Source organism: Mauremys mutica, chromosome 3 (genome assembly GCF_020497125.1).
Source record: "Mauremys mutica isolate MM-2020 ecotype Southern chromosome 3, ASM2049712v1, whole genome shotgun sequence".
Taxonomy (NCBI): Eukaryota; Metazoa; Chordata; order Testudines; family Geoemydidae; genus Mauremys; species Mauremys mutica.
Window position 1 is genome coordinate 187,184,258 of NC_059074.1, and position 72,089 is coordinate 187,256,346.

Sequence of the window (72,089 nt, forward strand, 5' to 3'; positions counted from 1 at the left end):
ATATGGCTTGCATTCCATCACTTTGATCATTTTTGTCGCTCTCCTCTGGATCCTTTCCAGTTTCTCTACGTTCTTTCTATATAGTGGTGATCAAAAGTCTTGAGATAGTGTTGCCTGTGAAGAGAGTGGGGATTAGTAGTTAAAAGTAAGTAGAAGCAGGAGACTCCAATGACTTATAACTATTTTCTACAGGTAACACCGATGGATGGGGAAGTGTTATCCAAACTAGGCTAGCATTTTGGAAGCTGCTGGTTTCCCTGAAGAATATGGAAGATCTAAATTTGTGGATGTGATTAAAGACAATTTTTTTGTGAGCACTGCAAGAAGAACATAGTTTACTGTAGACATTATAGCTTCTGCCAACACAATAAAGTACTTCTCTGTGTTTTTGATTCCTGAAGACTTACCTTCACTTATTCCACATAATAAGGTCAGATTTGCTGCTCTGTTTGTCATTATGCAGGTCTCTGCAGTTCTTTTGTATTGTAAATGCAGCAATCTCTAAATAATTCATAGACAGCAGAAACACCAGCTGTCAGTGCCATAACCAGGTACGTGTTAATTCATGATTTTTTTTTCTGAAGACCACAAGGGGTAGGATATATACCAACTATGCCAAAATGTTGAATATTGCAGGAAGTTTGTTTTTATTTCAGAGCAAATCTGGCTGATGAATGCAAGAATAAAATACCTAGAGAAAGAATATTGATCAAAGAGAATTTTGCTCTTGATATAACCTGGAAAGTGAACCTTATTTGCTTAAATTAGCTTCATATCTGACAGAAAATGTATTGGAGAAACTACTGACAATATATCTAAAAATAGGAGGAATGTTCCTTTCCCAGGAGCAAGTTCGGGGATCTGAGGAATAGTGAAAATAGATGCAGCAATATGTTAGGCTGACAGTCTATCAAAAAAATCCTGCTATTATTCATTATTTTGCAGCTAATGTGATATAGGGTGGTGTTTATGTGATCATCACTTATTTGCACTGTAGTGTCCAGGAAGTGGCTCTCTTGTGTAGACTGGTCCAGGCTGAGATTGATGGTGGGGTGGAAATTAACAATTAACAATTTCCGTCCCCAGCTAAAACCTCTCCAGAACATCATCAGTGATCTACAACCTATCCTGGAAAATGAGCAGGGGGTTGGACTAGATGACCTCTTGAGGTCCCTTCCAACCCTGATAGTCTATGATCCCTCACTCTCACACACCTTGGGAGGCAGGCCAGTCCTTGCTTACAGACAGACCCCCAACCTGAAGCAAAAACTCACCAGCAACTACACACCACACCACAGAAACACTAACCCAGGAACCAATTCCTGTAACAAACCCCATTGCCTACTCTGTCCCCATATCTACTCTAGTGACACCATCATAGGACCCAACCACATCAGCCACACCATCAGGGGCTCATTCACCAGCACATCTACTAGTCAGGGTGGATGTGGTCCACTCCCAGTAATTGATGGGGAAGTGTCAGTACCAAGAGAGGGAAAATTGCTTTTGTAGTGAGACAGCCACTCCCAGTCCCTATTCAAGCCCAAATTGATGGTGTTAAGTTTGCAAATGAATTGTAGCTCAGCAGTTTCTCTTTGAAGTCTGTTTTCAAAGTTTTTTGGTTGAAGAATGGCTACTTTTAAATCTGTTATTGAGTGTCCAGGGAGATTGAAATGTTCTCCTACTGGCTTTTGTATGTTACCATTCCTGATGTCTGATTTGTATCCATTTATCCTTTTACGTAGAGACTGTCCAGTTTAGCCAATGTACATGGCAGAGGGACATTGCTGGTTGTATTTTAGGGTTTGGCTATAGACAATGGATCATGCAGTGTTTATGTGACCATCACTTATTTGCACCGTAGTGTCCAGGAAGTGGATCTCTTGTGTGGACTGGTCCAGGCTGAGGTTGATGGTGGGGTGGGAAATTGTTGAAATCCAGGTGGAATTCTTCAAGGGCCTGCTTCCCGTGGATCCATATGCTGAAGATGTCATCAATGTAGCACAAGTAGAGGAGGGTGAGAGTTGAGGAAGCGTTGTTCTCAGTCAGCCATAAAAATGTTGGCATACTGTGGGGCTATGTGAGTACCCATAGCAGTGCCACTGACTTGAAGGTATAAGTTGTCCCCAAATCTGAAATGGTTGTGAGGACAAAGTCACAAAGCTCAGCCACCAGGTGTGCCTTGGCTTCATCGGGGATACTGTTCCTGACAGCTTGTAGTCCATCCTCATGTGGAATATTAGTGTAAAGAGCTTCTACATCCATGGTGGCCAAGATGTGTTTTCAGGAAGATCACCAATGCATTGTAGTTTTCTCAGGAAGTCGGTGGTGTCTCAAAGATAGCTAGGAGTGCTATTAGCGTAGGGTCTGAGGAGACAGTCCAGATAGCCAGATAATCCTGCTGTAAGAGTACCAATGCTTGAGATGATGGGGTGTCCAGGATTTTCAGGTTTATGGATCTTGGGTAGCAGATAGAATACCCCTGGTCGAGGCTCTAGGGGTGTATCTGTGTAGATTTGTTCCTGTGTTTCCCCCTCTTGGTATTGACATCTCCTCATCAATTATTGGGAGTGGCCCACATCCACCCTGACTGAACTGGCCTTGTCAACACTGGTTCTCCACTTGTAAGGTAACTCCCTTCTCTTCACATGCCAGTATATTTATGCCTGTATCTGTAATTTTCACTCCATGCATCTGAAGAAGTGGGTTTTTTACCCACGAAAGCTTATGCCCAAATAAATCTGTTAGTCTTTAAAGTACCATCAGACTCCTTGTTGCTTAATTTGTTGTGACTCTAGAAACCCCTGTATTCAAGACCCTACATCAGGGGTCGGCAACCTTTCAGAAGTGGTATGCCGAGTCTTCATTTATTCACTCTAATTTAAGGTTTCACGTGCCAGTAATACATTTTAACATTTTTAGAAAGTCTCTTTCTATATGTTTATAATATATAACTAAACTATTGTTGTATGTAAAGTAAATAAGGCTTTTAAAATGTTTAAGAAGCTTAATTTAAAATTAAATTAAAATGCAGAGCCCCCTGGACCGTTGGCCAGGACCCGGGCAGTGAGAGTGCCACTGAAAATCAGCTGGTGTGCCACCTTTGGCACGCATGCCATAGGTTGCTTACCTCTGCTCTACACACTACTGCCATGATTTTTGTACAAAATACGCCTTGTGAGGTATCATTGGAAAACTAATAGCACACTGGTCAATAATAACATTGTAAAATATATGTAACAATTCTGCATGTGAAATTATGTATACTCATTAATATTATGCTTTAAAGTCTGTGATTAAATGGTGTTTAAACCTGGCATTTCAGGGGGAGTTGGTAAACAGGTTTTCTCCAGACAAAGGAAAGAGGGTTAAAAGTGTGGCCCAAATTCAATGGACTATTCATTTGTATCAGATTATATAATTTGCATAATAGCAGCAACCACCAAGAGGGGAGGAAACAGCAGAAAGTCTCATCTTCCAGACCTCATGGCTCCTTTACTCAGCATGGACAAGAAGTTCAGCAGAATACATTTAAAAGGTTCACTGGACTATACATGAGAGTGGCAAAGAACCCCAAGTTATCTTTCATCTAAGACAAAGGAACCGAGCACTTTGGACTTTGTCGGAAATCCTGGCCAAGGGCGTGGTCAAGCATCTTGCAGGAAGGAAGTGTGGTAAGAGCCTTACCTTGAACCAAGATTGTAGTTTGGTTAAAGCCTTAGTCACTAGAAAATGTTTTCACTTTTATTTGCTTGTAGCCGTTTCTGACTTTATCCCTTATATTTGAACTCACTTAAAATCCTCTTTTTGTTAATACACTTGTTTTACTTTTGATACATAATAATGTTTGAATTGAAGTGATTGTTAACTGCAGTTAAAGCAACAAGCTGCTGTACTTTTGTCTCTTTGAAGGACCAACAGACCTTATTATTTCTCTAAATGTTCCAGGCGAGGGCTGAACATTTGAAAGTAGACTGTTTTGGGGGGAATTTGGGACTGGGATGTGTTGGGGTCACTTGGCTAGTCATATCCAAGGCTGGTGGAGACCAGAGTGTGACTATGGTGTATGAAGCAGGCTGATGGAGTCAGAGTTGTTGAACCAGGGCTGTTTAACATACAGATACTCTGTGCATGCTTGTATGCTGGCTGGGAGCATCCAGCAGGCACTTATAGCTGCAGAGCATTTGAAGGCGCTCATGGTTAGGACAGGTGGTGACAGAACCTCTTACTGGTCTGGGTTGCACCCCAAAAAGCAATGGATGTATACATGGATTGGCTTGCCAGGCTTTTCATGGTATATAAAAGAGTTTTGGATAACTGCAAGAGCATATCATCATGATGGCAAGAATCATGCTGCTATGCAGCAGTGGCCTGATCCAAAGTCTATTGACGTTAATGGGAGTCTTTTAATTTACTTTAATGGGAATCACATTAGACCATATAATAGAGCCATATCAGACCTGGAAAGAAAGAATGCTGTCAGTGGGTCAGAGTATGAAGTTTACCATTATTGCTTTAATTTAAAGTTTTCCTACTCTTAAGTCTATACAAGCGTAAAACACAATAAAGGGAACTGGAAAAGCAATCTGAACAATTTAAATTCTGTTTTTACTTCATCTGAATAGCTGGGAGAGTTTAAAGGCAAAAGTAATTTCCAAATGCTAAGCTTGATTAGCACAGTTTGACAGCGAACTTATAGCAGCTGTTATACAATCCAGGTTTTACATACATTGTGCCTATTTGCTCACAGATTTGACAATTTAATTACCTATCTACATAAAGCACATTGTAAGAAACAAAATACCAGTAAACTCTGAAAATACAAAGACTCATATATTCTGTTACTGTACTTCAGTCAATATTAAAAAACCTGCTCTTTTATAGACAACATGGCATTTTCTTCCATATAGTGTGCATAGCAATTTAGAATTACAGGTCCTGATTTTGATCTATCACATGGGATGGAAACCTGGAGTAAATTCACTGAAATCAATTGAGTTACATCAGTGAAAGTCAGATCAAAATCAAACCTATTGAATTTTGTCACATAGCTCATGGTGTAACAATATATATATATAGTAGCTGCCAGACGAAGCTAAGTATAAAATAATGGACAGTATAAATTTAAGTTACCACATTTTATTTGGTGCAATTTATGCAATTTATAAACTGAAATACTGGGCCAGATTCTATACTGTAATGAACACGACTGTCACTCAGAGTCAGTGCAGTTGAACCATTTTACAGTGGGGTGCATTTGAAAGGCAGAGAATAAAGATACAGGTTTGGTAATCTCCATGCCTTCAGTTGATCATTAAAACACATAAAATCCTGATCAGTGAGGTCATTTCTCTTCCCACAGAAATTGTATGTTTAGTTTATTCAACTATTTGAATAATAAAGCAGAGATCTTAATCAGGAGTAGAGTCATAACAGACCAGATCTTGCAAACAACCACCTACTCCTGTGTGTAAATGTTTACAGGATTGTGGACCAGTAAGAGTAATCTTCAGAGACACATGTTCATTATGACAGTTTCATTTCTGCTCAATAAAGATAGGGGAAGAAACTATCATGACATGGCATCTTGCAATGTTAGATTTTTTTTTATCCTATAACAGTGTTTGTATGGGCAACTAATTAACAGCCATGGATAGGCTTGGGTTGAGGCCCTCAACTGGCTGTGTGGGGCAGTGTGTCAAGTGTCCTCAGGGTAGAAGCTCCACACTGGTCCAGCTGATTTCATCCCCATGAACCAGCACTACTTTTAACATGCATGGCTAGTATGGAAAACACTCTTCACACCATTGAAATGAGGGCTACAATAGAAGATGTGGCTGGAACAAAAACCCACCCAGGAATTTGACTCTCTAGGGTGGGATTTTTCACAGTGCTCATCATTGGCCTAACTCTGCATGCACAAAAGGCAACAGGAATTTTACTGTTGACTTCTAGTGGGTCCGGAGTTGTCATAGGTCTCACACCCACTTAGAGCTGTTGGGTTCCAATATGGGGACCTGCATGAATTTATCTCTAAACTAAAATCCTAGTTTAGATCTGGTAAAAGCTGCCACCACCCAATCAGGTACGTGGATTGGGACACAGTCCTTCCCCAAAATCCTTGGGGATCCCAAGAGCCCCAAATCCATGGAGTTCTTACACCCAGGAGAAATAAACCATTCCCCCCTGCTTCCTCCCCCCTCCCTTTCCTAGGAGGGATACTGGGATCTAACTACAGAGGGATGCCTCCCCCTCCCCTTTCCCTGAGAATCCACCCAAGGAAAGATCAACCAAGTACTTAATAGAAAAGAATTTATTAAAGAATAAAAAGAAAGTCACTATCTCTGTAACCAAGATGGAACAATATACAGGGTCTAAACTTCTCTGGAGAGAATTCCCCCTCCTTTCTTTCTCAGTAAAAGCAATAACAGTACAGACTTAAAGAAATTCTATAGCAAAACACAGAATTGCAAATACAGAAATAAAAGTATAAGAATACTAGTTCCTTGCTAATACTCACTAGCTTGAATAGAAGAATTTATTGCAGAAACCTGGGAGGACTTGATTAAGATGTCTGGACTCTCTTAATTCCCAAGAGAGACTCTCAAAAAAACAAAGAACAGGAAAAAAACTTCCCTCCACAGGGATTTGAAAATATCTTGTCCCTCATTGGTCCTCTGGTTAGGTGTCCACAGGTACTGCTTGTTAACCCTTTACATGTAGACAAAAACCTTAACCCTTAACTAACTGTTTATGACAGGAGTAATATCAATATTGATTGCCTTTGAAAGTCATATGTCAATCCTGTTTGATTTTGAATGTCTCACCTCAATGTCTGTGCTACTTTTCTGCATCTCACTGTAATTTTAAGGATCCTATAGCAGTCCTGATTTTGCAGGGTTGACAGTTTTTCCCATACTAGGCAGTAATTTGGTGGCAAGGCTACTAATATTTTTGTAGGAGAGCATGTTAGGGAGTGGCGGAATAATATTTTGGGCTCATCAGTTCTAGCAGTTTGTCTCTAAATTGTGTGCTACTTTGTGTTCTCTAATTGAAACTTAATATTAGTCTGATAAACAGTGGGGGAAAAAGATGTCTGTAAAACTGGTGAACAACCATGTTTTGGAAATATGAACAGTTTAGAAAAGTTTAGAATAGAGTTTGTGACTTTTGCTCCTCTATGTTAAAGGTAATCAGTTTGAAAGTAAAAGCTGCTTTTCATCTAAGCAAATGCCCCACTTATACAGACAGCATAGTTTGGGTAGTAAAAATTACTTTGTCAGATGTTTGTAGTCAAGGAAAATAATGGTCACTGAGTTTGTGTTCACAGAGTTCAGGCATTTGAAAAATGTAATGGTTTGATCCTGCTCCTCTTGAAGACAATGGAAGCTGGATCAGGCCAGTTGTAAATTGTTAAGTAAGGCTCACCTCACAGAAAATGTACTTCCCAGCAGAAATGTAGACGGGTTCCTCACTAAATTAGCCTTTATGAAATTATGTCAAGTAGTGTTAACAACAGCTTTTCAGACATACAGTTAATGTGGAGAGAAAGGAATTTAACAATATATTAGATACTTTGAATCTGACTTTTACTTAAAATTAATGGCCCATTTCTTCCTTCAATAATATTTTTACAGTTATTTTGACCAGTTACATGATAGAAATGCTAATATATATCAGCAAAATGTCTAACCAGAGAGAGATGAGCCCCCCTCCCATTTCCCATTCGTTCCTATCATAGTTCTGATTTCAGTTAAATGTCATATAGTAAAGATTAAGAAAAAAAAAGTAAAGCCTAATTCAGTATGCATATTAATTAAAATGGGATTTGGAGTAACCAAGAAATATACCTTTTAGACTTACTATATATAAACCTTTAGTTAAGATTAATTTTTATTTGACTCACAAAGATATTCATGGTTATTTCTAGTAGATATTTCTCCATGAATATGTGTCTGAAATATAATAAACTTACTATAAAACCTTGATTCATAAGTCACTGAGTGTTCTGCTACAATCCCATCAATATAGTGATCTGACAGATTTAAAGTTAACATGGGTATGTGGAAAATATAATTTCAGTACGGGCACTGGGAAACATAATCTTGGGCTATATAATCATGAACTGTTGACAACCATGGGAATAAAAGTAACCAATGCACCAAAAAGATTTTTTTAAATTATCTAGTAACTCTTTGGAAGGCTTGACTGTTATATAGGTTAGAAAAACATCATTAATATTTATAGTATTGTTCAGAAGACAGATTTAATTAGCTGAAGAGTAGAATTTGAACCCAAAATGAAATGGATTTCATATGAATACACCCCAAAACCAGATTCCCAATGACATCCTAGATATTTAATAATAGTTGTTATACAATTTTACTTTAATCTAGAAGCCTCCTTTGGTGAGGGACCTTTGGAGAGGGACCTTTGATAAAAAAACTATTTTCTGTCAGTTGTTGCAAATTATTTGATAAGCTTCATAAGCTATATGTGTTGAGCTATGATAACTCAGCTCATTTCTTGCATATCAATGAAATTTTTAAGTCTTCAAGATTTGCTAAATTGGTGAGGCTTTTTGCAAGTCACTCTATACCCTTGAAAGAGCCAATTTAGCAACCAAAACAGATCATGTTACAAAGCATTAAAATCACAATCTATAGTAGCAAATGATAACATTAAAATATAGCCCTGAATTTCCCATGGGATTTGTTTAATCTTACAACCACTGTGTAGCATTCTTTTACTGGAAAGTCTTGCAAAAATGTAGCTTTGCCGTAGTCTAGCATTCATGATTGCAGCCCTGTATACTATTCTATAGTAGATGATAGAGGGAAAAGGACACACTGTTCAATATTTCCTTTAATGACTTGGATAATGGACTGGAGAGTATGCTTATAACATTTGAGGATGACACCAAGTTGAGAAGGGTGCAACTACTTTGGAGGACAGGATTAGAATTCAAAATGACCTTGATAAGTTGGAGAATTGTTCTGAAATCATCAAGATGAAATAAAATGCAAAGTACTACACTTAAAAAGGAAAATCAAATGCATAACTACAAAATGTGAAATAACTGTCTTGGCAGAAGTACTGCTGCAATTGATCAAGGGGTTATAGTGAATAACAGATAGAATATGAGCCAACAAAGTAATGCGGTTGCAAAAAAGCTAATATAATTCTGGGGTGTATTTACAGGACTGTCCTATGTAAGACACAGGAGGCCATTGTTCTGCTGTAGTTGATACTAGGGAGGCCTCAGATGGAGTATTGTGCCGTTTTGGTGCCATGCTTTAAAAAAGATGTGGGTAAGTTGAAGAGAGAGTCCTGAGAACAACAAAAGTGATATCAGGTCTAGAAAACATGACCTGATATCTAGAAAAGTTTAAAAACCTGGATACGTTTAGCCGTGAGAAAAGAAGACTGAGGAGGGACCTGATAACAGTCTTAAAATATGTTAAGGACAGTTATAAAGAAGATGGTAATCGACTGTTTTCCATGTCCACTGAAGGTAGGACAAATAGTAATTGGCTTAATCTACAGAAATGGAGATTTGGGTTTGATATTAGGAAAACCTTTCTAAATATAAAAATATTTAAGCTCTGGAATTTGCTTCCAAGAGAGGTTGTGGAATCCCAATTATTGATAGTTTTTAAGAACAAGTTGGACAAACACCTGTCAGGGATGGTCTAGGTATTCTTGGTTCTGTCTCAGTGTAGGCAGATGGACTAGATGACCTCTTGGAATCCCTTCCAGCTCTACAGTTCTATGATTATCACGGTCGGAGTGCTGTGCTGTGCGCTCTGCTGACTATACATTCTCTTGTCAAGTAATTTGCTGTGAATCTTGGGTTTTGTCATACTTTTCACAGCTGGACTCCAATATGAGATTCAAAGAACAGTGACTATACAATGTGTTTACTGTAGTTTAGCTTTTTAATTCAAATGCTGCTGAACATAGCAGTCCTGTGAATACAGAATGTTAAACATCACATTGATATCTAGAAAATAAATATTGACTTGTTTTTCTGGCACATATGTATAAGCTTACATAAACTTCTGGTTGCAGGGATATAGTTTATGATATAATTTTCTAGGATTTTAAAATATGGATAAGATGAGGTGAAAAGACTGGGAGGGAGACGGTTGGCACAAATAGCCAGTCATCCAAGGCAGAGAAAGCCCAGTCTGTATTACAAGAAAGTCTGAAGGTCTCTGCTTTGGGTACTTTTGCTGCTGCTCTTAATGAACATAAGAACAGCCGTACCGGGTCAGACCAAAGGTCCATCTAGCCCAGTTTCTGTCTACCGACAGTGGCCAATGCCAGGTGCCCCAGAGGGAGTGAACCTAACAGGCAATGATCAAGTGATCACTCTCCTGCCATCCATCTCCATCCTCTGATAAACGGAGGCTAGGGACACCATTCCTTACCCATCCTGGCTAATAGCCATTTATGGACTTAACCACCATGAATTTTTCCAGTTCCCTTTTAAATGCTGTTATAGTCCTAGCCTTCAAAACCTCCTCAGGTAAGGAGTTCCACAAGTTGACTGTGCGCTGCGTAAAGAAGAATTTCCTTTTATTTGTTTTAAACCTGCTGCCTATTCATTTCATTTGGTGACCCCTAGTTCTTGTATTATGAGAATAAGTAAATAACTTTTCCTTATCCACTTTCTGCCTTTTCCTAGCAACTGGAGTTCCCTCCCCTGGAGAGGTAACCTCAGTGTGAGAGGCAACCCCAGCACCATCTGGAAGGAGGGTCCCAACTATGGGAAGGTTTCCCTCTGCTCCCACTGACTGCTCTGCTTCCCTGGGCCTTTCATCCTCCTCAGCAGCACAGGGGCTGTCTGACCAGAGGTGGGACAATTCTACAGTGTCCCGGAAAGCCTCATCATTGCCCAGCGGAGGGCAACAAAAATGATTAGGGGGCTGGAGCACATGACTTATGAGGAGAGGCTGAGGGAACTGGGATTGTTTAGTCTGCAGAAGAGAAGAATGAGGGGGGATTTAATAGATGCTTTCAACTACCTGAAAGGGGGTTCCAAAGAGGATGGATCTAGACTGTTCTCAATGATACCAGATGACAGAATAAGGAGTAATGGTCTCAAGTTGCAGAGGGGGAGGTTTAGGTTGGATATTAGGAAAAACTTTTTCACTAGTAGGGTGGTGAAGAACTGGAATGGGTTACCTAGGGAGGTGGTGGAATCTCCTTCCTTAGAGGTTTTTAAGGTCAGGCTTGACAAAGCCCTGGCTGGGATGACTTAGTTGGGTTTGGTCCTGCTTTGAGCAGGGGGTTGGACTAGATGACCTCCTGAGGTCCCTTCCAACCCTGAGGCAGTGTGTGGGATTCCAACTGATGTTTATATTATCCACAATTAAAGAAACATGTATATGTAACAAAAAATGTGACTTGGATGAGAACTAGCACTTCTTGTACTTTGAAATTCAAAATTTTCATGACAAACCTGTGCCCTCTCATCTGAATTATATGAGGCTGTGAGATTGTATTACTATGAAGATAAATTTACATTCATTTCCACATCCCCAATTACCAGTTTCTACAGCATTTTGAAAATGCAAAGCACTCAATTTGTAAGTGCTAAGTATATTAGTATCATGGACTCTATCTCTATCTGACATTCTAGTAAAATAATATGTGTTTCTCCTACCGCTTCAGCTCTAACTTTGGAAAATGAGTTATTTTCTGTTTCTTTTTTCTGTTATTCATTTCCTAAGTGGTTTTCATAAAGCCAATGAAGGCCATAGTTAGTAATAGATTTATTGGAAAATGCTCACTAAGAGGGTTCAACTTTCACCTATGAGTCACAGATCGTACATTCTCTACAGCCTCCTTACTTTGCTGTTTCCTCTGTTCCTAGCTGCATTGCCTCTTAGGGTATGTTTACACTGCAATTACCCTGCAATTACCCTGCCACTGGCCTGTGCCAGATGACTCAGGCTAAGGGGCTGTTTAATTAGGATGTAGACATTTGGGCTTGGACTTCAGCCTGATCTCTAGGACCCTCCCACCTTGCAGGGTCCTAGAGCCTGGGCTCCAGCCTCAACCCAAACATCTACACTGCAATTAAACAGCCCCTTAGCACAAGCCCCGCAAGCCTGAATCAGTTGGCACGGGCCAGCCATGGGTGTCTAATTGCATTGTAGATATACCCTAAGTTGTATTTTGTTGCTGATCGATTAGTTGCTTGTGGCCCATTGGTGGTGGTGGGTTATCATTTTCTTCAAAATTTAAGGTTTCAGAAGGAAAAACAAATGAAGGGCAGGGTTTTTAAAGAGTTTAGATGCAAGACTGTGTGTGAAAAATGCATGTGTAATTATCACAATTTTGTAGTTAGGTCCACCCAAATGGCTTGGCTATCTGCATACATAATTACCCAATCTGCATGGACAAACATAGTAACCGTGCATACAAGTTAATCAAACTATTGTATGCCTAAACTTTTTGAATGTTTTACATTATGTATCTAGACTTTATAGCGATTAAGAAAACCTCCTGAATGTGGTGAGTCTAAACAGTGTTGCTTTCTTGAGTCTGAAGAAGGAAAACAAACAAAATCATGGTTACCTCTAAGTCAAAAAGGTGGTGAAGCATGAAGGCAAAAGCAGTGAAACACTTGGTACAAAAAAACAAAGACCTGGCCCCCCAAGGGCAAGGTTCCTCTGAAGGTTGCAGGCCAGCACTCTCTTGTAGCTATTGTGCCTGTGGTGGTGAAGAAACAGGGCAATACAAGAACCGAATCTGACTGGGAGTCAGGGAGGCATGGAGGGAAAGACACAGCAAAAGGTTACTCTGAGCAATCAAAGCTGGCAAAATATGAAGAGCTGGAGAGACACAATTTCTAAGGGGGGCTTCTTCACTGACTCTGATCAAGAATGATCTGACTGGAAGTTACCAAGGGCATTGGTTATGTCCCGAGACAGAGAGCAACAATCATACTCCTGCATGCTATTGCTACCCTTAAGGACCAGGAAACCTTTCATGAAAGGGAGCATCAACCATGGAATGAGAATCTTGTTCTGAGTATGAAATATGTTAAGAACAAAGCAAAATGAATGATAGAGTATTGGTAGAAGAGATAACCCCTGCGAGGGTGGGGGGGAGTTCTTTCTCTCTCTCTCTCTCTCTCTGGGCTTAAAATACTACATTGATAAGGGACCAAAAAATCTAGATAGATATACTGGCCTATAGAATGAAAAAATTGTAGAATAATGTCTTTTTTGCCATTAGAGTCTCTTCTGTCAATGGCTCAGCTACTCCTCCTTGCTACCTTTCCTACATTACCATACCACACTATGACAAACACCAAAATCCCAACATATGGTTCCCTCACACAAACAACATTTCCATGATTTACTAGTGAGGATGAATACTTAAATGCATAGCAGGCAACCTACTGACAATCTGGGAAATAGGAGGAGTCTCAAAAAAAGCCTGGAGATTGTCTCCAAGAAGGATTATTGTAGATTATCTTTTTTTTTACACTTAAACAAATTTGGAGAAAATAAAAAAGCCAACCCTACTTGCATGCTCATGGGCCTATTCAGTCACTGATCTTTGCATGGAGCTCCTACTAAACATTGCACAAGGTCACAATTCCACATGAGGGATGGGTGGAGAATATGTCCTAAAACCATTACACATTGATATTTTTATAACATGCACATGCTCAAAAGCCCAACATATCAATACCCCCAAATCTGGTAAAATTTGGAACCAGAGATGAAGTCTTGGCTCTACTGTAGTCAATGGGAGTTTCGCCAATGACTTCAACAGGGCTAAGATTTCACCCCAGATCCTTAGCGCTGACTGCTATCTATATAAAGGGTCAAACCATAACATCTAATCTGGACACTCCCAAATTTTGGGGAACTTTGGATCTGAATTGGAATAGTAATTTTGCAGCTCTGAAACAAACCACTAAACAAGTGGATTAAGTACTAGAAATGCTGACATAACCATAACTATAATGCATGGCACCAGTAATGACATCTCTCTCCTTCCTCTCTCTTTCTGATTAACCTACTGAAAATGCATGTTTTATTTCTGCTATCTTCTCTTGTCACTCAAGCTTATTTCCAAACCGACCAGTCTACCTAATGTTAAACCTTCCTTGAATATTTATGCTTGAAAGAGATGGTAGGCAAATTGCATATTCACTTTACAAGCTGCTTCGAAAGGAATGTGTACAATAAAAAGAAACCTGAGTCTAAATCAACACAAGCCATTTGAGTGCAAATGCTCTTGTTAGAAGGAGCTCACGTTTTACTTCTATATTTGTGTTTAATCTAAAGATAGTTCCTATATGAAGCCATTTTGTGATGATGGATTTCTATGTGACTTTTTCTATTCCCTTCCTCACCACCTGTGTTGGTCTAGCAGTGACTTCTTTCTTGTCTCTTGCCACAATTCGGTGGTGCAAGACTAGGCCAACTGCAAAACAAGAATTCCATTCTGCATAAAAAGTCGAGGTTATGACTTTTTTTAATTTCACATTGTTTTGTTTTTGTGTCAATCCCTCCTCTCTGGAAGAGAGACACAAAGAGGTCAGAATAGCTAATAGTCTGGTGGTTAGGGCACTCACTTGGGATGTGGGAGACCCAGATTCAAATCTTCGGAGCAAGGACTTGATTCTAGATCTCCCACGTCCCAGGTGAGTGCCTTAACCACCAGGCTATTGGCTAGTCAAAGGCAGGAAGTGTGTTCTCTCTTGTTTTGACAAAAAATCTATCCATCTCAACAAACAATTTATCAAAGTGGACACATTTCTGCAAAATGTTTCAATTTCAATGAATTAGTATTGTCCAAAAAAAAAATTGTTGAAATATTCCCAACCAGCTCTACGCACAACCTAAAACCTTTTTCTTTTTCTTTTTTTACAGTTTATACCATGTGGAAGTGCTTTCCTACATCTCCTCTCATCAACTTCTCTCATTTCAACTCCTGTTTGAAAACATCTTTTCTCCCTTGCGCATACTTCTGTTTCTCTGTCTCCCTCCTACAGTATTGGTTACGTAACTCTAAAGTATTTTGGGATGCAAGCTGAATTATTGTAGGTGGGATGGAGGTGATGCCTATAGTTAGGATTGCTCAACACTTTCCATTATGAGATCTTGTTTTCAGTTGTTCATAATATGCTATATAACATTAAGGGACAGACTTTATCTTAAAAGAAACATTCAAAAATATTTGCTAAATGGTTAACAAATTATTAAAATATTCAAAACATGTAGCAGACATGAGTAGTGTGTGTTATAGATTATTCTAAGCATATCAGTAGACTTTATTAAAGATAAGTAGGGCTGGCTGAAAATTTTTTCATTAAAACTGATTTTCAGTGGAAAATTGAGGGTTTGAGTAAAAAAAAATTACCAAAAAAGTGTTTGCTTTTTGTGGAAAATGTAGACTTTTAGTTGACGATCTGAGCACCCCAAATGCGAAAGTCTTTCATTTTTTGTCCAAACCCCTCAAATTTTCAATTAAGTCATTGCAGTGCCTTGTGGGAGATGTAGTTCAGGTGCCTAATGCCTCCCTTTCTCCTCTATGAGCTGGGCTCCCAGTCAGATTACATCTCCCCTGATGCATCTCAGTGGCTCAGCAAGAGTGGAGCTTGTGGTCCAACATGGGAGGGGTAGTGCAGCTAGGGGTCCTGACTACAGAGAAAGATAGAGCATGAGGTGTCTGAACTACAACTGCTGCAGCATTTCTGAATAAAAAGGTTCTGGATTAAAATTTTCGGTTTCCAGATGAAGGTTTTCAATTTTTGCCAAATAATTTTTGGTATTTGATTTTTCACTGAAAAGTCAAGATTTCTGACTAGTTCTAGATATAAGCCATGGTTGTAAGCAACTTATTGATTTTTTAGATTTTATAACAATTAATCTTTTAATAGCATACCTGTTAGTCATGTATTAAACTTTTATAAACTATTCATAAGTGTACCCTTATACTTAAAATGTGGCCAAATAAATTTACAGAGCTTTTCATGAAATATTAGAGGGTTCATTTTTTCCAGATGATATTGCCAAGAGTTTGTACCATTTTCCTTAAAGATTCCTATTTTGAAAGCTTGTTTCTAGACTCTCATTCATCATGTTAGGGCTTCAACTGCTACTGTACCTAGAAATGGATAATTCTTCCCCCACCTTATCTAAGTCATATTTATTTCTTCTCCCAGCAATGTACTGAATCAGAAGAATGATATACCAGAGAATGTCCAAACATACACCACAGTAACAATTTCAATGTCAGAAGACATTCAACAGTTGACAGAAGCAAACAGGAGAACACAGTTTAGATCAGAGGTGTATTAAAGGATGCAAATCTTCCAAAAATGGATAGCTCTAGCATGTATTGGTCAGATCTTCGAACCATGCCAACAAAAAGTACTAAAACTGTAAAGGAAGGAAAGGAAAAGTAAAGGTTAACAGCTGACACAAAGTAACACATTTCAGTGGCAGTGTAGAGGTATTCTGACCAGTGAAATTCCATGGGCAAAATCTTGGCTGCAATGAAAGACATCTAAATTATGCCACTGCCTTCAATGGAGCCAGATTTTCATCCCTGAGGGTTAATGGTTAAATGATGTACACTCTCCAGGGCTTGGGGATGTTAGGTGGGTTTGACACCAACTCACTTATCAGTGTTGTCAGCAGAGAAAAAAGAACGTGGAATCATAGAATATCAGAGTTGGAAGGGACCTCAGGAGGTCATCTAGTCCAACTCCCTGCTCAAAGCAGGACCAATCCCCAACTAAATCATCCCAGCCAGGACTTTGTCAAGCCTGACCTTAAAAACTTCTAAGGAAGGAGATTCCACCACCTCCCTAGGCAACCCATTCCAGTGCTTCACCACCCTACTAGTGAAAAAGTTTTTCCTAATATCCAACCTAAACCTCCCCCACTGCAACTTGAGACCATTACTCCTTATTCTGTCATCTGGTATCATTGAGAACAATCTAGATCCATCCTCTTTGGAACCCTGTTTCAGGTAGTTGAAAGCATCTATTAAATCCCCCCTCATTCTTCTCTTCTGCAGACTAAACAATCCCAGTTCCCTCAGCCTCTCCTCATAAGTCATGTGCTCCAGCCCCCTAATCATTTTTGTTGCTCTTCACTGGACTCCTTCCAATTTTTCCACATGCTTCTTGTGGTGTGGGGCCCAAAAATGGACATAGTTGATGATGAGGCCTCACCAATGTTGAATAGAGGGGAATGATCACGTCCTGTGATCTGCTGGCAATGCCCCTACGTATACAGCCCAAAATGCCGTTAGCCTTCTTGGCAACAAGGGAACACTGTTGACTCATATCCAGCTTCTCATCCACTGTAACCACTAGGTCCTTTTCTGCAGAACTGCTGTCTAGACATTCGGTCCCTAGTTTGTAGCAGTGAATGGGATTCTTCCGTCCTAAGTGCAGGACTCTGCACTTGTCCTTGTTGAACCTCATCATATTTCTTTTGGCCCAATCCTCTAATTTGTCTAGGTGCCCTGTAACCTATCTCTACCCTCCAGTGTATCTACCACTCCTCCCAGTTTAGTGTCATTTGCAAACTTGCTGAGGGTGCAATCCATGCCATCCTCCAGATCATTAATGAAGATATTGAACAAAACCGGCCCCAGGACTGATCATTGGGGCACTCCCCTTGATACCGGCTACCAACTAGACATAGAGCCATTTATCACTACCCATTTAGCCTGACAATCTAGCCAGCTTTCTATCCACCTTATAGTCCATTCATCCAGCCCATACTTCTTTAACTTGCTGGAAAGAATACTGTGGGAGACCATATCAAAAGCTTTGCTAAAGTCAAGGAATAACACATCCACTGCTTTCCCCTCATCCACAGAGCCAATTATCTCATCATAGAGTTGGAGAGTTGGAACATTCTGTGGGGGTGCAAGAAAAGGAGATAGCCCTGAAGGAAATAAAAGGAAGAAAGAAAAGAGAAGATGGACAAGGAAAAATTAGGTCAGAAGCAGGGTTTCTGCAGAAAAATAGATGCAGTAGGCGATCTATAGAAGTATTCAGCTTTATTGGTAAGAGCACAGTCCAGTTTCTTGCTAAGGGCAGCACAAGGAGATCAAAACTTCTCTTGGATTCTCCCCTCCTTAAAAACAGAAAAGATAGTGTTCTTACGCAGGTGTCTACATATAACACTCTAAGAGAGGATGGTGATTAGAGGCACATTTCTGATATAATCCATTCATCTGAAATTGCCACCTCTTCCCAAATAATGTGTTATGTTCTTTTCAGCCTGCATAAAAAGAAGCATGGAGCACTAGTTTTACTAATTGACCATGTCCTCTAGACTTTCAAGCCTGAGACATAACATTATTAGGTGACAAAAAGAAACAAAAATGTAGGTATATGAAAAAAATTGTACTATAATTAATTCCTTCGATTAAACCAGCAGGTCTGGCTACTGTGGTTTATTATATTACATTTTGGATCCATCTATTTTTGAATAGCTATTATAAGTGGGCCTAATTCTGATTTTGCACTGTTGTAAATTAATTAATTTCAGTGGAGTTCCTAGAGATTTATCCTGACATAATTGACATCGGAATCAGGCCCCCGCTCCTCCCTCCCCCTCCCGGAGCGAACTGAGTGCTGTCAAACAGATGTTTGGCCGCGGGGGAAGCACAGGGTAGGGGGATGGGCAGGAATGCAGCACGATTGAGGTAGGAGGTGGAGGCGGGAGAAGCTTCGCTGCTGGTGGGTGCAGAGCCTGCATCAGGAGCCCGAGGAGCTGGCAGGACCAAGCTTCTGCCCCCACAGCTCCCCGGCCCTGGGGCCCCCTGTCATTGTGGGGCCCCATGCCAGGGCACCCTGTGTTTTACTGTGAATCCATTTCTGCTCCCTTGCACTTAGGTCTTGTCTATGCTACAAATGCTTTGCTGGTCAGACCCTCCACATGTAGACTTAGGGCTTGGCTACACTTACAAATTTGCAGCGCTGCAGCAGGGTGTGAAAACACACCCTCTCCAGCGCTGCAAATTGCGGCGCTGCAAAGCGCCAGTGTGGTCAAAGCCCCAGCGCTGGGAGTGCGGTTCCCAGCGCTGTCCGTTATTCCCCACAGGGAGGTGGAGTACGGACAGCTCTGGGAGAGCTCTCTCCCAGCGCTGGCGCTTTGACTACACTTAGCGCTTCAAAGCGCTGCCGCGGCAGCACTTTGAAGTGCTAAATGTAGCCACAGCCATAGTGTATGCTGACAGAAGGAGGAGTTCTGCCACTATAGTAATACCATATCCGCAAATCACATTAGCTATGCCAATAAAATCATAGAATCATAGATTATCAGGGTTGGAAGGGACCTCAGGAGGTCATCTAGTCCAACCCCCTGCTCAAAGCAGGACCAATCCCCAACTAAATCATCCCAGCCAGGGCTCTGTCAAGCCTGACCGTAAAAACCTCTAAGGAAGGAGATTTCACCACCTCCCTAGGCAACCCATTCCAGTGCTTCACCACTCTCCTAGTGAATTTTTTTTTCCTAATATCCAACCTCAACCTTCCCCACTGCAACTTGAGACCATTATTCCTTGTTCTGTCATATGGTACCACTGAGAACAGCCGAGCTCCATCCTCTTTGGAACCCCCTTTCAGGTAGTTGAAAGCAGCAATTAAATCCCCCCTCATTCTTCTCTTCCACAGACTAAAGAATCCCAGTTTCCTCAGCCTCTCATCATAAGTCATGTGCTCCAGCCCCCTAATCATTTTTGTTGCCCTCCATTTGACTCTTTCCAATTTTTCCACATCCTTCTTGTAGTGTGGGGCCTGAAACTGGACACAGTACTCCTGATGAGGCCTCACCAATGTCAAATCGAGGGGAATGATTATGTCCCTCGATCTGCTGGCAATGCCCCTACTTATACAGCCCAAAATGCTGTCAGCCTTCTTGGCAACAAGGGCACACTGTTGACTCATATGTTGGCATACAGTGGGATTTTTGTCATCATAGCAATGTTGGCTGGGTGTGAGTGGTTTTTTCATAGCCCTGACTGACATAGCTATGCTGAGAAAACTCTGCAGTGTATATGTGGCCTTAGAAAGACTCCCCTCCACTCACTTAGGGCTACACTGTTATCTGAACAAGGGCAGTGGGTAAGATGTCCCCCCATCTAGGAAACCTTGTGACTCAGAAATACTTTGGAATTATTCCTCCTTGTTCCTGGGTTGCTGCTGGTTTGTATCAGTAATGAATTACTATTTCACCTATCCTTGGCCTTAGATCAACTACTCTGGCTAGTGAGTAGGGGGCTGGAGCCAAGGCTTTTTTGAAGAAAGAAGAAAAAAGGCTTTTCAACTAAATGGAAATTTTCATCACAAAAACTGATTTCAATTGAAATGTTCCTTAAAAGAAAAAAACATTTTTTCCATTTTGTATGAGAACCCCAAATATTTTGAAGAAAATGTTGATGGAAATGGAAACTTCATAAGAAGAAAAAAGTTTCCCCAATCAGCTCCTAGTGAGCTTGTTTGTGCCTGACATTTTGAGGCCCCAGAAGAGTTTACAACCTGCTAGACATGGAGAGGACGTGACACTCTGCAAAGCCCAGAGGAGAGAGTTGGCTTGGAAAGGTACTGATTTTTCAGCTTACTTATTTACACTCTCTCCTGATGGAGATTACAGAAGAATCCTTTGAGGTGAAAGGACCTGTCTAGGAACAATGTTGGGGAGAGGGATAGCTCAGTGGTTTGAGCATTGGTCTCCTAAACCTAAGCTTGTGAGTTCAATCCTTGAGGGGGCCATTTAGGGAACTGGGATAAAAATCTGTCTGGGGATTAGCCTTACTTTGAGCAGGGGGTTGGATTAGATGACCTCCTGAGGTCCCTTCTAACCTTGATATTCTATATTGGTATTTGTTAGAGAGCAAGATAATTACACTAAAGGGAAGTGAAGAAAGAGAGCAAAAACATCATGACAGCTAGTGACAATCTCATAGAGCTCAGCTGAGCTTCACAGCTCTGCCCATGGTTGCTGCAGGAATAAAGGCCCTAATTCTACAGTCAGATCTATGAGGACAGACCATTTTGGACTCTTGTTGACTTTAATGGGACTCTACATACACAAAAGGGTCCACCCACAAGGATTGATTGCAGGATTGGGACCTAATTTTATATAGTCCATTGCAGGAATTTGCACTGATGAGTTCAAGAATTGGATATAATCAGCATATAACATTAAATGATGCACCTTTTTGAACAGTAGAATCAATATATTCTCTGTTGTAGTTACACAACTTAGCACCTCATCACTCATATAGCATCAAAAAGGAATCATTTTAAATTATGAATCTTTCTCAAAATGTCATTTGAGAGTGTATTATCTAAAAAAAGAATTGGAATTTATCTTTCTGCATGATATTAAAAAAAAAGTGCCATGACCTACAGTTTTTCTCAAAGGCTCTTTTTGCAAGAAGCATTTGCTTTCATTAAGACCTTATTGCTAGGATCCACTGTTTCTAGAAAGCCATGACTCTTATTGACTTTAGTGCTTCAGTCCGATTGATTTTTTAAAATCAAAATGTCTTACAGTTAATATGGTGGTTAACGATAAAGTGGATACCTAATAATTTTTTAGCAGAATGCCCCACATGCCTGGAGTGGGCAATTAAAAATGTGGTAATGGAGCTAGGTGCTGTTATAATCCATAAAAAAAGTGTTAGATGTGTTCTTACACTACTTTAATAATGAAGTGAATAGTGGAAAAATATAAAAAACTTGTCTGAGAATAAAAGTGGGCTTTGAAAAGAAACATGAGGTATAACAATAATGCTACATAGATAAAAGTTTATGGTCACAAAGAAATATTATTCAGTAGTTACCTGCTCTTATAGGGTGCTAAATTAAGGATGCTGTAATATCAGGCCAAAAGTCTTCATTCTTATTTCTTGTTTTTATTGCAGTAGCCGCTAGATGCCTCAGCCAGGTGGTGGCCCCAGGGTGTTAATCACCGTACAAACATAGAATAGTGTTTCTCTCCAAGGAGCTTACAGTCTAAGGTCCCAAACCTACAAAAACAAAACAAAACTTATGCTTTTTTTACATATGCAAGTAGTCCCATTGAAATCAACATAACTACCCATAATATATGAAATTAAGCACTCATGTAAGCCGTTACTGGACTGGTGCCAAAATCGTTGAAGCCAATAGTTACACCCATATTTAACTAGCATGAGGGAGATCAGAGTCCACCCTCTACTCTCTTAGATTTTAATGTGATACCATAAACATTTTGAATGGTTTACCAAACACTGAGGAAGCTTCCATTATTTTTAAACAAAGTTTATTACCCTAATAGGCCTGATCCTGCATGCTCTTCTCATGCAGCTTCCACTGAAGTCAATGGCAGTATGACACACAGAGGGTTTACAGGATCGAGCCCGGTTTATAGTTTCTAAGTTAAGTGTCATCTCAACATAGCGAATAATTAGTGGGCTATATCAGACTTCAAAAGAACTTTTTTTGCTACCTTGGTATGGAAATTGCTGTAGCAATGGGCTTCATCACTAACATATGCTGTGGCACAACCAGAGTGAATTATTACAGATGTCTCTGTAACATTCTATCTGATATGATGCTTCAAGGGCTTCAATTAGTACATAATGGCATCATTAAACACTTGCTGATGTTAAATCAAGTCAGTGAGCCAACTCAGTCATTCATTCTGTCTGTAATTGCCTGCCAGTTCATTGATTTTTAGGCTAAAGCTTCTTAGGTTACTACTTCTTACCTTTGTTGTTTCCGAACCGCAGTGAGTTTGCTGCACCATCTTACTCTTGTCAAAGGGAAGCACAGAAGTAGATACTTGGATCTGTACGGAACATCAGTTACAGCTGAACAAAGTGTTGCATATGATGACCACAGGATTTAATGTTAAATGAGCGTAATAAGGGATCCTCCATGTGTTAATTTAAATCCTTAATTAAGGTGACTACAGTGTAATGGAAAAAAGTCTTTGAGAATTAAGAAAGTCAAGTGATTGTACTGTTGCAACGTTTTGAGATTCTGGTTTTTAAAGGCACCATCCCTCTGAATACAGAATCATGGAGGACAAAGTGAGACAGGAGATTATTTATTTGGATCGCCCCACAATGTTCACAGGTTTAACTCCATTTTGCAAATCCCAATTTACTTCACATATGTGCGATTGCGATTAGCCACTGGCCAAGTGAAATCTGTATTGTGTTGCTAGTTTCAGTTTGGCCTAGGTTAGTTATTGTTATCCGATAAATGTTTATTCCCCCATATGATACGAGTAAGGAGTCAAATATCCACAAATGAAACATCATATTTGCTGGAGTTCAGAGCAGAGAGGCCAAGGATTTACAAGGCATGGACAATAAGCCACCATCTCACTGCCACTGGTGATCCTTCTAGATCACATTCAATGCCTTCTGGAAGAACTGTGTGGGGCAGCGTGCAGTGTTGTAGACAGGGCTGGCTTTAGGCCGATTCCCCTGATTCCCCTGAATTGGGCCCCGTGCCCTAAAGAAGAGCGCCTTTTTAATTTTTACTCACCCGGCGGCGGTCCGGGTCTTCAGCGGCACTTCGGTGGCAGGTCATTCACTCGCTCTGGGTCTTCGGCAGTGGGTCCTTCAGGGCCGCCAAATACCCGGACGGCCGCCAGGTATTCGAATCGGGCCCCGCACTTCCTAAAGCCGGCCCTGGTTGTAGAGCATCAGAATCGGTCCTAAAGACCCATTCTCAGTTAACATCCTGACTCCCCTTGTTCCCCACAGATCTGTATTCAGAAGGATGTCCAGTGCTATACTTCTTATGCACCTAGAGAGAAGACTTCAGCTCTCAAAAATGTTTGGTCAACAACTTTTGTAAGCAACTTCCCAAAATGTTTAAAAAATAAATAGGCATTTATTTTATCACATTATAATTAGAGTCATTAGTGTGTCTTGTGATTCAGGCACTGGAGTGGGTCTGAGGACATCTAAGGGAAAATGCCCAGCTCTGCCAGGGGCTTTCTGAGTGACCTTCAGTAAGTCACCTAGTCACTCTAAGCCTCTGTAAAATGGAGATAATACTTCCCTTCTCCCATCCTCTTGTCTATATGGAGGATAACTCTTTGAGGCACAGACTGTCTCTTGCCATGAATATGTACACTGAAGAGCACAGAGGAGCTCCAATCTTAGGTTGGGGGTCTGTAGGCATTAATGTAATACAAATAATAATATACCATTTGGAACCTAATTTTGCCATGCAGTATATTAGGTTATCCTGAAAGATGCATTAATTACCTCCTGTACAAATAAAATATATTTAAAAGCTCAACACATACCGATTTTAAACTAGCAATATTCACATATTGAGGCATAGGAATTCAGAGTAACATTTCATATAGGCAGATGTCTCCAAAATACAATATACCAGTAATCTTTTATTTTCTTTGTGCTTTCATGGAAAACCTGATCTCTCCAGCACCTCCATACCACATGGAGTGTGTTATAAAAGCATGTACTTGCATCTATCTGCTTTGGAAGATGAGACTAGTCACATATCCCTATAGACTTACACTACACACATGTGATACCTAATGCTATGCATTTGTTCCAGTGATGACACCATCCAAAGTGAGTGCATTGCTGCTCAATGTTACATATAATTTAAAAAAATCTAAAAAATCCTACCCAGAAAGGCAGCACTGAGTATTCTAACACCTCAGATTTCCTCCTATTGCCCCGCCATTAAATTGTTCATTTAAATTATGTGAACTAAAGTTAATATTTAAAACATGATTCTTTGAAGGAGCAAATATAACTAACTGCCAGTGTATAATGAGAGAGCAATATGTGGAGCCAACAGACCCTGTTTCTTCAATTACGAGTCTGGAATTTTACATTTTTGAGGGTCACTATTGAGTCAAAAACGTTTGGGGGTCTCCCAGCTCAGCATACAACTCCTATATTTGGATTCTCTATAGGGAGCCTGATCCAAGATACCACTGATGACTCAGGGACTGGGACTAATTAAAATAAAATAGTAAACAAGTGAAAACTGGCAACACCTAACCATTCTGGGCATGGCACCACTTAAACACTATGGGTGAAATCCTGCTCTCATTGAAATCAATAGGAATTTTGCCATTGACTTTAGTGGGGCGACGATTTCCCACCCTTTAACAATGCAGATCCATCAACAAAGGCCAGATTTCCAAGAAAGATAATACACTGAACAATACCACTAGGAGAAAGAAATGAATAGAGAGTTTGAGAACTGACCCATAGTCAAACAAGAAGCAAAGCTGCACTATTTGGGACAGATCAATGCATAGAAGCCACCCAGGAGAGAGGAGGCTTAAGAATTGGTATGTAGCTAATAGCCACCAAGGAGGAAGAGATTCTGTATGCTATTGTTAAGAAATAAACAACTCTTTGGAGACCAGAATTTGACACCTAGGAGTAAAATAAAGTAGATTTATCCAAGTACAAAGGTCTGACAAATATGTGCTCACACTAAATCAAAATGTATGACGATGAGTGGAAAAACTGTATCTTTGCAATGGGTGGTGGAGTGAAACATTGGCAGTGATTTGGCTAAAATGTATGGGTGAAATATACTGACAGGCTAGTGAAAGCAGAACAAGTATCGGGTTTTGATTAGCATCTGGCTTTCTGTCCTGTGTTCTCAGTGTAGTTTTACCAACTATTTTATTTTTTTTAAATTGTATAATATTTAGCAAACTAATTACTTTTCATTCTGCCACTTCCCTATTCCCTCTCTAGCCATAAAAACAAAGGAGTTAGAGTAAAATTCACCTCTGTGAACAAGGCCCACACTAGGTCTGTGAACCAGTTAAGTCCAATTTAAACTCTGAAAACTATGCTTAAGTCAGACTTCAGTATTGGATTGTGCTGGCCTCCTCAAGGGGTGAATTTCACCTTTCTGCCTTGTCTACACACACACATTAAACTCCTTTAACTATACTACTGCAACTATACAAAAGTGGTTATACCAGAAAAGCTTATTCCTGTACAGGAAGAGAAATAAACAACACCACTATAAGGTACCTTTATACCACTGTAACTGTGTCCATAGTAGGGTTGTTCTGGTATAAACATTTTTGGTAAAAAAATCCACACGCCTAACCAAAGGAGATCAGGCCTCAGTTTATTCTTCAGTTACTGCTAATGCTCTGCTCTCCTAGCCTCACCGACACCCATACAAACTAACCAAGCTCAGAAGCAGCTTCTTTTTAAATTTAACTTTGTATCTACTGTTCTTATTGTGCTAAGACTCCCATAAGCTCTGAATACTCTCCTCCATCAAGCCAGCCTTACACTTTCTTGTCAGTAACAAATACAGATTCAGCTCCTCTTTATATTTCTGTGTTCTTTATATTTTAAATTTGACACACACTGCCTTGTGCCCCGTTCACCCCTATCAAAGCCTACCTGCTTTATTGTCCCAATAAGTTCTCAGAAAGCATGTAGGTTCACTTACACCTTTCAGCATCCGCTTTCTCATTATGTTTTTCTCAGTAAAGTTTCTCAAACTTGAATTTAACTAAAATAGCAATTTTCATCTGTGAAAACTGCAGTTTTAGTTTGTGAAGCCATTGCCTCTGGTACTAGTTCTTGAGCCTTAAATAGTCCTAAGAGCAGCCATATTGTGATCCTTTACTGAGTACACAAATAGGACAGGAGTGGGGAAGTGGGTATGGCTTCTTACATGTCAACAGCAAAACTCTCCAGGGTGCAGAATTGAACTCCAATGGACTTATAGATAAACAGCTTTTGAAGCCAGAAGAGCCTTTTATGGGGATCTAGTCTGACCTCCTGCATAACTCAGGCCATAGACCCTCACCTAATAATTTCTGCATCAAGTCCATGAAACAACTCCCATGATGCTTAACTCCTTTTATTGTCACCCTATGTTTGTGGGAAAACTAACAGCCAGGTGGCTAAATTTTTGGCCTGGCCTTCCCTGGGATTCTGTTTTTGCAAATAACTTTTGGAAATCTGGTCCTTAATGAATATTAATGAAAATATTAATTAAATAGTGTTGTTTGGACACAACTCTGGTACCATGCACCTTGTTGGAGCAGCAGAGAGGATTTTTTACAGCTATTAAACCAAGATGTTCACAGAGCTACATGCATTTTTCCTTAGGTAATTCAATGGGATAAAGTTGGAAAATGTACTAATGGGTATCACAGGGTATCACATCTAGCTGGCAATATGCATTGAATTGCAGACTTCACACCGTATGGAGAAAATTATCTCTTAATATTTTGAAAAGCGCAACAGATCAGTGTCCCCCCTGTAATTACTGTTTGACAAAGAACATTTAATGACTTTCAGCATTTCAGGCAGATGTAAACAGATCATATCACTTCCAAATTGCACCTGGAAAAAAATATTATCAATTCAACCTTTGGAAGAACAAAACACATCCCGATGTATTGCAACAAAACAAGCCAGGTTTTCATCTCTCTACCCTCCTCTGTCATCTGATAACACATTTCTATCTATAAACTGGGGAAACACCCAGATGATGGTGTGGGGAGGAGGAGTTTAGATTTATTAGGAACTGGGGAATGGATGGGCTTCACCTAAACCAAAATGGAACCAGATTGCTGGCACTTAAATTAAAAAGGTCGTAGAGCAGTTTTTAAACTAAGGGCTGGGGGAAAGTCGATAGGTGCGGAAGAGCATGTGATTTGGACATCCCTTAGGGGAGGTTCTATAAATGGAGATTCCCTATGTCCTAATAAGGAGGAGAGGATGGAAAATGATAAAATACAAGGAGGATTTGATAAAAAACAGTCAAATGAAAAAAAGTTCCATTCAATTACGCCATGCAACAGGGGACAGCCAAATAATGACAAGTTTTTAAAATGCTTATATCCCAATGCTAGAAGTCTAAATAATAAGATGGGTGAGCTACAGTGCCTAGTATTAAATGAGGATATTGATATAATAGGCATAACAGAAACCTGGTGGAATAAGGATAATCAATAGGACACAGTAATACCAGGGTACAAAATATATCAGAAGGACAGAACAGGTTGTGCTGGTAGGGAAGTGGAACTATATGTGAAAGAAAGCATAGAATCTCTAGGGATAGTAATTCCAAATGAAGAGGTTAGTGAAACAGAAATTAAAAGGTAGTGATTCTGAACTGCTCAGGGAGATTAGAGAGGCTATTAAAATAAAAAACTCAATAATAATAATAATAATAATGGGGGATTTCAACTACCCCCAAATTGACTGGGTACATGTCACCTCAGGAAGGGATGCTGAGATAAAGTTTCTTGACACCTTAAATGACTGCTTCTTGGAGCAGCTAGTCCTGGAACCCACAAGAGGAGAGGCAATTCTTGATTTAGTCCTAAGTGGAGCAGAGGATCAGGTCCAAAAGGTGAATATAGCTGGACCGCTTGGTAATAGTAACCATAATATAATTAAATTTAACATCCCTGGTGCGGGGAAAACTCCACAGCAGCCCAACACTGTAGCATTTAATTTCAGAAAGGGGAACTACATAAAAATGAGGAGGTTAGTGAAACAGAAATTAAAAGGTACAGTACCAAAAGTAAAATCCCTGCAAGCTGCATGGAAACTTTTTAAAGACACCATAATAGAGGCTCAACTTAAATGTATACCCCAATTTAAAAAAACATAGTAAGAGAACCAAAAAAGAGCCACTGTGGTTAAACAACAAAGTAAAAGAAACAGTGAGAGGCAAAAAGGCATCCTTTAAAAAGTGGGAGATAAATCCTAATGAGGAAAATAGACAAGAGCATAAACTCTGGCAAATGAAGTACAAAAATATAATTAGAAAGACCAAAAAAGAATTTGAAGAACAGCTAGCCAAAGACTCCAAAAGTAATAGCAATTTTTTAAAAATACATCAGAAGCAGAAAGCCTGCTAAACAACCAGTGGAGCCACTGGACGATGAGATGCTAAAGAAGCACTCAAATATAATAAGGCCAATGCAGAGAGACTAAATTAATTCTTTGCATCAGTCTTCACTGTTAAGGATGTGAGGGAGATTCCCAAACCTGAGCCATTCTTTTTGGGTGACAGATCTGAGAAACTGTCCCAAATTGAGGTGTCATTAGAGGAGATTTTGGAACAAATTGATAAACTAAACAGTAATAAGTCTCCAGGACCCAATGGTATTCACCCAAGAGTTCTGAAGAAACTCAAATGTGAAATTGCAGGACTACTGACTGTCATCTGTAACCTATCATTTAAATCAGCTTTTGTACCAAATGACTGGAGGATAGCTAATGTGATGCCATTTTTAAAAAAGGGCTCCAGAGGTGACCATGGCAACTACAGGCCAGTAAGCCTCACTTCAGTACCGGACAAATTGGTTGAAACTATCGTAAAGAACAAAATTCTCAGACACATAGATTAACATAATTTGTTGGGAAATAGTCAACATGGTTTTTGTAAAGGGAAATCATGCCTCATCAATCTACTAGAATTCTTTGAGGTCAACAAGCATGCGGACAAAGGAGATCCAGTGGATATAGTGTATTTAGATTTTCAGAAAGCCTGTGACAAGGTGCCTCACCCTAAGGCTCTTATACAAAATAAGCAGTCATGGGATAAGAGGGAAGGTTCTCTCATGGATTGGTAACTGGTTAAAAGATAGGAAACAAAGGGTAGGAATAAATGGTCAGTTTTCAGAATGGAGAGAGGTAAATAGTGGTGTCACCCAGGCACCTGTACTGGGCCCAGTCCTATTGAACATATTCATAAACGATCTGGAAAAAGGGGTAAATAGTGAGGTGGCAAAATTTGCAGATGATACAAAACTACTCGAGATAGTTAAGTTCCAGGTAGACTGCGAAGAGCTATAAAAGGATCTCACAAAACTGGGTGATTGGGCAACAAAATGACAGATGAAATAGAATGTTGATAAATGCAAAGTAATGCACATTGGAAAACATAATCCTAACTATACATATACAATGATGGGTTCTAAATTAGCTGTTATCACTAAGAAAGAGATCTTGGAGTCATTGTGGATAATTCTCTTAAATCATCCACTCAATGTGCAGTGGAAGTCAAAAAAGCGAACAGAATGTTGGGAATCATCAAGAAAGGGATAGATAATAAGACAGAAAATATCATATTGCCTATATATAAATCCCTGGTACACCCACACCTTGAATACTGCATGCAGATGTGGTTGTCCCATCTCAAAAAAGATATATTGGAATTGGAAAAGGTTCAGAAAAGGGCAACAAAAATGATTAGAGTTATAGAATAGCTTCCGTATGAGGAGCGATTAATAAAACTGGAACTTTTCAGCTTGGAAAAGAGGCAACTAAGGGGGGATATGATAGAGGTCTATAAAATTATGAGTAGTATAGAGAAAGTAAATAAGGAAGTGTTATTTACTCCTTCTCATAATAAAAGAACAAGGGGCCACCAAATACAATTAATAGGTAGCAGGTTTAAAACAAACACAAGAAAGTATTTTTTCACGCAACACACTGTCAACCTCTGGAACTCCTTGCAAGGGGGTGTTGTGAAGGCCAATACTATAATGGGGTTCAAAAGGGATCTAGGTAGCTACATGGAAGATAGGTCCATCAATGACTATTAGCCAGGATAGGCAGGAATGGTGTCCCTAGCCTCTGTTTGCCAGAAGCTGGGATTGGATGACAGGGCATGGATCACTTGATGATAACCTGTCTGTTCATTCCCTTTGGGGCACCTGCCATTGGCCACTGTCAGAGGACAGGATACCGGGCTTGATGGACCTTTGGTCTGACCCAGTATGGCCGTTCTTATGTTATTACTAATTTCCTACATCTTTTTGCCTGGTTCTAGATAAAGACTGTTGAAGTATAATTGCATATGATCACTGTACATGCCAGTTCACAGATAAAACTTGTTTGCCTCATAAGGCACCGACAGCCCTAACTGTAGAGACACCAATAAGCTCTGATTTTTTGCTGACTTCAAACTTGAACACTTTGCTGGAGTGGGCTTTGGGCTAAAACTCTGGATATTGCAATGATAGTTTAGACCGTTTTCTTTGTCTGCTTTGGGCTACGTCTCTAAAGATAAAGGCAAAAGTTACAACCCAAGGCAAGGTTTGCACATCTGACTTACTGAGGAGACACTCTCAGCAAGGTGCATTTGGAAATCTTTGTGAGGACTCTTCTGTGTGGGAGAAAGTTAGTGTTGTTTACACAGAACCCCAAATGTGCTTGGGGTGGCATTTGACTGAAAGTCAGGCTGCTTTTATTTAGGTGCCCAAATATAAATTTGAGTCCTTAAACTTAGGCACCTTTGTCCTTATGACTCTCAAGACATAAATTAAAGACAAATGCATGCACTGAAGAATCTACTGCAGACTATACTCCTTCGATCTCTTTCCTCCCCTACTTGGCCACCACGTAACCATGTGTCCGTCATATGAATCACCATAAGTGTCTGAAGTAGTTGCTGCTCAGTAATCTCCTCTTACTTCGGTTGGACAGCCCTTGTCTACATCCTTCCAGAGCTTTGTATGTCATTTTAATTATCCAGTCAGCTCCAATGCACTTAAAGCCTGATACAGAGACCATTGAATTCAGTGGACTTTGGTTCAGGCCCATATACAGATCTCTCCAATAGTGCAGGGATTTATGGATAAGGCTGTCAGGATCACCACTGCAATCCTTTCAGGAATTATATTCCAAAGGCCATTACCACTTTGAAAATTCTTACACTCATTTTGAGTTTGTCCAATATAGTCTGTGTTTTGGTCTCTCAACCCATTAGATTGACCTGAACTAGGATTCTGACATCCACCTTCCTGATAGAAGTGCAGCAGCCTGTCCCAAAGATAATTCAAACACTCGGCTATTAATTAGCATTGCTTGAATCTGCTTGTAATCTTTAGGCTGAGAAAATCCAGCTGTGTGCACCACAGCCCAGCTCCCTGGTCATACTGCACCCACCACTACATTGCTCGTGTCACCACCACTGTCAGAACACCTCACAATAAAAATCACACACTGTAATTAACACAAAGACAACAGTTCCCTACAACTGCACAGACCTTCTTTACTGCAGGGACTTATAATCATCAAGAGATCTGCAATCCAAATATAGCACTCTGAATGGAAGGGAGGAATCTACAAGCCCAGAAACATACATGAGAGACAGAACTTTATTGCAATAAGATTGAAAGCATCACTTATGGTAACACCTCCTGGTGATTTTTTCCTCCCCTGGACAGGGCAAGACTTTCTATACAGAGCTTTTCCCACTCTTAATTTGACTTGAACTCCTTTGGATTGGACTTTGTAACCATCCAACAGCTGTCATCTTCTACATCTGAGTCCCTCCCAGACTGTCTAGAGCAGGGGTTGGCAACATCTGGCATGCGGCTCTCCAGGGTAAGCACCCTGGCGGGCCGGGCCAGATTGTTTACCTGCCGCGTTGGCAGGTTCGGCCGATCGTGGCTCCCACTGGCTGCGCTTCGCCGTCCCAAGACAGTGGGGGTTACGGGAAGCCGCGGCCAGCACGTCCGTCGGCCCGCACCGCTGCCCTTTGCAAAGTCTGCATAAAGTCTGTGCTATGGGGATGGAAGGGGCTGCTCCATCCATGCACCTCTCCAGGATCCACAGTGTTACCAAAGTAGTAGATATGCTGGAGGGTAGGGACAGGACACAGAGGGACCTAGACAAATTAGAGGATTGGGCCAATGAAATCTGATGAGGTTCAACAAGGACAAGTGCAGAGTCTTGCACTTAGGATGGAAGAATTCCATTCACTGCTACAAACTAGGGACCGAATGGCTAGGCAGCAGTTCTGTAGAAAAGGACCTAGGGGTTACAGTGGACGAGAAGCTGGATATGAGTCAATAGTGTGCCTTTGTGAGGCCTCATCAGGAGTACTGTGTCCAGTTTTGGGCTCCACACAACAAGAAGGATGTGGAAAAATTGGAAAGAGTCCAGCAGAGGGCAACAAAAATGATTAGGGGACTGGAGCACATGAATTATGAGGAGAGGCTGAAGGAATTGGGATTGTTTAGTCTGCAAAAGAGAAGAATGAGGGGGGATTTGATAGCTGCTTTCAACTACTTGAAAGGGGCTTCCAAAGAGGATGGATCTAGACTGATACCAGATGACAGAACAAGGAGTAATGGTCTCAAGTTGCAGTGGGGGAGGTTTAGGTTGGATATTAGGGAAAAAAATTTCACTAGGAGGGTGGTGAAGCCCTGGAATGGGTTGCCTAGGGAGGTGGTGGAATCTCCTTCCTTTCTTAGAGGTTTTTAAGGTCAGGCTTGACGACGCCCTGGCTGGGATGATTTAGTTGGGGATTGGTCCTGCTTTGAGCAGGGGGTTGGACTAGATGACCTCCTGAGGTCCCTTCCAACCCTGATATTCTATGATTCTATGATTCAAAGGGTGGGCGTGAGGTGAGGCCAACACAGTATGTTGCAGACTGTGCAACAGGGAGCTCTGCATGGTGCAAACTACCTGAATTATCCTATGGTGCTGTTGCTCTCAGCACCTCCTCTAGCACAGGGCTATGCCTCAAATGCATAATCTAGTCCTAAGTGGGGGGGAGAGGTTTCTAATTTACACACCACCTCTGAATTTGGCCCTCAGTATCTGGAATTTACATGAGAATGTCTTTTTATTTCAGGGAGAATGTGCCAGGTGAGGGCAATTCTACCCCGAAGGACACATGGAAAACACAATATTATCTCAATTAAACAAAAGTGTTTTTCTGAAGATCTATCACACCACATGGAACAGAATGACACCCTGCTCAATGTACATCCCATAATTCAGAAATGTTCACTCTAGATTAAATAGTTCGCTCCTCCAGCGAGTGTCTGTTTCAATTCATCATGGGGGGAAATAAGAGGGTTCTCATTAATTAATACTGATTAGTCAACCACATTCTATTCTCTTGTTTATCTTTCACTAACAATGTGTGGGTATCTGATACAAACACACACTGAAGTGCTAAAGAGAATTTTGCAGTTTTGATAAAAGTGATTTCTTTCCCTCCATCAGCAAGTCACTGTATTGCTAACGTGGGAGCAAGGAAAGTATAAACATATAAAATGTGATCAAGCTGAGCACAGATGGGTGGATAGGTCTCAGCTCACATTTTAAACCACTGTGCTATTTTAACGTGTCATTATAGTAATAGGAGATTTATGCTAGCAATTCTTGCTGGGTTTTTGTAATAGTACAAATCAGCTGAAATGAGGCTATTGATTTAGTGTTCGTCTCACTAAGGTACAATAGAGAAGCTACAGAACAGAAACCCAGGGAGTGTCATTGTGATATTCTTAGCGAGTCACATGTGGAATTATACTGAAAATGATCAAAATGCCTTTCCCACCAAGAATAAGACACGTCTCACTGCATAAAAATCAGGTCATTCTTCCTGTGTTTCCACACTGTATTTTTATTATTTGCACAGCACTTACACATGTCCTTCATGAAGTAGGGCTAGTATCATTTACAGCATTTCAGACAGTCTGGTACTGCTCTGCACTCATCATATATCACACACTGAATGTTCTCAAAACAGACCCGAGCTTCGCGAAGGGTGAAGATCTCTTTTGCAGGGATACAGTGAAAGGAACAATGCTTGTGCAGGTAAATGGTTGAAATCAAAGTGAGTTCTACTTTTGTGTGAGATGCAGTTTCAGACATTTAAAAGGGTATCTTGAGAGTTGGTTGGAAAATAAGGATATTTTAAGTGCTGCCAAATAATCACTTGAAAATTTGACATTTCATCAAAAAATGAAAACCAAAAAATGTCCAGCTGAAAATGGCCAACTCTCTTCCTGCCCAAAATTCAGCCCAACCCCTTAAAAAATCGGCCAGAAAGAAAATAAAAATCAGTCTTCAGACACAAATTTCTGGTTTAGGGTTTTAGATTTCCAATGAAAACCTGAAGTGTTTTGATGAAAACAAACACTTTCCGCAACATTTTTGAATTGAAATCACTATTTTCCTTTGACAAAGAAATTTGACAGAAAATGTTGAAACATCCCTAAATATCACATCACTCCAGTTCAACAACATACAGAGCAACTTTGAAGTTTTCTAGGGGCAATTTATTTTCAAGTGATCTGTCAAAGAGAAAATCTTAGATGTAAACTTACTTGTGCCCTTTATGCCATGTTGGGCTGAAAGTGATTCTTATTGGACATACCTCCCTTTTCTTCTACTGTATTCACTCATGATACAGCTCCAGAAATTAATAGAACAAAATTTATAAAGAAAGAGGTTGTGCAAAGTATTTCAGAAGAAAGATGGGTAGCTCTAGTACTATGCCCGTCATCGGGTGTGGGTACATTATGGCATACAGTGCCAATTACCTACACAAAAAGGTTTCAGAGAGACATAAAGAAGAAACAAAAAGGTTGCCTCAAGCCTTAGCTTGCATAATGTAGGCATATCCACTCTCACGAAAATTCAGAGACGTGGCAATCATTATATTTTGTCATATCAGATCGGATGACGAGATGACGAGAGCCAACGCGATAACAATGAAAGAATGTTTTTAAATATTTGGGATTTTCATTTTAACCACTGGCAAACAAGTAAAATCAAATAAAAATGCCCATTGAAGTTACCCAGATGAAGGATGGTTTAAGGAGAGGTGGTATGCTTTAGTGGGCAAGACACTGAATTTGGACTCAGGAAAAATGGGCTCATTTCCTAGCTCAGCCATAGACTTACTGCATGACATTGTGCAAGACACTGACTCTACCCTGTGCCTCTCTTCCCCAGCTGTAAAATGGGGATGTTACTTCTGCACCTAACAGGGGTGTATGACGGTAAAATTCATTAATGATTGGGAGATACTCATACTCTGGTGAGGAGTGGGTCACTATATGTCCTGAGACACTTAGATCTCTGCTCTATGCTTTGGAGAGCTGGCCAACAAATGCCATATATTTTCCATGGAAGAAAATAAAATGAAATGAAAATGTCTGCATGGACAGCCTTGTGGAGCTGGCTACACACAGAGAGGAGCACAGAAACCACTCTTTCCAAAGCAGGCCCTCTCCCCAAACAGGCTTACTTCCATAAAGTTAAAAAGAAGTAGAGTCACACTGCTGATAGGTGGACAGTCTGACTAAAAAGGCGACTGATTGGGATAGGGGAGCCAATGATGAAAACTACCTATGACTGATTTTCTGCTGTGAACAATTTAGTGCAGCACAGCTCTTATTGGCTTGGATGCATGAGGTTCTCTTGTGCCTCATGTTGTACAGTTGTTGGCTTTGGGTCCACGAAGACCCCGGCTGAACTTTTGGTTGCTGTGCAAGAGACGTATATACAGCAAGTCCAGCCACCATATAGGGACTCTGCTAACCTGTTATATCCCTGTGACCATCTGTTGACAAACACAACAGGTTGGAGTCTGCAAAACAATGGACCATATCCTCTACTGGTGTAAATCAGCATAGCACCATTGAAGTAAACAGAGCTATGTCACTCGCACCAGATGGCCCGCTGGCCCTATATGCTATTTTCGCATTTAAAAAAACAGAGTCTGACATTTACCAAGCCATCTGGAAGCAGTCTTGATATTTTTGTCCTCTCTGACCCTCTAAGCTTAGAATCATAGAATCATAGAATCTCAGGGTTGGAAAGGACCTCAGGAGGTCATCTAGTCCAACCCCCTGCTCAAAGCAGGACCAAACCCAACTAAATCATCCCAGCCAGGGCTTTGTCAAGCCTGACCTTAAAAACCTCTAAGGAAGGAGATTCCACTACCTCCCTAGGTAACCCATTCCAGTTCTTCACCACCCTTCTAGTGAAAAAGTTTTTCCTAATGTCCAACCTAAACCTCCCCCTCTGCAACTTGAGACCATTACTCCTTGTTCTGTCATCTTCTACCACTGAGAACAGTCTAGATCCATCCTCTTTGGAACCCCCTTTCAGGTAGTTGAAAGCAGCTATCAAATCCCCCCTCATTCTTCTCTTCTGCAGACTAAACAATCCCAGTTCCCTCAGCCTCTCCTCATAAGTCATGTGCTCCAGCCCCCTAATCATTTTTGTTGCCCTCCGCTGGACTCTCTCCAATTTATCCACATCCTTCTTGTAGTGTGGGGCCCAAAACTGGACACAGTACTCCAAATGAGTCCTCACTAGTGCTGAGTAGAGGGGAATGATCACATCCCCCGATCTGCTGGAAATGCCACTACTTATACAACCCAAAATGCCATTAGCCTTCTTGGCAACAAGGGCACACTGTTGACTCATATTCAGCTTTTCATCCACCATAACCCCTAGGTCCTTTTCTGCAGAACTGCTGCCCAGCCATTCGGTCCCTAGTCTGTAACAATGCATGGGATTCTTCCGTCCTAAGTGCAGGACTCTGCACTTGTCCTTGTTGAACCTCATCAGATTTCTTTTGGCCCAATCCTCTAATTTGTCTAGGTCCCTCTGTATCCTATCCCTACCCTCCAGCGTATCAACCACTCCTCCCAGTTTAGTGTCATCTGCAAACTTGCTAAGTGTGCAGTCCACACCATCCTCCAGATCGTTAATGAAGATATTGAACAAAACTGGCCCCAGCACCGACCCTTGGGGCACTCCACTTGATACTGGCTGCCAACTAGATATGGAACCATTGATCACTACCCGTTGATCCCGACCATCTAGCCAGTTTTCTATCCACCCTACTGTCCATTCATCCAGCCCATACTTCTTTAACTTGCTGGCAAGAATACTGTGGGAGACTGTATCAAAAGCTTTGCTAAAGTCCAGAAATAGCACATCCACTGCTTTCCCCTCATCCACAGAGCCGGTTATCTCATCATAGAAGGCAATTAGGTTAGTCAGGCATGACTTGCCCTTGGTGAATCCATGCTGACTGTTCCTGATCACTTTCCTCTCCTTTAAGTGGTTCAGGATTGATTCCTTGAGGACCTGTTCCATGATTTTTTCAGGGACTGAGGTGAGACTGATTGGCCTGTAGTTCCCTGGATCTTCCTTCTTCCCTTTTTTAAAGATGGGCACTACATTAGCTTTTTTCCAGTCGTCCGGGACCTCCCCCGATCACCATGATTTTTCAAAGATAATGGCCAATGGCTCTGCAATCTCATCGGCCAACTCCTTTAGCACCCTCGGTTGCAGCGCATCCGGCCCCATGGAGTTGTGCTCGTCCAGCTTTCCTAAATAGTCCCGAACTACTTCTTTCTCCACAGAGAGCTGGTCACCTCCTCCCCATACCGTGCTGCAGAGTGCAGCTGTCTGGGAGCTGACCTTGTCTGTGAAGACAGAGGCAAAAAAGCATTGAATACACTAGCTTTCTCCACATTCTCCGTCACTAGGTTCCCTCCCTCATTCAGCAAGGGGCCCACACTTTCCTTTACTTTCTTCCTGTTGCTAACATACCTAAAGAAACCCTTCTTGTTACTCCTAACATCTCCGGCTAGCTGCAACTCCAAGTGTGATTTGGCCTTCCTAATTTCACACCTGCATGCCTGAGCAATACTTTTATACTCCTCCCTGGTTATTTGTCCAATCTTCCACTTCTTGTAAGCTGTTCTTTTGTGTTTAAGACGAGCAAGGATTTCACTGTTAAGCCAAGCTGGTCTCCTGCCATATTTACTTTTCTTCCTACACATCGGGATGGTTTGTTCCTGCAACCTCAATAAGGTTTCTTTAAAATACAGCCAGCTTTCCTCGACTCCTTTCCCCGTCATGTTATTCTCCCAGGGGTCCTTGCCCATCAGTTCCCTGAGGGAGTCAAAGTCTGCTTTTCTGAAGACCAGGGTCTCTGTTCTACTGCTTTCCTTTTTTCCTTGTGTCAGGATCCTGAACTCGACCATCTCATGGTCACTGCCTCCCAGGTTGCCATCCACTATTGCTTCCTCTACTATTTCTTCCCTGTTTGTGAGCAGCAGGTCAAGAAGAGCTTTTCCCCTAGTTGGTTCCTCCAGCACTTGCACCAGGAAATTGTCCCCTACACTTACCAGAAACTTCCTGGATTGTCTGTGCACCGCTGTATTGCTCTCCCAGCAGATATCAGGGTGATTAAAGTCACCCATGAGAACCAGGGCCTGTGATCTAGCAACTTCTGTTAGTTGCTGGAAGAAAGCCTCGTCCACCTCATCCCCCTGGTCTGGTGGTCTGTAGCAGACTCCCACCTCGACATTACCCTTGTTGTTCATACTTCTAAATTTAATCCAGAGACTCTCAGGTTTTTCTGCAGTTTCATACCGGAGCTCTGAGCAGTCATACTGCTCTTACATACAACGCAACTCCCCCACCTTTTCTGCCCTGCCTGTCCTTCCTGAACAGTTTATATCCATCCATGACAGTACTCCAATCATGTGAGTTATCCCACCAAGTCTCTGTTATTCCAATTACATCATAATTTCCTGACTGTGCCAGGACTTCTAGTTCTCCCTGCTTGTTCCCCAGGCTTCTTGCATTTGTGTATAGGCACTTAAGATAACTCGCTGATTGTCCCGCTTTCTCGGTCTGAGACAGGAGTCCTCCCCTCTTGCAGTCTCCTGCATGTGCTTCCTCCCGGTATCCCACTTCCCCACTTACCTCGGGGCTTTGGTCTCCTTCCCCCGGTGAACCTAGTTTAAAGCCCTCCTCACTAGGTTAGCCAGCCTGCTTGCAAAGATGCTCTTCCCTCTCTTCGTGAGGTGGAGCCCGTCTCTGCCTAGCAATCCTTCTTCTTGGAAGACCATCCCATTGTCAAAGAATCCAAACCCTTCTCTCCGACACCATCTGCGTAGCCATTCGTTGATTTCCACGATTTGATGGTCTCTACCCTGGCCTTTTCCTGCCACAGGGAGGATAGACGAGAACACCACTTGCGCCTCAAACTCCTTTATCCTTCTTCCCAGAGCCACGTAGTCTGCAGTGATACGCTCAAGGTCATTCTTGGCAGTATCATTTTTGCCCACGTGGAGAAGCAGGAAGGGGTAGCGATCCGAGGGCTTGATGAGTCTCGGCAGTCTCTCCGTCACATCGTGAATCCTAGCCCCTGGCAAGCAGCACACCTCTCGGTTTTCCCGGTCAGGGCGGCAGATAGATGACTCAGTCCCCCTGAGGAGAGAGTCCCCGACCACCACCACCCTCCTCCTCCTCCTGGGAGTGGTGGTCGTGGAACCCCCATCCCTAGGACGGTGCATCTCATGCCTTCCAATCAGTGGAGTCTCCTTCTGCTCTGTTCCCTCAGATGTATCATCCACTCCACTCTCTGCACTAGTACCTGCGGAGAGAACACGAAAACGGTTGCTCACCTGTAGCTGTGTTTCTGGTACATGGACGTTTCTGGTACTCTTTCCTCTTCTGGATGTCACATGCCGCCAGTTATCCTCACTGGCCTTCTGTCCCTGCTGTGTAGCCTGCTCTGAATCTTCAGAACATTGTGCCCGCTGAAGCTGATCCTGACGTCTATCCAGGAAATCCTCGTTTTCTTTTATGGAACGCAGGGTTGATATCCGTTTCTCCAGACCTTGAATCTTCTCCTCCAATATGGAGATCAGCTTGCACTTTGTACAGACAAAGTCGCTTCTATCCTGTGGAAGGAAGACAAACATGGCACATCCTGTGCAGGTCATGACAGCAGATCGCTCAGCATCCATGGTCTCTTCCTTCTGAGAGCTCTCTCCAGGCAAACTCCCAGGCAAACTCCTTCTGTTTGCCTCTCTGCTGTTCGCTGCTCAGCTGGTTCGCAGCTGACTGCCTTTTTATAACAGTCAGGCCCAGCTGGAACAAAGCACTCCCAAATCAAACTGGTCAAACAAGCAATCAAACAATCAAGCACACAGTCAAACTGCCAAACTGCCCCCCCAACAGACACTCAGATACTCACCAGCTTGTGAAAAGATGGAGTCAGTTCAAACATTAGAAAAAGGCATCATTCAGACTTAATCTAAATTCACCCAATCCCTTAAAGGGGATCAACTTTTCCCCTCCTGTTATGCTTTTTTTGCCTCTGCGTTTTGCCACTTTTAACCAGAGATGGTCCCAGACCAAAATCCCAGAACCAAGCAATCTTAAACTTTGGGATTTTGGTTCCAACTCTGGTTTAAAATTTCCAAAACCCAAACCAAAACCCTGGATCTGAACTTTGGAGAAGTGTGGAATATGGATAACACCGACCTTCATTTTTTCAAAAAAATATTGACACAGGATGCAAGAAAAGCATTGCCATTTAGGAATGGTTATGCTTTTTTAACTTGTTTATTCTGACAGACATGTTTTATTTAGGGGACACAGGACAGTTTAGTATTTGCTCCCAAGGAAAACAACTTACATTTCTGAATTTAGCTGTTCTGTGTTATTTTAAAAAGAGATCAGAGGAATGATCCCTTGGGAATTGCTATGACTCATGCTCAAACAGTGGAGAATATTGAAACTACAATTCCCTGTAGAAGCTGCACTGAATCAAACACAATCTTTTATTTTTTCTCTTAAGAATTGTATAAGAAATTCTATAGCTTGTTCCCTAGTCTGTAGAAAAACCTAAAAACACCCTGGACACCTAGTTTTGTGTGGAAAAGAAGTGCCGAAATTGCAAGGAAAAACTGCACTATGGAAAAATAATCCTAGAGCCCAGATATTGTCATGATGAACATGATTTCAAAGCATATGATTGTGCAAAATTCCACTCTCAGATCTGCAGTCTGAATTATTTAATCTTCTATTTTAAGTAAAGTGAATCAAAATTACTGACTTGGTTTGGGCTATGGATTCATGACCCTATTCTTCTGCCAATACCACAAAGCTGTTATTGACTGGTGATATCAGACTTTTTAAGGTTTCAAGGACATGATTTTGAGACTGAAGCCAGTGGGACCCTTCCTGCTTAGTTCAATGGGTGTGGTGTTGTCAATGCATGATTTTATCATAAGTCTCATGATAAACTGTGTTTTTCATAAAGCCCCAGCTCTTAAATCATAGGATTACACAACAATTTAACCTTTTCTTGAAAAAGAAAATGTCTAAAGCACACATAGCTGTGCAGCAAAGCTTGAAACCATGTGCCCTAAAGGCTCAAAAACCAGAAGGCAAATAAAAAGAATCCCAGCATTTATTATTTAAAAATCTCATATTATTTTTTTTGGTGCCTGACTCATGATTTGTGAATGCTTGTGGTTGGCAGTACTGGGGCTATAGGATCAGGGCCTAATCCAAGAAGCTGCTCAGAACCTGGGACACCACAGAAGAGATTTTCTTATGTCTCCAATATTTGAGGCATAAAAAGGACATTTTTGCAGTCAAAAGACTCATTTGTAGACTAGCCCTCAGACAAATACTATAATTTGATCCACTTCTCTTATCAAAGTTGGAACTGGAAAGGAAAATAACAACATACCAGGAGAACACTGAACCTACCTCACACCAACACTAACAGGAGGAAAATATTATTATTCTAAGCTTATTGGTCAGGCTTCCACTGGTGCTACTAACCCAAAGTAATAGCATGGTTGCTGTGTCTTCACTTCTATTTTCAACATGAATTAGAAGAAGATTTTTAACCATCAAGGTTGTAAAGTTCTAGAGCAGCATCCCAACAGGAGCTGCAGGGGCAAACAACTCAATTAGTTTTAAGAGAGAGCTGGACAAATTTATGAGTGTAAGTGTGTGAGATTGCTTGTGCCATCTGAGGTTGTTTAACATAAGAATCCTCCCCTTTCTTGGTAAGTGTGAGCCTGAAAGGTCTTTGAGATCTTTTCTGTTCTGGATTTTCAAATGTTTAAAAATTATGTGTTAAAGTTTAGAGGGTTCCAAATTAAAACCTGGGTCTGAGCACTGCTGAAATTTTAGATCCACTTCCCCATCTGAACTTCATGACCTGGCCCTATATCCATAACAGGTAAGAACTCCTCAACTTTGAGAATGTTTTCATGTGACTCTGGATTGGTTCTGAATGTCACAGCTCCAGCCTGTCTCTAGATGCCTCTGAAAAGGTTTCTACACAGTTTGTCCAGCTAGTAAGGATGGGACCAAACCACTTAAGACCAATGTTTTAAAACTGCATTTTAAACTCCTCTGTTCTTACACAGTTTGGTCTCATGCACACTAGGTTGCTCAAACCAAGTTAAAACCCAGTTAATAGATTTGTAAATTTTAAAGGCCTGAAGGGAACATTAAAATCATCTAGTCTGACATGTCTTATAGCACAAACTACAGAATTGTACCCAGAGGCCATCAAATTTTGCTGCAACTAAGTTCAAATATATTTTTTAAAAAACACTGTAGATGTGGCTTTGAGATCTGCAGAGGAAAGAGGGCCTGATGGTTAAGGCACTAAACTAGAACTCAGGACATCGGGGGACAGGTCCTGGTCTGCTACACATTCCGTGTGGGACCTTTGGCAAGTCACTGAAGCTCTACATCTCAGCTCCCCATCTGTAAAAGTGGGGTTAATACTACCTTTGTCTGTCATGCCTATTAGGATTGCAAACTTTTTGTAGCAGGGGCTGTCTTTCACTGTGTGATCTGCCCAGTCTCAGTTGGGGCCTCTCCATATTATTGTTAATAATTACACTTCATGTGGCAAAACACTACAAACAACAATCTCTGCTTTTAAATAGATTGCTGTTTAATACACAAGACATGCTGAGAAACGTTCCTCGGGGAACAAAACTGAGTGCAAGGTAGAGATAAAATTGCGACTGTGTTACTAAAAATAGATTCCTAAAAAAGCACCTGGGTAAGACAGCAAGCAAAACTATAGGCCTTTGGGTCTTGGCTTTATTTGCCTTTATTGATTGCATTTTATAGGTGAATGATTCATAAAGTTTCCAAGATGTTTACCCAGGAGAATATCCTAAAATGGGGAACAGCCTCATCCCGCTCCCATTGAAGTCAATGACAAAACAAGCCTCGCCCACAAATGCAGGCCTTTATCTTATTGAGTGGAAGAATGGTCTTGTGGTTAAGGTACTAGACTGGGCATTAGGCTGATTAGATTCAATTCAGGGCTCAGGCAAAGGCTTTCCTGTGTCACCATTCTCCACCTTTAAAACAGGGATTATAATATTTCCTTTGGCTATTTTCACTATTTCAATTGTACATTTTACGGTCAGGAAATCTTTCTTACATATGTCTGTATCTAGCCCCATGGAACCCAAGTTTCCATCAAGGCCTCTACAGATGCTATAGTATATATTATACATAATGGCACAACTTGGCTTTTAAGGTTTATTTTCACAGACTCGAGGCTATATTTTAAAAATGACCCTCTATGTCTGGAAGGATGCAGGAATACTAGAAGATGCATCAGTTCAATCAAATCCTGCAAAATCATTTGGGAAATTATGGAGCTTCATAGAGGGAAAATGGATGAGTTTTGTGTCAGGGCTGCATGTTTTAATTGGTTATCATTTATGATTGTTTAATATTCCTGGTGAGCTGAATGTATTTATCTCTTTATGATTATAATGCTGGCAGGTGGTCATTATTTTGTTAATTGTCAAGGCACCTAGAGCTTTTGGTACAGACTTTTAAAAAAATCTACTGCTTAATCTAAATAAATCAACAGCTGTGCTTATATATTTCAGCACACTCTTATGCAAATTTTACCAAATTATTTTGGAAAGCTGCTTATGTTTAATATTATATTTGTGAGCATATATTAAAATCCTTCTCAAAGGACTAATTAACATCAAGAGAAAATAATTGATCACCTGGTGGATCTAGGCTACTAAGACATCAATGGGCTGCTAATATTTTAACAAAGGACTCACACAGAATCTTCCCCTTTTGGGTCCATGGTACATGGACTTTCACCCCGATAGGTGAAAGAATAGGGAATCTACTTATTAAAAAATGCTTTTCTCCAAACCATAAAGAAGAAAGCAGGCAGCCAACTTAGAAACCAACTTAGCAGAATATTTTGTTCCTGAGAAAAAAGTATATTATATAGATTGATAGTATAACATAGCATTCAATTTGTATAATGCAGAATGGTGACAGGGAATGGTGTGTAGAGCTGTGAGACAAATGGGTTTTTGTTTTGTTGGCAATTTAAAAAAATCAGGAATAAAAAACCATTTTGGGTTAACCCCAAAGTTCTTTGACTTGAAACAAAACATTTCATTTCGTGGCAGCTCCTCCCTCTCCTTTTAAAGATATTTTAAAATAAAACTAAACGTTGTTTTAAAACAAAAAGTCAAAATGCTTAGACTTCTTTTGATTTATTTCATTTTATTTCATTTTTTATACTAGGGAAATTTGCCAGAATAGATACAAATTTGCAACTCTGAATATTTTGTCAGGAAAAAGTTTTGGTAAAAAAATTACCCACAGCATTACACGTATAATTACACTGTGTATAAGCAGGGTATAAGTGTATAAACCTGACCCATTGTTGCCCTGCACTTTGTTTCATTTACATCAGTGTAAAATTAGCTTTAAAATGCTTCTAAATCAGAGTGGTAGTGCAAAGGGGACTAGGGTTACTTGTGTCAGGGAACGGTTCAGACACTTAGACACTGGCAATTCTAAAAAATAATAATTTTGCTTTTCAGGAGTGTGGTGAAGGCCCCCAGAAGCTGAGAATTCACTCTCAAATTTCCCTGTAATTTAGTCATTTTAATACAAGTTTTCTATAACCTCCTGTTAGCTTCCTCTAGTATCTCTGTAGTACAGGGAGCAGCTTTTCTAGAGATATTGGAATGCATCCCAAAATAGATCCTTCAAATCTCAACACTGATGGCTGATCACAAAGAATAAAAAGATTGAGTGTACTGTTTGCAGAGAGAGCAGAAACAGCTTTGTTTGTTGACAGGAATAAAATGTTACATGTCACTAGAGTTGATATCTTGTATTAATGGCCCTTTTTGTGAAACATGGATACTATGGCGCTGGCTATTATAAATATTGATGTGATCACTGCATTCTTGTGCTGCCTTTGGAAGCTTGTGATGGATGCACCATTTTAGAGGGGGTGTTTAATTGTCTTTGGTGCTTCTCTGAGTTGAAAGCTAAATATCCCCTTCTAATTGGATGTCACTACATTCATAGCAGGCTAGAACTCTAGCCGCCGATGCCATAGAGACAGCAGAGAAATATATCTATATATATACACACACATCTATATCTATATTTATATATCTATCTATATATAACACCTACATCCAGGCAACTACAGGCCTGTCAGTTTGACATCTGTAGTATGCAAGATCTTGGAAAAAAATTTGAAGAAAAAAGTAGTCAAGGACATTGAGGTCAATGGTAATTGGGACAAAATACAACATGGTTTTACAAAAGGTAGATCATGCCAAACCAACCTGATCTCCTTCTTTGAGAAGGTAACAGATTTTTTAGACAAAGGAAATGCAGTGGATCTAATTTACCTCGATTTCAGTAAGGCATTTGATATGGTTCCACATGGGGAATTATTAGCTAAATTGGAAAAGATGGGGATCAATATGAAAATTGAAAGATGGATAAGGAACTGGTTAAAGGGGAGACTACCACGGGTCATACTGAAAGGTGAACTGTCAGGCTGAAAGGAGGTTACTAGTGGAGTTCCTCAGGGATCGGTTTCGGGACCAATCTTATTTAATCTTTTTATTATTGACCTTGGCACAAAAAGTGGGAATGTGACAATAAAGTTTGTGGATGACACAAAGCTGGGAGGTATTGCTAACACAGAGAAGGACCGGGATATCATACAGGAAGATCTGGATGACTTTGTAAACTGGAGTAATAGTAATAGGGTGAAATTTAATAGTGAAAAGTGCAAGGTCATGCATTTAGGGATTAATAACAAGAACTATTTGTAATAACCTGGGGAGGCATCAGTTGGAAGTAACAGAGAAGGAGAAGGACCTCGAAGTATTGGTTGATCACAGGATGACTATGAGCCGCCAATGTGATATGGCTGTGAAAAAAGCTAATGTGGTCTTGGGATGCATCAGACGAGGTATTTCCAATAGAGATAAGGAGGTGTAAGTACCGTTATACAAGGCACTGGTAAGACCTCATCTGGAATACTGTGTGTAGTTCTCGTCTCCAATATTTAAGAAGGATGAATTCAAACTAGAACAGGTTCAGAGAAGGGCTCCTAGGATGATCCAAGGAATGGAAAACCTGTTATATGAAAGGAGACTCAAAGAGCATGGCATGTTTAGCCTAACCAAAAGAAGGCTGAGGGGAGATATGAGTGCTCTCTATAAGTATATCAGAGGAATAAATACCAGGAAGGGAGAGGAATTATTTAAGCTCAGTACCAATGTGGACACAAGAACAAATGGATATAAACTGGCTATCAGGAAGTTTAGACTTGAAATTAGATGAAGGTTTCTAACCATCAGAGGAGTGAAGTTCTGGAACAGCCTTCCAAGGGGAGTAGAGAGGGCAAAAGACATATCTGGCTTCAAGACAAAGCTTGATAAGTTTATGGAGGGGATGGTATAATGGGATAGCCTAATTTTGGCAATTAATTGTTCTTTGACTATTAGTGGTAAATACGCCCAATGGCTTGTGATGGGATGTTAGATGGTGTGGGATCTGAGTTACTACAGAGAATTCTTTCCTGGGTCTCTGGCTGGTGAGTCTTGCCCACATGCTCAGGGTTTAGCTGATCACCATATTTGAGGTCGGGAAGGAATTTTCCTCCAGGGCAGATTGGCAGAAGCCCTGGGGGGGAGGAGGTTCGTCTTCCTCTGCAGCATTGGGCACTGGTCACTTACTGGAAGTTTCTCTGCACCTTGAAGTCTTTAAACCATGATTTGAGGACTTCAATGTCTCAGACACAGGTATGATACAGGAGTGGGTGGGTGAGATTCTATGGCTTGCATTATGCAGGAGGTCAGACTAGATGATCATAATGGTCCTTTCTGACCTTAAAGTCTATGATTCTATGATTCTGTTCAGAGCTGCCAACATTTGAAAAATAAAAATCCAAGGACCAACCTCCAAATGAGCTGGAATCTGGGACCCACTAGACCCTTTGCTGCAAGTGGGATTCATATATATTCTGGTGAATTTTAGGTTAGGTTGTATGTGAGTCTCTTAATCATATGTTTACACCCACAACTCAAATAACTGTTCTGCTATTTGCTCCCACAAGTAACTTGGTGTGCTGAATGATAACCTCCCATAACTGTGACCAGAAAAGGAGACCTTTTGAACGTGTGTCCCTTCATTCTTGTTCAGGATAGCTCTGTATTACTCACAGCCACTCCCACCCCAGGGTCTAGCTAACTCTGGTCTGTTACCTTCTTGAGGGGAAGCCTGGAGGTTTCTACTTCTCTTTGATCATATTTAACCAAAGGAAGTGTCTGGTAGAACCACTCTTCTTGCTCTCATCATCAGTAGGGGCAGACTGAGAAATCTCCAAATCCCTGAGTCATATGAGTGAGATCACTAGCAAAACAGACACCTCCCACCCCTCCAGAGCCCCTTAAAAAGAGTCTCACACTTACTATGGGGCAAGTATTAATAAAAAGAGCAAAATCCCTTTTGTTTTGCTGGTCAGGTCTCCCTTAACACCCAGGCTCATCACCTTATGCTACCAGTTCAGATGCCCTGTAAATTGCTGCATCAACCTCCAGCAATATGATGTTGGTTCCTTTCCACTGCACACGCTTGGGTGACAAGAAAAAAGGACATACTGAAAAATTCACATTCCAACAGAAGGAAAATTAATTTAAATCCTGAGAAGACAAAACGAATGATGCAAAGTATGTCACAAAACAGGACCAGTTGCTTTTCCTGGAGTGCTGAAATAAATAAATAAAAAGATTGATATTAGGCTAGGGCAAGGATCGGCAACCTTTCAGAAGTGCTGTGCCGAATCTTCATTTATTTACTCTAATTTAAGCTTTCGCATGCCAGTAATACATTTTAACATTTTTAGAAGGTCTCTTTCTATAAGTCTTTAATATATAACTAAACTATTGTTGTATGTAAAGTAAATAAGGCTTTTAAAATGTTTAAGAAGCTTCATTTAAAATTAAATTAAAATGCAGAGCCCCCCGGATCGGTGGCCAGGACCTGGGCAGTGTGAGTGTCACTATGCAATAGTGAGTGCCATAATAGAGGCCCAACTTCAAAGTATACCCCAAATTAAAAAACACAGTAAAAGAACTAAAAAAGAGCCATGGTGGCTTAACAACCATGTAAAAGAAGCAGTGAGAGATAATAAGACTTCCTTTAAAAAGTGGAAGTCAAATCCTAGTGAGGCAAATAGAAAGGAGCACAAACACTGCCAAATTAAGTGCAAGAGTGTAATAAGAAAAGCCAAAGAGGAGTTTGAAGAACGGCTAGCCAAAAACTCCAAAGGTAATAAAATGTTTTTTAAGTACATCAGAAGCAGGAAGCCTGCTAAACAACCAGTGGGGCCCCTTGATAATCAAAATACAAAAAGAGCGCTTAAAGACAATAAAGTCATCGCAGAGAAACTAAATGAATTCTTTGCTTCAGTCTTCACGGCTGAGAATGTTAGGGAGATTCCCAAACCTGAGCCGGCTTTTGTAGGTGATAAATCTGAGGAACTGTCACAGATTGATGTGTCACTAGAGGAGGTTTTGGAATTAATTGATAAACTCAACATAAACAAGTCACCGGGACCAGATGGCATTCACCCAAGAGTTCTGAAAGAACTTAAATATGAAGTTGCGGAACTATTAACTAAGGTTTGTAACCTGTCCTTTAAATCGGCTTCTGTACACAATTACTGGAAGTTAGCTAATGTAACACCAATATTTAAAAAGGGCTCTAGAGGTGATCCCGGCAAGACTGGTAAGTCTAACGTCGGTACCAGGCAAATTAGTCGAAACAATAGTTAAGAATAAAATTGTCAGACACATAGAAAAACATAAACTGTTGAGCAATAGTCAACATGGTTTCTGTAAAGGGAAATCGTGTCTTACTAATCTATTAGAGTTCTTTGAAGGGGTCAACAAACATGTGGACAAGGGGGGACGTAGTGTACTTAGATTTCCAGAAAGCTTTTGACAAGGTCCCTCACCAAAGGCTCTTAAGTAAATTAAGCTGTCATGGGATAAAAGGGAAGGTTCTTTCATGGATTGAGAACTGGTTAAAAGACAGGGAACAAAGGGTAGGAATTAATGGTAAATACTCAGAATGGAGAGGGGTAACTAGTGATGTTCCCCAAGGGTCAGTCCTAGGACCAATCCTATTCAACTTATTCATAAATGATCTGGAGAAAGGGGTAAACAATGAGGTGGCAAAGTTTGCAGATGATACTAAACTGCTCAAGATAGTTAAGACCAAAACAGACTGCGAAGAACTTCAAAAAGATCTCACAAAACTAAGTGATTGGGCAACAAAATGGCAAATGAAATTTAATGTGGATAAATGTAAAGTAATGCACATTGGAAAAAATAACCCCAACTATACATACAATATGATGGGGCTAATTTAGCTACACGAGTGAGGAAAAAGATCTTGGAGTCATTGTGGATAGTTCTCTGAAGATGTCCACGCAGTGTGCAGAGGCGGTCAAAAAAGCAAACAGGATGTTAGGAATCATTAAAAAGGGGATAGAGAATAAGATTGAGAATATATTATTGCCCTTATATAAATCGATGGTACGCCCACATCTCGAATACTGCATACAGATGTGGTCTCCTCATCTCAAAAAAGATATACTGGCACTAGAAAAGTTTCAGAAAAGGGCAACTAAAATGATTAGGGGTTTGGAGAGGGTCCCATATGAGGAAAGATTAAAGAGGCTAGGACTCTTCAGCTTGGAAAAGAGGAGACTAAGGGGGCATATGATAGAGGTATATAAAATCATGAGTGATGTGGAGAAAGTAGATAAGGAAAAGTTATTTACTTATTCCCATAATACAAGAACTAGGGGTCACCAAATGAAATTAATAGGCAACAGGTTTAAAACAAATAAAAGGAAGTTCTTCTTTACCAGGCGCACAGTCAGCTTGTGGAACTTCTTACCTGAGGAGGTTGTGAAGGCTAGGACTATAACAGCGTTTAAAAGGGAACTGGAAAAATTCATGGTGGTTAAGTCCATAAATGGCTATTAGCCAGGATGGGTAAGGAATGGTGTCCCTAGCCTCTGTTTGTCAGAGGATGGAGATGGATGGCAGGAGAGAGATCACTTGATCATTGCCTGTTATGTTCACTCCCTCTGGGGCACCTGGCGTTGACCACTGTCGGTAGACAGGATGCTGGGCTACATGGACCTTTGGTCTGACCCAGTACGGCCGTTCTTATGTTCTTATGAAAATCAGCTCGCGTGCCACCTTCGGCACCCGTGCCATAGGTTGCCTACCCCTGGGCTAGGGTGTAGTGACCAAAACTCAGAGCAATGTTGCATTGTGCTCAGCCCTGTACTGAGACATAACCAGAGACAGTCCCTGCCCTGAAGACCATGCAGTCTGAGCACCTGATCCTTCAAGCCCTTATCATAGAATCACAGAATATTAGGGTTGGAAGAGACTTCAGGAGGTCATCTAGTCCAATCCCCTGCTCAAAGCAGGACCAACACCAACTAAATCATCTCAGCTAAGGCTTTGTCAAGCTGGGCCGTAAAAACTCTTTAAGGATGGAGATTCCACCACCGCCTAGGTAACCCATTCCAGTGCTTCACCACCCTCCTAGTGAAATAGTGTTTCCTAATGTCCAACCTAGATCTCCCCCACTGCAACTTGAGATCATTGCTTCTTGTTTTGTCATCTGCCACCACTGATAACAGCTGAGCTCCATCCTCTTTGGAACCCCCCTTCAGGTAGTTGAAGGCTGCTATCAAATCCCCCCTCACTCTTCTCTGCTGCAGTCTAAATAACTCCAGTTCCCTCAGCCTCTCCTCTTAAGTCATGTGCGCCAGCCCCCTAATAATTTTCGTTGCCCTCTGCTGGACTCTTTCCAATTTGTCCACATCCCTTCTGTAGTGGGGGGACCAAAACTGGATGCAATACTCTAGGTGTGGCCTCACCGGTGCCAAATAAAGGGGAATAATCACTTCCCTTGATCTGCTGGCAATGCTCCTACTAATACAGCCCAATATGCCGTTGACCTTCTTGGCAACAAGGGCACACTGCTGACTCATATCCAGCTTCTCATCCAGTGTAATCCTCAGGTCCTTTTCTGTAGAACTGCTGCTTAGCCACTCGGACCCTAGTCTGTAGCAGTGCATTAGATTCTTCCTTCCTAAGTGCAGGACTCTGCACTTGTCCTTGTTAAAACTCATCAGATTTCTTTTGGTCCAATCTTCCAATTTGTCTAGGTCACTGTGGACCCTATCCCTACCCTCCAGCGTATCTACCTCTCCCCCCAGTTTAGTGTCATCTGCGAACTTGCTGATGGTGCAATTAATCCCATCATCCAGATCATTGATAAAGATGTTGAACAAAACCGTCTCCAGGACTGATCCTTGGGGTACTCTGCTTGATACTGGCTTCCAGCTAGACATCGAGCCATTGATCACTACCCATTGAGACCGACAATCTAGCTAGCTTTCTATCCACTGTGACGGGGCAAAGCCAGATGGCTATAGTAAAGTAGTGAGGAACAGGTATGTTAGCCCCAGGCTAAACAAATCCCTGGTACAATGATAACCAAATGGAAGTTGCTCCAGGTTAATCAAGACACCTGGGGCCAATTAAGATCCTTCTAGAAAGCAGAGATAGCTAGGTTGATTGGGACACCTGAAGCCAATCAAGGGCTGGCTGGAACTAGTTAAAAGCCTCCCAGTTAGTCAGTGAGGCATGCGTGTCAGGAGCTGTAGGAGAAAGCTGTGCTGTTGGAGAGACTGAGCAGTAACAACCATATCAGGCACAAGGAAAGAGGCCCTGAGGTAAGGGTAAAGTGGATCTTGAGGAAGTGGGGGCTGCTGTGGGGAAGTGGCCCAGGGAATTGTATGCATCCTGTTTCTAAAAAGTCAGCTACCATAGTTCATACTATTAGGGTCCCTTTGCCCCCGATTAATCACTGAAACTGGGAGACAACAGAGACTGTGCAAGGGAGAGTAACTTCTTACCTCCCTTGCTGGCTTATGACGAAAATGGCTCAGTAGGCTATGACCCTTGCTTCTAGAGAGAGAAGGGCTATGTGGAGGGTCACAGTGAGCCTCTGAGGCTAGTGAAATCTGCCAGGAAACGCGGAACGCCCAGAGACAAGGACAGAGCTTTGTCACAACTGGTGTCTGAAGTGGGATTATCGTTCAGAGCATGGCGGAAGAAAGAGGTTCTAAAAAAAAGTGCACGGGGGTTTTAGATTTTTTTTGTTTTGTTTTGTTTGTTTGCTTTGTACCACAATGGAGGAGTTGGTAAGAGCTCTGGTACAAGCCCCGGCAGCCCAGAAGAAGGCCACCTGGGTTCAGGCAATGGCACAACAGGAGTCTATGCAGCTATAGCAGGAAAACAATCAATTATTAATGGGCCAGGTGACCCAAGATCATGCCCTCTTGCAAGAGGTAGTGGACCAGCTGAAGATCCTCACCACCCAAGCCCTGGGGTCCGATGGGACGCAAACTCTGAGGGCCACTGGTTGTCTGCCAAAGATGACGTCAGAAGATGACTGAGAGGCATATCTCCTCTCATTCGAAAGAACTCCTCAGTGTGAGACATGGCCCTAGGAGCAGTGGGACAGAATTCTCGCCCCTTTTTTGTGCGGAGAGGCCCAGAAGGTCTACTTTGACTTGTCTGCCACGGACACCACTGACTATACCCGGCTGAAGGCAGAGATCCTAACACAATCGGGGTGACGGCAGCAGTATGGGCCCAGAGGTTCATGGAGTGGAAGTACCAGGAGAACAACCCCCCGAGGTCCCAGCTATTCAACCTTACATGGAAGTGGTTACAGCCTGAGGTGTGCAGCCCGGAGGAGATTTTGGAGACCTTGGTCATGGACCATTACATGTGAGGACTGCCACCAGATCTCTGCAAATGGGAAAGCCAGAACGATCTGTCCACTTATGACGAGATGATCACACTGGTAGAAAGACACATGACAGCCAGGGAATTGACCCGGCTACCCAAGGAAAGCCCCTTTTGAAGCAAGCACCCAACCCCAGCCCTGGAAGGTTGGGCAGCCAAACCCCTGGGGAGTCCTAGGTGGAAGAAGTGGGGGACCAGAAGGAAGGGATTGGCCTGAGTGGGGGAACCATGGGACTAAACCGCCTAACCCCCATGATAGAGGAGTGATTAGACGCAATTATAGATGTTATGCATGTGGGGAGTGAGGACACATAGCAGCACAGCGTCCCAGTACCGAGGAGCCTATGCAATATACCTTGGGGGATTGTGAGGTCCCGTGTTTCCTTATCCACCTTGCGGGCGTTGCATTAGCCCCACATAACTACACCAGGCCAGTGAAGATAAACGGAGCAGAGACTACAGCGCTTGTGGACTCGGGGAATGCTATCACCCTCATATCGGGTAAGCTGGTAAAAAGTACCAGCTGCTACAAGCCAAACACGTAGCAGTGACATGCGCGCATGGGACTGTAAGCCATTACTCCACCATCCCAGTGGAGACAGAGGTTCAAGGGAACCCCATTGAGGTGACAGTGGGCATAGTTCCTAAACTCCCATATACTGTCGTCATTGGGAGAGACTATCCGGGGTTTGATAATTTAGTCCCCCCGGAGAGGCTGGAGGGAAGTGGCGACCCTGAGGGCAAGGACTCATCACCGGGGGAATGTCAACAGGCAGCTCTGCATACCTAATGCTAAGGAGAAGTTTCTTCTTTGTATTGTATTCCACTGTTCAAGAAGATTCCTGGTACCATGTTTAAAAATAAATAAATAACCAAAACCAATCACAGTGAAATTACTGTTTATATGAAATTCCACAAAACAAATTTGCACTTTTGATCTGGGCCATTATACAGCCAAAGTTATAATTATTTCTATTTGTATTATGGTAGCACACAGCCAAAACTTATTTTGAAAAAAGATATGAAGCTGAAGCAAGAGGGTGGGTGATTGCAGCTGTTGCCACCCATTCATTTAAGGAAAGACAAAAGGGGCAGTATAATTCAGAGCGAATTATGTACCAGAGAGCAAAGATAACATGGTGAACTGATTACACAGTCTGATCAGACTTGGTGTGGAAAACAGATTTCAAAGATGAAAGGGAGAATTGCACAAGATCAGTGAGTGAACGCAATTGACAGTGGCAAAAGGAGCGGAGGTTGAGTATGAAAAGTTTTGGATATTTGGTATTCAGGTGTATTCTAAGTGACAAGAATGTGGACAAGCTACATATTTGATATTTCTTTATGATTTAAATATTAGCTCGTGTAATTAATGTTTCAACTGCATTTAATAATGTAAAGGTGAAGAGTTTCTTCTATAGGAAGCGGACATGAACTTCCCTTCTCTGTAAATGTGGATAGGGCTGTTTTCAAAATAGACTGCAAGGACTCAGGGCCCAAGCATTCAGCTGGAGTTGTGCTTGAGTTAGGAATGCAAAATTTGGGCTCTCTTCCTGCAAGTGACTCCACCCAAGTGAAATCCTGCACCTGCAAGATCTGTTAACTTTAATGGGGCTCCATGTAAGTGCATGGACTCACTTGCAGGATTGATGCCTGGGTTTGCATTTATTACAGAGTTGGGCACAATACACACCCTTTCCCCACCTTCCCACCCCCCAAAAGCCTGGACACTGCAAAATTTTCAGGGAATTGGTATGTAGCTCTGTGCTCTGCTGTTTAGACCCTCTACAAGAGCCAGATCCAATTCCTGTGGGAACATTTCCATTGACTGCAGTAGGAATTGTATCAGGACCTAGTTTATTTATCTTCACCCCCAAAAACTGGAAATATCCATGTGTTTGACAGAATCTTTGTTAAGGCAATTAAATATTTTCAGGCATTTATTGAGCTAAGCATAAGCAAACAAAGTTTTCTTAAACTCATTAAAGCCATAACATTAACATTAAAGCCATTGTTAAGGGAAGAAAAATATTATGCATTGCTTCACTCCGTGCCAAATAACAATGAACTTCATTTTGAATTGCTCCCTTTGAGAACAGAGTGGTCAGGCAGCTCATCACCAATTGAGTCTTAAAAAAACCCAGAGGTATTGATATTGATGGAAAGGATGCCAACCTTTTGTGCATGATTGTGTCATCTGACAGGCTAATCTTTTGAATCTTTTCTGCTGAGGCAGGTCTGGCAATCATTTGGCAGCAATGCTTTATTCTTTGATGCAGTGTTTCTTTATAGGAAAAAACATTATCAGTTCTCTTCTTTGGATGTACTGCACTGAAAATATCTCAGAGCTGGACAAGGCCAGGTGAGGAACAAGTTAGGAATGAATCTATCAGTCTCTAGTGAAGGTCAAAGTATATTGTTTTGCTTTCTCTTATTTCTTACAAATTAGACACTCTCTCTCTCCCCCTGCCCTGAAAACATGAGTAACATTTACATTTGAGAAAAGTCCCAGTGAAATCAATGGGAGTTCTTGCATAACTAAGGACTATGAAATTATGAGTAATAGTTTGAAAGATCAGGCTCCATACAGTTCTGTTTTTACTAATTTCTGTAGCACATAATCACCTATCAGGAAAACATATTTAGAATAATCAGAAGGCAAAATTCATTCCTGGTGTAACTTCAGAAAAATCAAGTTATTTTGTACATGAACCATGCAGATGTTGGCAAAATTTGACCTTCACCAGAGTGGATGAGTTTTTTTATATGAAGTTGAAGTCAAGGGATTTCTGCCAGAGATGTATTTGGAACACTGTGTGCAAGATTCTTCCATTGATGTTGTTACATATTGCTTTACTATAACTTGGAAAAAAGTCAGCATGTAAGCTGTCATTCTGTACAGAACAAAGGTCCAGAAGGAATGGGACTTTTTAGCAATTGTTCATTTAAGGTCCAAATAGTAAAAGTTGTGTGTGCAGCACTGAATCCCTATTCCGTACATTCTTGTTGGTTTTACACGTGAACACACATATGTGCACACTTGCACCAGGGGACTGAGTTCCTGATTAGCTGACACACATCTAAAAATGTGTGATTTGCTGTACATAGTTAGCTGACTAATACTAAAAGAGAAAAGGATAAAGAGTCAGATCCAAAACCCATTATAAGGAAAAGGAAAGATGCCCAGTGATTTGAAATGGGCTTTGGATCATGCCCAAATTAGAGAACTTCTGTAAAGGTGGCTGTACAGTCCAGTGTGTCCCATTTGACTCACATCCCCAGGTGACAGGCATGAGAACTTGTTTGTTTTTGCCTGTGATCGTTTGGACATGCATACTAAATCTTGGAAACATGGGATTGTTCATTTGTACAGTACTAAAATAACTCACACAAGTCACAAACCACGTTTATTGGGCTGCTACAGATTAATTAATAGGACCCAAAGATAAATACATAAAAATAGTCCTTGAACTTTGATTGTCCAGTGTAGATCCAAAGGAAAGCAAACTGATGCAGTTAGTACTGCTTCAACCTGCCTAGGACCATGGCACCGAGGCAGCTAGACAGAGATAATCACATCTTCATTCTTTGGATTTGCTTTGACATAGATTGGAATAGGACCCAGGCTTCAGAGTGAACTTTACTAGCCCTGGGAGCTCATGGGTTTGGTTTTTCAGCATCCATTGGTGGGGTTTCAGAACAATCTTACAGAGCGGGCCAGTGGCAGAAGCCTACTCAGCTTTCTTTGCAATGACAGTGAGTTATTTGATGCCCAACATATTATTACATGGATTTAATAATTTTGGGACAGGTTAATCACACTTACTTAGGGCCTGACCCTGGAAACACTTATTGCAAACATTACAATTCAGTCCTGCAAGGTGCTGAGCACTCTGGGCCTAGTCCATCAAAACACCTAAGACCAATATTCAATGTGCATGCAAACAGATTAATTGACTTCAGATGGGTCTATTCACATACAGAAAGTTAAACACATACCTTAGGAGCTCCATAGGATCAGGGCCAGAGTACTCAACAGCTTGCAGGATTGAGCAGTTAGCCCTGATCCAGCCAAGCACATACCTAACTTTAAGCACAGCACTGAAGTAAATGAGAATACTCTCATGCTTAAGGTTAGGCTTTGCTGGATTGGGATCATAATGCCGAATGTCGTAAGGAATCCCTTTGAAATTCTCAGTTGTTTTTTTATGGTACTAAGCATTATGCCTGGCAGTAAGTATTTGGAGGCTTGGCTAACCCTAAAAGACTCTCTATTCAGCTGAAACACATATTTTAATTACACAAAGAATTCCCTTTTCGTAACAAGAAAACTGAGAGAGCAGGTGTGGAGGTGAGCATCTGAACAGTGCATAAAGGACAACTACAGTGCTTGGTAGTGTGGGCTTCTTCAGCTGTAAATTTATGGCTACAGACCTCATAAATATCCTGGTGTCTGTGAATCTCCAAATTTCTTATTCAACTCTGATTTATAGATGGACTAAATCCAAGGAAAACAGAACTATAAAAGGAACATGTAGAATAATGTCTGGCTTCAGTTAAGGTTAGGGTTTTTACTAGTTATTTACTTTATTCTTAAAATCAAGATTTGTGACTAGGCAATTATCCAAGGCAGCATGTGCTGACAGCTGGAGTTCAACCTATTAGCTGCCTTAGACAGTACTGACTCTGAGATACTAAAGACTGCAGGTAAATATATAGGACAGAATCTATATCCAATATATTAAAAAAGGGAAAACAAGTTGTAAGCCATTGTGAAGTATAGCTTCCCAACATTCAAACCCCAAAGAGTAGATTAACGTACAGTTATCTAACTCTAGGACCAGATCATCAGGTTGTGTAAATCAGTGTAGCTCCATTGAAATCATGCCGATTTACATCAACAGAGATCCAGTGCTAATGCTCTCATTAAACCTTATCTCAAGAACAACTTGCTCTTGGACCAGCACATTTGCCCATTTGTGCAATTCGTTACTCTGGAAGCAAGCTGACACTTAGGGTTATAAAACTGGGTGCAAAATGTTGGGGTTATTGGTGTAGTTATTTCTTTCACATTTGAATGTTTTGTCAAGTCCCTGCAGGCTGACAAATTCTGCCAAATGTCTGCTGGAGATGGAAGCTAACACAGCTTACCTGCCCCCACTCCGCACTGGGGAGTGAGATATAAGATGGAGAATATCTCCTCCAAGCACCACTGGACATAGAGAAGGAGACTTAGAAAATTATAGGTATCTCCAGTTCTGCTGCCTGGAGAAGGTGGTGAAGGGGATCTCCACTTCTGTGACACTTGGTCCATGATATAACTGAGCTTTCTCTTCCTCCCAAAAGCAGCATCATCTCAATGACCCAGTCATAGGCAGGGAGGAGCAGACACTACTCTGCTTCTCCTCCAGTGGCAGAATCTTCAGGCCCATGCAGTGGGGAGGAAGTGGGATGGTAGTATTTTCACACATCCCTGCATGGAGGACATGGGTGGCATTATGTTCCTTACCACCTCCTCTAAAAGAGGGACAAGTGGCAAAATCTTCACCTTCGCAATCTCAGGAGGGGGAAGCAGTAGTCAAATACACACACACACACACCCCTCCCTCTGCAGAAGGAACATGTGGTAGCATCCTCCTTTTGGATGATGGCATTTATTTGACCTGTGTTCCAAAGCTGTGCCTTCACCCCCATCCCCTTGGGGAGGTTAGCATCACTGGTGATATTTATTTATTGCAGCTTCTGTGCTACCATTCCTGATTCTCTCCTAGTGTATCCACCTTGGGCCAGGCTGTGGTGCCTGGTCTTAAGTAACTTCTTCCAAAGGTCATGCTGAGTGAATGACAGTCAGGTTGGGAACTCACGATTCCTGACTCCCTGTCACCTGCCCTAACTACTAGAATATAAAGTCACTCTTAAAAGAGATTCTGGCTTAAGTAGTATTTATCCAAACCAAATCATATATCGTAGACTAGATCCTCAGTAAGCGCTTTATATCAGCAGTTTGTGATTTCCCTGGCATAGGGGAATCTCTAGGTGTCATGAAGGAACTATATCATCAATTCCTGGACCAACCCAGCAGTGGGGGGTGTTCAGGGGCATGGATGTGGCCAGAGAATGCTGTTCTCCAGCAATCGATCCTAGGCTGTTGGAATGGCTCCAAGAATCACAGAATCATAGAATATCAGGGTTGGAAGGGACCTCAGGAGGTCATCTAGTCCAACCCCCTGCTCAAAGCAGGACCAATCCTCAACTAAATCATCCCAGCCAGGGCTTTGTCAAGCCTGATCTTAAAAACCTCTAAGGAAGGAGATTCCACCACCTCCCTAGGTAACCCATTCCAGTGCTTCATCACCCTTCTAGGGAAAAAGTTTTTCCTAATATCCAACCTAAACCTCCCCTACTGCAACTTGAGACCATTACTGTTGTGTATTTGGTTGTCATGGGTTTTGTTACTATGGCAACTGAGTTAGACTATTAAGGGATAGCTCAGCCGGTTTCAACCGGCTGAGTGAGCTCTCTGTTTCTGTAAATAAAATGGAGGTTTTGGTTAGCTGTCTGCTCTCTGGCCTAAAGTGATTGCTTCCTACACCGGCTGCCCCTAGGACATAACACTGGCGACGAGGGTGGGATCCTGGTGCTGCTCCAGTAACAGAAGGAAGTAGAAGTCAAGGTAAAGACCAAACAAAGAAAAAAAGCTGCTTGTTTGCACTGACTGTGAAAGTGAAACTAAAAATCATGGCTACTCTGACCAGGCCCCTGGAGCCTTTTGATGAGAATACAGAGCAGTGGCATGTGTATACTGAGCGTTTTGAGCTTTTTGGTATTGCAAATGACATTACAGAAGCGAAGAAGGTGCCAATATTCTTAACTGTTGTAGGGGCTAAAACCTACTCTCTGCTACTCAGATAAAGAAGGCAACCCGCGTTGACCCAGTATTATCCCAAGTTATGGACCTGGTGATGCATGGAAAATCTCGACAAACCTCTCCGGTCACTGTGGAATAGTGCGCATGAAGGAAATTGCACGAAGCTATTTTTGGTGGCCTAGATTGGACAGTGCTATTGAAGAGAAGGCAAAAGCTTGTATGTCATGTCAGAGTGTAAGAAATGCACCCCAGTGGGCACCCCTACACCCATGGGACTGGCCTGAAAACCCGTGGCAACGTATTCACGTTGACTTTGCTGGCCCCCTTGAAGGAAGCATGTTCTTGGTGGCAGTAGTTGCCCATTCTAAATGGCCAGAAGTCTCTATAATGCAGTCCACTACTGCAGAGAGTACTATCCAAAAACTACGAGGACTCTTTAGTCGTTTTGGTCTGCCAGAACAACTTGTGAGCGACAACGGACCGCAGTTCGTCTCTCAGGAGTTTCAAAATTTTATGAAGGCAAATGGGATACACCACATCACGTCAGCACCATATCATCCGTCCACCAACGGATTAGCTGAAAGATTTGTGCAGACAATGAAAAACGCTTTGAAATCAGCAAAGGGACAACACTCCATTCAAAAGCGTCTGGATACCTTCTTACTTTCCTATAGAAACACACCTCATGCTACACTGCCGGCAGCTGAGATACCCTGCCCAGCACGAGCTGATACCACCTCCTCACCTATTCGTACTCCTTGTTCTGTCATCTGGTACCCCCTCATTCTTCTCTTCTGCAGACTAAACAATCCCAGTTCCCTCAGCCTCTCTCATAAGTCATGTGCTCCAGCCCCCTAATCATTTTTGTTGCCTTCTGCTGGACTCTTTCCAGTTTTTCCACATCCTTCTTGTAGTGTGGGGCCCAACACTGGACACAGTACTCCAGATGAGGCCTCACCAATGTCAAATAGAGGGGAATGATCATATCCCTTAATCTGCTGGCAGTGCCCCTACTTATGCAGCCCCAAATGCCGTTAGCCTTCTTGGCAACAAGGGCACACTGTCGACTCATATCCAGGACACATGTACTGATGTATCTTAGATGATCCCTGTAAATCAAGTCCCCAGAATTGAAAGAGCACAGAGGTGTCTAAAAGCCCCAGCTCTCAGCCCTTAAGGCTCACTGAACAGAGCTCTGTGGCTCTTGAGAACATAACTCTGCATTTTAGTTTCTGGTAGTGTTCGGTGAATAATCTGATGAATTTTACTTCTATCCCAATTTACAAGATACCAGAGAACTAATTGCAATTCCTTATTGGAAGTTATTCCCTGATTAATTACTGGAAAAAAAGATTCTTAGACTGTAGCCTCTTTGAAAGCAGTTCAAATGTGAGTATTCAAAAACCATAAATGTGAGCAGTTTTGATCTGACACAGCAGTCACATGGTATGTTTCCAGTGTGACTGAATGAGCACAACTCTTAGAATTAGAATTTGCTTCTTGGCACATGTTTGTTATCATGAATTAGAATGCACTGCCTGCAAATAATTTGCAATACACAAACAATTGCTGAGCTAGGATCTGATGAACAGCCCACTGAAGGCAGTGGAAAGACTTTCACTAATGTCAAGGCTTTGGATCAGGACCTAATGAACATTTTTGCCAGCGGATTCTTTCATTTCCAGAAAGTTAACACAAAGAGGATGTTCACTATTTAAAATGGGTGGAGTATTTTGTGCAATAATTGCTCAGTCCTAATTGCTCATGTTTCTCCTTTTCTCTTTCCAAGTGTCTCTCCTTGTCCTTTCTGTCCCCACCCCCACTCCTTTAGCCTTCCCTTTCCGTATAATAATTGGCAGCCTAACATTCTTTCTGTCGCCACTACAGTTTGTTGTGTCAGCGTCTCTCAGCTGCCTGAGAGGTGGAAGGAAATGAAAGCATGGAATTCTTCAGATCGCTGATCAGGCAGCACATGACTGAAGACATTACAATTCCCAGAAGTGTTATTCTGAAATTAGCTTTCATTCTGTAGAGGCTAATCATCATGACATCACATGTTTGCTGAGTAGGTGATCATTTTGGTTGGAATGTTAGAGTTTTATCCTTATGAATGTGTTAAACATGCACAATTAAGGTTTGTAAACAACTTCCTCCTGATAGGCCTGATTTTATATCCCTCATAAACAGACATTTCCACAGACATGGTCTGAGTCCAGAGTTGAATCATAGAAATGTAGAGCTAGAAGGACCTTAAGAGGTCATCTAGTCCAGCTGCCTGTCCAGAGGCAGAACCAAGTAAACCTAGACCATCTCTGACAAAATGTTTGTCCAAACTGTTCTGAAAAAAAAAATCAGTGATGGGGATGCCACAACCTCTCTTGGTTGCTGATTTCAGTGCTGATCTACCCTTATAGTTAGAAAGCTTTTCCTAATATCTAACCTAAATCTCCTTTGCTACAGATTAAGCCCATTCCTTTTTGTCCTATCTTCTGTGGACATGGAGAACAATTGATCACAGGTCTCTATATAACAGCCCTTAACGTATTTGAAGACTGGTATCAGGTTCCCCCTCAAGTCTTTTCTCAAGACTAAACATGCACAATTTGTTTTAAGCCTCATAGATCAGGTTTTCTAAACCTTTTGTTCTCCTCTGGACTCTCTCCAATTTGTCCACATCTTTCCTAAAGTGTGACACACAGAATTGGACACAATACTCCGAATGAGCTCTCACCAGTGCCAGCTAGAACAAGACAATTATTTCCTGACTTAGGCCAGGTCTACACCTGGTGAAGCATTGGAATGGGTTACCTAGGGAGGTGGTGGAATCTCCTTTCTTAGAGGTTTTTAAGGTCAGGCTTGACAAAGCCCTGGCTGGGATGATTTAGTTGGGGATTGGTCCTACTTTGAGCAGGGGGTTGGACTAGATGACCTCCTGAGGTCCCTCCCAACCTTGATATTCTATGATTCTATGATACACTACCAACCTGTATCTGTATAACTATGTTTCTCAGGGTTGCGAAAAATCCACACCCCTGGGTGAAATAGTGTAGACAGCGTTGTAGACGCTGTGTAGACAGCACTGTGTCAATGAGAATTCTCCTGTCGACATAGCTACAGCTTCTCAGGGTGGGTGGATTAACTATTCCACTGGGAGAAGCTCTCCCATCAGCGTAAGAGTGTCTTCACTTAAGTGCTACAGCGGTGCAGCTGTGCCGATGCAGTGTTTTAAGTGTAGATCTGCCTTTACATACAACCCTCCTGTTAATGCACCCCAGAATATTAGCCTTTTTCACAACTGCATCACATTTTTGACTCTCATTCATGTTTGTTTCACTATAACCCCCAGATCCTTTTCAACAGTACTACCAGCGAGATAAGTATTCCCCATTTTGTTGCTGGGTGTCTGATTTTTTTCCTTCCTAAGCATAGTTCTTCAGGCTTATCTGTATTTAATTTCATCTTGTTGATTACAGACTAATTCTCTAATTTGTCACGGTTGTTTTGAATTATAATCCTGCCTCCAAAGTGTTTGCAACTCCTCCCAGCTTGGTGTCATCTACAAATTTTATAAGCATACTCTCCACTCCATTATCCAAGTCATTAAAGAAAATATTAAATAGTATCAGAGACAGGACTGATCCCTGCACAACCCTACTAGATATGCCCTTCCATTTTGATAGTGAGCCACTGGTACTTACTGAGTATGGAATATCAACCAGTTTTGTGCACCCACCTTATACTAAATTCATCTAGATTGCATTTCCCTAGTTTGCTTCTGAGACTGTCATGTGGGACTGTGTCTAAATCCTTACTAAAAATCAAGATATGTCACATCTACTGCTTTCCCTCTCTCCACTAAACCAGTAACCCTGTCACAGAAAGAAATTAAGTTGGTACAGCATGATTTATTCCAAAGAAATCCATGCTGACTATTCCTTATAACCCCATTATCTTCTAGGTGCTTACAAAATTGATTGTCTAATAATGATTTAATAATAATTTTAATAACACTTGGGCCAAGTTTGAGGAAAGTCTCATTGAGATGTTGGAATATGAAAATTTAGGGGTTCATCAAGTGTGGATTATTGCAATGCTTTTTTGCTTATTGCAATGCTTAGTCCACTTCATTAGGCCACAGAGTTCGGTCTTGAAACTTCAGTTTGGGTTTATACAAGAGATGTGGAAGAGGGTTTAGCACCTATTACAATTTTTTGGAAAGGGAGAATCCACATTGCTGAAGCTACTCAATTATGAATTATGAACAAGAAAGTATTCTGGCTCCTGAATATATCATAACATTCACCAAAGGTCTAACAGACCTTGTAAAGTCTGTGAAAAACATTGAGGATCTGGGTGAGCCAAGGGGGAACCTTGGAAAAGCCTCAAAAGTTCTGGCAGACTTTAACGGTGCTGGAAGCCCTGAAACCAGGGCAAAAATTTCATCCTCTCTCTGACACATACGACACACCATCATCACACAACCACCTACTAAACACACAACTGCACCAATCATACTCAGGCCTCACACCAATGCTGGGGTTCTCAATCTTGTCCATTCTGAGAGTCTTGTCTCATTTATCAGTATAGGAAGGGCAGGGTAGACATGGTCCCTGACACCATTCATGAGCCCCAGGTTGAGAACCCATAAAATAACCCACAAACACAAATGGTTTGTATAGCTGGATAATGGTATGTATCAGCTTTTCCCACAGCTCCCTCACATCCACTTTCCCTTGTGACACACTGGCTTTACATTCCTCCCTTCCACTCTTTCCTTTGTGACTCTTTTCTATTCTCCTACTCTGTGCACAGAGGAGCTAGGGGGAAATGTATTCAGTCTTTACAGATAGAGTCCCAGATTATAACAGTTTTAAATGAAAATAAAAACTTAACAAACCCTTCATTAGGTGTTTAACTGAACTCAAATCTTTTTCAGTCCTTCTGGATGTATGTGTTAATGGTGCAGGGCATCATGGTAATTTTTAGATCAATAATAGCTTTTCATACATTGTGTCTACAAATGGAATAGAAGTGTCAGATTTATAGTGTTTTGTAGACACCCACAAATCTAAAAAGTGATTATTTTAATGCAAAATATATAGATGATAATATGGTCTTGAGATAGATGAGAGTGTCTCCAAGGAGAAAGCCTGCTTCTATGCACTGCATTCCCCTTCTGTGGAGAAAAATATTTACATTTCCCATACTATAAAGCTTATAATATAGTTTGACAAAGATAGCTGCACTTTATAATGATTACCTGTTTACTAAAACTGACACTAACAGCACTGAAACTTCCTATGCTCTGATGTAATACAAATAATAGGCAGATAACCACTGAACACCTATAAGAACCACAGTCCATCAGTTAAAATCTTTATGTTAGTTTGTTCAAATAATAAGAGAACTTTTTACTGTGATGCATGAAAGTCCAAACATTTTGACTCTGGCAAGTCTGACTTCCAACCTTTGCCAACAACCTGCCTCCACCTTTTAGGTAATGATGTTTAAATAGGCCTGACTGTATTAGTTAAGACAATGAAATGCGTCTCCAGGCTGCACATTGGGATGACTAAACTGGTACCATGTCCTGTCATCCCAGCCAGATTGAGCATTGTTCTCTGGACTCTGTCTTGAGACACAGGTCCACATTGTGGGAGGGGCAGAGTTACCCTACCCCAAGCACAGATTGTGTCTCTGCAATGCCCCAGGGTACTAAGAGGAAGTGTCCAGCTGTACCATCCCTTAGCAGTGTACACCATACTCTACTCTTTGCACCCAGCTTTGTTGGCTGGTTTGGGAGGAGGTAAGGACATAAACCACCTTTTCCACCATCCATGTGGGGATGTTTGTTTCCAAATGGTGGTTGTGTACAACTAAAAATCAAGGGTATTTCAGATCCCAGTTTGACTAAATTATCAAAATGTGTGGTATTTCAATATACAATCCTGGTCCCCGATAGCTGACTTATAGTTTTAGAATTGGAATTTTGAAGTGATGGACTTAGATACTGTTGACTTGTTACAAAAGTAATTAATCACTCCACTGTGTAACACACTCCAGATGCTATGTTTTGGGGTGGGGTGTGTTTTAAAAGGATAATAGAGAACAGATGCAGAAGAATAAAAAAAGGCAGTCATGGGTATTTAAATGTACACTTTGATTTCCAAATTTTCCAAGTATTTTTTTTAAATCTAAGCCCAGCCTAGCAGAATGCCTCAGGGTCAAAAGCAATGTGACATTGTCAATTTAAATATCCTAATTTGCATATGCAATCAAGAACAAGTTTCAGCTTCTCTTTCAATAATAAGCACAAGATTTAACCTGTCTATTCTTAATCCTTACACTGAACAATCAACCAAACTATTTACTCTGCCTGCTCTCAAATGACATTCAGTCATGAACTCAGTAGATAGAAAAATGAAACTACCCCGTATTGTTCCGAGTATAGGCCGCTCCTGATTATAAGCCGCACCCTTAAAGTTTGGTGCTATTTTAAAAAAATTAAATTTTTAACTTTTTTTAAACTTAAAATATGTGGCGGGAGCCGGACGGCCAGAGCCAGGTAGCTGGCCGGCCAGAGTAGGGCAGCCGGGAAGGGATGCGGGGCCGGGGCCGGAGCCGGGCGGCGGGGGACGGGCGATGCGGCGGTGGGGGACACGCGGCCAGGGCCAGCGCCGGGTGGCGCGAGGCCAGGCAGGGCCGCCCAGAGAATTCCGGGGGCCCGGGGTCTTCGGCGGAGGGGGGGCCCTTCCATTCTGGGACCTGCCGCCGAAGTGTCCCGAAGACCTGCCGCGGGGCGCCCCCGCCGCCGAATTACCGCCGAAGCGGGACCCGCCACTGAAGTGCAGCCCGGTCTTCGGCGGTAATTCGGCGGCGGGAGGCCCCGCCGCGGGTCTTCTGGGCACTTCGGTGGCGGGTCCTGGACCGGAAGGGCCCCCCGCCAAATTACCGCCAAATACCGCCGAAGACCGGGCTGAACTTCGGCAGCGGGTCCTGCTTGGGCGGTAACTCGCCAGTGGGGGGTCCGTACGCACCCGGGCGGAAGGACCCCCCACCCCCGCAGGCGAAGACCAGGAGCAGAAGAAGCTCCTGCGCCCGGCCCCGCAAGAGTTTTCCGGGCCCCCCGGAACGAGTGAAGGACACCGCTCCGGGGGCCCCGAAAAACACTTCTGGGGGCCCCTGCGGGGCCTGGGGGCAAATTGCCCCCTTTGCCCCCCCCTCTGGGCGGCCCTGAGGCTGGGGCCGGCGGAGGCGGGTACACGGGGCTGGAGCCGGGTGGCGTGAGGCCAGGGCTGGCGGAGGCGGGTACGTGGGGCCAGGGCCGGGCGGCGGGAGAGGCGGGGACACAGCTGGGGCAGCCCAGAGCCCTCTGAGTCCCCGCCGCGGCTGGGATTTAAAGGGCTCTGGGCTCCCCGCCGCGGCGGGCAGCCCAGAGCCCTCTGATTCCCGGCCGCGGCTGGGATTTAAAGGGCTCTGGGCTCCCCGCCGCGGCGGGCAGCCCAGAGCGCTCTGATTCCCCGCCGCGGCTGGGATTTAAAGTGCTCTGGGCTCCCCGCCGTGGCGGGCAGCCCAGAGCGCTCTGAGTCCCGGCCGCGGTGGGGATTTGAAGGGCTCTTGGCTCCCCGCCGCGGCGGGCAGCCCAGAGCGCTCTGATTCCCCGCCACGGCTGGGATTTAAAAGGCTCTGGGCTCCCCGCCGCGGCGGGCAGCCCAGAGCGCTCTGAGTGCCCGCCGCGGCTGGGATTTAAAGCGCTCTGGGCTCCCCGCCGCCGCGGGCAGCCCAGAGCGCTCTGATTCCCGGCCGCGGCTGGGATTTGAAGTATTTTTATTGTTTTTTTTTTCAAGTTCCTAATTATAGGCCGCACCCCTAATTTAAAGACTTAAATTAGGGAAAAAAAGTGTGGCGTATACTTGGGACAATACGGTATTTAATATTCTAAAGCAGAAAACTACTTGATTAATTTTGTTTTCTATACTGGAACCAGCTTAGGTGCATGGCACAAGAAATTTTGTCTGCATGTTAGTGCACTAAAAATGATCATGTTCAAGGTTGATTACTTACTGAAAGTCTATTTAATCAACCCAAGGGAAAAGATTTTCCACTACTAGTTGAAAACTCCAACCAATATCTGTATTATTTAATAGATCTGAATGCAATTTACCAACCTGCTAAGTTCTGTGCAACCCTGGGAAGAGGCCCCATGAGGCCTGTAAAACTGTTCCCATCCACAGCAGACTGAAGAAACGTCCCTGGACTGCATAAGATGAAAGCAAAGATTATGATGCAAATCTATAATTTAAAATAGATTTTCTATTTCCACTCCTACAGCATCTCAGAAAGTCAGGAGGCTACTGTATAGATTTTAAATTTAAATATCAATAAGTAGCCAGTTCAAGTGGGCAACTTGAAGTTGTTTCCATACGTAAGGCCAACATGTGAAGAATTGTATCAAAGACTTAGGGCCAAGTTGTAGCTGACCTCTGAGCCAATGTAGTATAGGGAGGTTTCAAGTCCACTGATCAGTGCAGTAAGAGGCTCCAAACATCTTAAGAAAGGTGTTTTTCTCTTAAAGTGATATAGACCTTTCATCTGCTTATGGAATGGAGCACCTGTGGCCCTTTAATTCCACCAAACCTAAACAAGCTTTCTTAAACTGGTTCAGCTCAGTCCAAAGTCATTTATTTGTAGTTTAAATTTACCAGCAAGTCAAAGGTAGAGGCCTGGCCATGCCTATTCACACATGGTGTCATTGGTGTAATAATGTTCAGACATAAAAACACAACATTAGCAGTGGGTTATTTCTCCCCCTCTGACGCTAGTCTTCCGTGCAGTTTTTGAAGTTCTTTGTTTCTAAATGGTCATTCCTTAAAATGAAATGCGATTGTCAGTCAGAAGGAGGAGGATGGACGTTTTGGCATTTGGACTTTAACATGCCTTTTGTAGGAGACAAGGAACATAATAGAAGAGGACAGATGGCTAAGAGAAAGAGAAGGAACAGCTGAAGGGAGAAATGAGTTTTATATGGCAGTGACTGCATTTATCCAGTTCCTGTAAAGGTTTGTTTATTACCACTGCAACCTGAAAGGTCTGCAATATTTCTTTTGGGTTGAACTGACGTAACATTTATTCCAAATTTCAAAGATCTCCAGAAAGTACAGCAAGATCAGAGCCTATCCAATATAAAAGAAAACCAGAGAAGTGTATTACTTTTTCTCCTTAATATATTTTCCGTGTCCATGTTAAAAGTCATGGCAGCCAAATTCAAGCTATACCATAAGTCAAAGAGGGGTATATTTCTGGCCATCACATTTTAAATGTCATTATTTTTAACACTGATGTATGCATCAAACGTACCCAAGAATTCTAGGGATTCTGTCTCTCTCCCTTTTGTTGGTGGCAGCAGGTGTCACAGTTCAGGGCAAATGCACTTGTACTCCCCTCCCTATGGTCTGGAAAGAGCACCCACTTTAGAATCCAGGCTCCTCAGCTGTCACCTGTCTTGGGTGGAGGGACATCTTCTGCCTCTTGACCCGGGTATTTCCAGGCTGCACAGTCCCCTGACTATACTTTGATATCTCCGGCAAAATACAGACTGCCTAAGCAGGCTTGCTTTGCTTTTCTTCTCCTTCGAGACAGTACACAGTGTCATAGCCACAGTTATAAATTACCGCACAGCTATTTCTAAGCATGCGCTTTTATTCTTATGGTAAAAACATTACAGAGAAAATATACTGAAACCTTCACTCCTGTTAATTAGCTTACCAGAGATCAACCCCTAACTTCAACAAGCTCTCTGGTTGTTGATTAATCCTGCAAACCCCACAGAGAGGTTTTTCCTGTGGTCACCAGTTCATAACAACTTTCATTCAGAACAAGCTCCCCCATGAGTTAGACCGTCCCTTCTCTAACCAGTTTGGGCTTTTGAAGAGATTGTGAAGCAGCAATCAGCCAGACAGTGGGTTTCTCTTCAAGACACAGCTTTAAAAAGATGGTTTCACCGGTGAGTAATTGGCATTCTCCTCTTCCCAAGTATTTCCAAGAAACTCCACTCAACTGAAAGTTTAATTTTGTCTAGTCCGTTGTTTTAAAAGAGTCCTTTGAAGCCCATAACATTTCCCACTCTTTGCATTAGTCCTCTCTCCCCCTTGGAAGAAGTTACATACCACGCCAAGGTAAGACAAAAACATTTGCATTTTTAATACAGTGACATTCTAAGACACTTTAACTTAATTCATTAAGGTTTGGCCAGGATATTGCAGGATATTGTGATATCTGTCACAGCGTGTTCTCTCCCCCAGTGTTAGGTACCTTTTGGAAAATGGGAGACTGGTCATTTTCCCTGCTCTGGTGTTCTTTCTGCTAGGCCCTGCTGATGCTGATTCAAATTTACTGGCATCCTGGGCCTTTCTTGGTACTTGTAACCAGAGGAACTTCTCCTTTTAAAACTAGTCTACCCCCAGGCACCAGAGGTCTGTGGTGCTCTCCTGGTGACAAATAATGAGAAGCCCCCAAACAGCCATTTGCTGCAACAGGGGTGGTAGATGGCTACCAGGACATGGTACCTTGCTGCTGCTTCTGGTGGGGTGGAGGGAGAAAGAAGGTCAGTGGTCCCTTTCTCTTCTGAAGAGGAACTTTACTGAGAAGGAGGAGGAGAAAAAGCTGTACAAGCATGTCTTTGAAGTGGAGCTGGCACTGGAAATATGAGAAAGCCATTTACCTTCAACCCTCAAAACACACCACACTCAACCCTCAAAACACAGGCTCAAGATGTCCTGCCATCATATGCAACTGAGAAGGCAGCAACACCACTTTATTGTTTACTTACAGACCTTTAGAAGTGGTGCAGGTTTGCTTCTGAAGATGGATGAATATTCAGGCTGTCTTATTTTCCTGGAAGGATTCTTCCATCCCTTAGACAAAACCCAATGTAATGCTTTGAAAATATGCAGGGTTAAAGGAAATATCAATATCAGTACCTTGGACAGGGGATACAGGTGCCAGCAGCTTATTTAGTTGAAAAACAAAACAAAAAAACATACACAAAACCCAGGCCACAGCCTGATTATAGGCTTTGAAAGTGGCCAAACATCCATAAACATATAGGATATGTTAAGTAGTGTGAAGTAACTGACTCCTATTTTTCCACACTCTATGATTATGTTCTGTTGCTCCCGAAGGTTAATAATTAATCAACACACATATTGACATTATCACAATGAAGTAAACCTGATAATGGAATATTTATATAACAAGAAATGTACTTGGCTAGTACTTCACTTTGTTGGCTTTGATGCAACTGAGGGTGTGTTATCTTCCTCACTGATTACACCAATTGAAGATCTAGCCCATAAATACTAATTTATTTATTAAGGGTGAACTTTACAATA

General features: G+C 41.8%; 1 long non-coding RNA gene across 1 annotated transcript; it reads left to right on the plus strand.

The window, feature by feature from the left end:
- Positions 1 to 32,036: 32,036 nt before the first annotated feature.
- Positions 32,037 to 33,829, plus strand: LOC123366254. Its single transcript, XR_006577985.1, has 2 exons — positions 32,037 to 32,194; positions 33,647 to 33,829. It is a non-coding gene; the product is annotated as an uncharacterized LOC123366254 (long non-coding RNA).
- The last annotated feature ends 38,260 nt before the right edge of the window (positions 33,830 to 72,089 follow it).